At 33.7% G+C, this 72,089-nt stretch overlaps 5 protein-coding genes across 6 annotated transcripts; 3 read left to right on the top strand and 2 right to left on the bottom strand.

Moving 5' to 3' along the window:
• The first annotated feature begins 8,757 nt into the window (after positions 1–8,757).
• On the top strand, positions 8,758–9,489 carry LOC139840696 (uncharacterized). The gene has a single exon (XM_071830945.1). The coding sequence runs from the start codon at positions 8,758–8,760 to the stop codon at positions 9,487–9,489; it is 732 nt and encodes a 243-aa protein (XP_071687046.1).
• Positions 9,490–11,398: 1,909 nt separating this feature from the next.
• LOC139843313 (uncharacterized) lies at positions 11,399–14,814 on the top strand. Its single transcript, XM_071833388.1, has 7 exons — positions 11,399–11,702; positions 12,735–12,905; positions 12,992–13,156; positions 13,240–13,404; positions 13,711–13,845; positions 14,016–14,113; positions 14,456–14,814. Exons 1-7 carry the CDS (start codon positions 11,523–11,525, stop codon positions 14,643–14,645), a joined length of 1,104 nt encoding a protein of 367 aa, XP_071689489.1. The 5' UTR covers positions 11,399–11,522; the 3' UTR covers positions 14,646–14,814.
• A 20,401-nt stretch (positions 14,815–35,215) lies between these two features.
• LOC139840154 (3-isopropylmalate dehydratase small subunit 1-like) lies at positions 35,216–40,591 on the top strand. 2 transcript variants are annotated; one of them, XR_011757252.1, is made up of 3 exons: positions 35,216–36,019; positions 39,905–39,999; positions 40,171–40,591. XR_011757252.1 is itself a non-coding variant. In XM_071830378.1 (2 exons), the coding sequence occupies exon 1, from the start codon at positions 35,236–35,238 to the stop codon at positions 36,010–36,012; it is 777 nt and encodes a 258-aa protein (XP_071686479.1). In that variant the 5' UTR covers positions 35,216–35,235; the 3' UTR covers positions 36,013–36,019; positions 40,171–40,591. The 2 variants fall into 2 exon arrangements, 1 of the variants encoding a protein (XP_071686479.1); XM_071830378.1 differs by lacking the exon at positions 39,905–39,999.
• Positions 40,592–41,615: 1,024 nt separating this feature from the next.
• On the bottom strand, positions 41,616–48,413 carry LOC139839696 (E3 ubiquitin ligase PARAQUAT TOLERANCE 3-like). The gene is made up of 15 exons (XM_071829829.1): positions 47,522–48,413; positions 46,726–46,834; positions 46,365–46,443; positions 46,116–46,282; positions 45,955–46,031; positions 45,578–45,649; positions 45,300–45,456; positions 45,056–45,204; positions 44,729–44,893; positions 44,327–44,635; positions 43,821–43,859; positions 43,357–43,663; positions 43,129–43,254; positions 42,521–42,587; positions 41,616–42,392 (listed from the first exon to the last, which is right to left on the bottom strand). Exons 1-15 carry the CDS (start codon positions 47,685–47,687, stop codon positions 41,766–41,768), a joined length of 2,616 nt encoding a protein of 871 aa, XP_071685930.1. The 5' UTR covers positions 47,688–48,413; the 3' UTR covers positions 41,616–41,765.
• Positions 48,414–51,383: 2,970 nt separating this feature from the next.
• Positions 51,384–56,326, bottom strand: LOC139843319 (uncharacterized). Its single transcript, XM_071833392.1, has 10 exons — positions 56,190–56,326; positions 54,468–54,527; positions 54,322–54,361; positions 53,418–53,596; positions 53,302–53,340; positions 53,109–53,195; positions 52,623–52,683; positions 52,400–52,524; positions 52,208–52,299; positions 51,384–51,687 (listed from the first exon to the last, which is right to left on the bottom strand). Exons 1-10 carry the CDS (start codon positions 56,235–56,237, stop codon positions 51,573–51,575), a joined length of 846 nt encoding a protein of 281 aa, XP_071689493.1. The 5' UTR covers positions 56,238–56,326; the 3' UTR covers positions 51,384–51,572.
• Positions 56,327–72,089: the final 15,763 nt, after the last annotated feature.

Consider the following 72,089-nt stretch of genomic DNA (forward strand, 5'->3'; position numbering starts at 1 on the left):
CATGACATATTTCAAAAGACGTTGCATTCGAGTCGTTGAAGTTCATTAAAGATTATTATTAAGTAAATGACAGATTAGGTCATTTATAGTTTGGATATTATGAAATGGTATGCATACATGTCAATTTTCGATGTAAAGAAAGATTGTCTTTTAAAAACGAATGCAATGTTCGAAAAATGTATCATATAGAGGTCAAATACCTCGCAATGTAATCAACTATTGTGAATCGTTTATAATGTATATGAACGGGTCCTTTCACGATGCTGGTAACGCTGTACTGTTGATGCTGTTGGTAAAGCAAGTTTAGCTTGTTAATCACACACCATTTTTGTCAGGGTTTCTACTCTTCCTTCTATCATTTTGGTTCGCTTAACTGATTTATGGTTAGGGCTAGATTAGATAATCTCTAAGACTTTAGAGATTACATAATCGCCGCGGAATGTTTCTCCAATGAAGTTATGAATTAATACTTCGTCAGTTATTGTTGTTGGTACTCCTTGGTATCTATGGTGCGTATGACGTTGATGCTCGTGGAACAGATTGTGAAGTTGAGGTTTACGACGCGGTTGTGGTTGGAGGTGGTAATGGTACTGTTGGCGTTGATGATGGTGGTACTGGTTATGCTGCTGATGCTGCTGCTGGTGTTTGTAATCTCCGCACCATATTCTCCAAAGCCACTACCCGAGTGCGAAGCTCGTTGACTTCTTCTATTACACCGGGGTGATTGTCGGTTCGGACGAGCGGATAAATAAAATCTAAAATTTGATGTAATATATAATCGTGACGAGATACTCTGGAAATGAGCGAGAACATGGTATTTCGGACAGGTTCACCGGTAAGTGCTTCAGGTTCTTCGTCCAGAGGGCAATGTGGTGGATGGAAGGGATCACCTTCTTCTTGTCTCCAATGATTGAGGAGGCTACGAACCCATCCCCAATTCATCCAGAATAGGTGATGACTGATTGGTTGATCTATTCCGGTCACACTGCTTTCGGAGCTTGAATGGGATTCCATTTCGGAATCTGAGTGACTTGAACTGATGACGAATTCCATTTCGTACGATTGGATAAAGGATTTTTTTTTTTCGATATGAAATGATTTTGGCTAACGGATGATATTCTAATTACATAGAATATATATATATATATATATATATATATATATATATATATATAGATCAAAAAATTTCGTAGATTATGGAGGACTTTGCGGGATATGTCAGGCAAAGTTTAAAGTAACAGATGCGATAAGATATGATTTAGCAGATATGCTAAGATATGAATTTTTGTCTATACACTATTCATGCAATCAATGCAGCAAGACGTATCTTAGACTAAAAATGATAAGCAGGTAATTTCCTGAGGATGATAAGTAGTTAATTTTTGACACAAAATGATAAGCAAAACTTTTGACATGCAGACACGGTCGAAGTCCAGACTCACTAATGCATCATATCGACTTATCAGTTAGACACACTAATGCAGACCTGGTTCGCTAAGACCACCGCTCTGATACCAACTGAAAGGACCCGTTTATATACATTATAAACGATTCACAATAGTTGATTACATTGCGAGGTATTTGACCTCTATATGATACATTTTACAAACATTGCATTCATTTTTAAAAGACAATCTTTCTTTACATCAAAAATTGACAGACATGCATACCATTTCATAATATCCACTATCCAACTATAAATTGATTTAATAATAATCTTTGATGAACTCAATGACTCGAATGCAACGTTCTTCGAAATATGCTATAAAAGACTCCAAGTAATATCTTTAAAATGAGCAAATGCACAGCAGAAGATTTCTTTAACACTTGAGAATAAACATGCTTTAAAGTGTCAACCAAAAGGTTGGTGAGTTCATTAGTTTATCATAATCATTTATTTCCATCATTTTAATAGACCACAAGAATTTCATTTCCAGTTCTCATAAATATACGTCTCATGCATAGAGACAAAAATAATCATTCATATGGTGAACACCTGGTAACCGACATTAACTAGATACATATAAGAATATCCCCTATCATTCTGGGATCCTCCTTCGGACATGATATAAATTTCGAAGTACTAAAGCATCCGGTACTTTGGATGGGGTTTGTTAGGCCCAATAGATCTATCTTTAGGATTCGCATCAATTAGGGTGTCTGTTCCCTAATTCTTAGATTACCAGACTTTAATAAAAAGGGGCATATTCGATTTCGATAATTCAATCATAGAATGTAGTTTCAATTACTTGTGTCTATTTCGTCAAACATTTATAAAAGCGCATGTATTCTCAGTCCCAAAAATATAAAGGGTAAAAAGGCAAATGAAACTCACCATACTGTATTTCGTAGTAAAAATACATATAACGTCATTGAACAGGTGCAAGGTTGGCCTCGGATTCACGAACCTAAATTAATTATATATATTTATGTGTTGGTCAATATTTGTCTAACAAATTAGGTCAAGTCATAGTGTACCACAATCCTAATGCTCGAGACTAATATGCAAAAGTCAACAAAAGTAAATTTGACTCAAAATAATTTCCAAAAATCTATACATGATTAATATATAGTTTAAATATCGTCGTTTTATATTTTTAAATATTTTTAAAAGATTTATTAGAGTAAATAATATAATTTATTTATTAATAAATAAATAAAATTTTATATTAAATTTATATAATAAAATATACTTTTATATATATTAAGTAATAAAATTTATAGGGTTCATTTAATATCATAAAGATAATATGATAGTTATTATTAAAGTAAGTTATTACACGTAGTAAAATATGTTTGTATCATATATTTATTTGATAAAATAATATCTATAATGATAGTAAGTAAAAGTTGTATTTATTTGTAATAATAATTGTTACTATAAAATATAAATATTTATAATTACTAAGATGACATTATGATAAAACGATAATTCTAATTATGATAACTTTAATATTTATGATAATTTTTAATATTATATTTAAAATAATAATTCTATTTAAAATAATAATAATAATGATATTTTATAGTAACAATGACATTTCTATTAAAATGATAATTTTTGTTAAAATGATAGTTTTAATACTAACGATACTTTTAATAATAATAGTAATGATAAAAATAATAAGAACGATAATTTTATCTAAATCAATATCTTATAATATTTTAATTTCATCATGATACTCTTACTCATTATTTTCTAATCGTTTCGTTTAATAGCTTTTAATTGTCTTTTATATCGTGTTCATAATAATGATAATAATAGTAATCAAAATAATTAGGTGTTACAAATATTTGTTTTAATTACACTAATATTAATAATGATAGTTACTATAACATTATTAACGATAATACTAATAATTATCTTAATGATAATATAGTAATAATAATAATAACAATAACAATAACCATTTTAAAAAAATGATATATATATATATATATATATATATATATATATATATATATATATATATATATATATATAATAATGATAACAATAATAATAATACTAATAATAATAATAATAATAATAATAATAATAATAATAATAATAATAATACTAATTATAACTTTAACGATAATAACGATAGTAATAATAATAAAAAAAAATAATTTTTAATGATAAATCCCTTTTATTGATAAAGATAATAATAATGATAATAATAAGATAAAACTAGAACGACGATAAAAATGACGATAATAATAATAATTTTTAATAAAAATATCGAAAATTCAATTGATTATAACTTCTAATCCGTTCATCGAAACCATTCGATATCTAAAGGAAAAGTTCTTAATTTTTCGCTAACTTTCCAAGGACATGCATATCTTATACCTTATCTCAACCGCAAGTGTAACTAATTCAATATTCAACCTAACCTGTCTAAGGGCAATATTAAAAGTACAAGCATGCATAATTCGAAATACTCGAGCACTAGTCAGGGATACACTATTAGTATGTAAAAGTTAAATTATGAGTACTCACGTATCAATATTGAGATTCAATATTGCAGGAAAGGTACGTAGACGCAACGGAAATGATAAACACTATATTGACCTCATGAGCATACCCATGAACCATACTCAATCTCCTCCATAGCTATAACCCATAATTTCCTTAATCCTATCCCACTCGAAAAACAATTTCGAAATCACTCGGACAGCACTCCGTCGTAATATTTTATGTATACTAATAATATCTTGAAATAATACGGAGTAAATATATATATGTAAATCGATTGAGAGAGTTTAGAGAAAAATATTTTCAAGTTTCTATGAAATAATGAAACCTATTGAATTCTATTTATAATAGATTTTTGAATTATTAAAGTGAATTATTAAAGTATGAATTATTAAAGTGAATTATTAAAGTATGAATTATTAAAGTGAATTATTAAAGTATGAATTATTAAAGTGAATTATTAAAGTATGAATTATTAAAGTATGAATTATTAAAGTGAATTATTAAAGTTAAAGTAAAGTAAAAATAAAGTAAAGGTAAAGTTTAAGTATAGTAAAAGTATAAAACTATGTACGTATAATACGCGTATAAATATATATAATATTAATTTAAATTGTTATATATATTTAATAAAATAAAATATAAATATCGTTATCTTTATCATACTAGTTAAGTAATGAGTTGTCAAAAGTGGTTCTAGATATTTATAAAAGTTATATACGTTTTAATAATAAAGTTCTTTTTAAACTGAAAACGTTTTTGTACGTTTGAAACTAAATAGATCAATCGAGTCTTTATGAGATTCAATCTTCCACTATCCTTTGTCTAGTTCTCAATGATTGACAATTTGTTCTTATTTATAAATCACTTTACCATTTTCTGAATATTGTTAAAATGGAAAGATTTCTCAAATCAACGTGGGCCTTTCAACAGAGACTTGTAATCATAATTCAATATATCTGATAATTCAATCATTTGATCTTATCTTCTAATTCCATTGATAAACATTTTGAAACAGATACAATCATATAAAGTATTTAATCTAATATTTTGTTTACGTTTCAAGTTATAATATATATACACATATACATATATAATCATATTCGTTTAATGGTTCGTGAATCGTTGGAACTTGGTCGAGGTTGAATGAATGTATGAACATAGTTTAAAATTCTTGCAATTTAACTTAACAAATATTGCTTATCGTGTCGGAAACATATAAAGATTAAAGTTTAAATTTGGTTGAAAATTTCCGGGTTGTCACACCATCAACAAAACCAACTTTGTTTTTTGTTTCAAGAGCAAGTAAAACAGACCTACTCCATATTTTATAGTTCTCAGTTCCTTTTAGTTTTAAGGTGATAAGAGGTGTGGCAGAGGTATCACTAAGATGAAGGTAAAGAGGGTCACCAAAGTCCAGTTTGGTAATCAAAGTAACTTCACCCATAATAACAAACCCACCAGAGTCAAGAAGCACACACAGATATATCAGACACAATCAATTAGACAGAAAAACACACAGCAATCAAGATCACAAGATCACAAAACCTGTAGGGAAAAAGAGACAGGAACATAAACGACAAGAACAGGTCAGGAATCAACCAGATGCTTGATCAGGTTTTCACACGTTTCAAGAACGTAGATAAAGAGTTGGGCATCGGGATTCAGTCAACAAAGGGTAAAAGAAAGAAAAAAGGAGAAAAGAGGAAAGGGACTCCCCTATAGAGCAATTAAGCTCCAGCACAGCACCAGATAACAGCGGAAGAAGAAACAGATCAGCACAGAGAAACGAACAGAACCAGACCAAACCCTAACCCTAATTTTGAAATTAGGGTTTCTTTCGATCCGATCAAATCACCAACAGATCTGAAGCCTACGCTCTGAAACCATGTAAAATTAGATAAACCAATAGATGCACAATCTTATTAATCAACCAATTGTCAAGATTACACAAACAGCCAAACAAACCACCAGCAAATCAACAGAACAAAACACAACGAGGTGCCAAAATTAAGTGCCAAGATTACAGAGAGTAAGATGCAATAATACTAACAGGATCAATCAATTGAAACACAATTGATTGATCAACACAAGTTTGGATTTTAGAGAGAAAATAAGATGCAAAGCAATCGACTGCAGTAACAGTGCAAACAGATTGTATTAACCCTAGAAAACCACCAGCATATATATACACCAAGAGAAACATAAACTATCCTCCATAAACATAAAAGTTACAACCAGCACCCTTGAACTTTCAATCAGCAACAAGAGCCCCTGAGGTTTGAACCAGCATGCAAGGAAGGTCCAGAAACATAGCACCAGCAGTCCTTTATTTAACAACCAAACAAAGCAAGATAGAAGCATCACCAACACAAGATAAGCTTGATATTTCAACATTATGTGCTAAGAGCACGAGGTGTCCGTAGTCTATTTCAGTGTCAAAAATGGAAGCCGAAATCGAATTTCATTGACATGGGTGGAGGTGTTCACAGTGTCCATTTCAGTGTCCATTTTTTTTCTTTTTTATTTTCTATTATTTTTCAATACCTTTTTATTATAAATTTTCTAAAATAACATCATTAAATTAAACAAAAAACAAACATAAAATACTCCAATAATTAGATTAAACTAGCAAAAGGGGCCCGCGCGATGCCGCGGGACCTTTGGGTTGCAAATTCATAGTTGATGGAGCGTTATGTATTTACAGAAGTAAAAACGTTTTGTTACGGGTGTTTTTAGATAAACGTAGTTAGTACACAGGTGTGTATATGTATTGAATATACTCCGAGGTATATAGCTTTTTTTAAGAAGTGTCCGAACGAAATTAGTTTCGTTTTGTTGATAAAATTATTTCGAGTCTAACGGTGCTGACGATAAAATTTAACTCGCGGTGAGAAGGAAGATACGGCCTGTCGTGGTGCTTAGCGTTTTTTAAAAAGTGTCCGTTTCGAACGTACTTTTTATCGTTTTGTTCATAAAATTATTTCGAGTAAGTGCTATTATCGAAAAATTTTAACTCGCTGCGAGCGGGAAGATACGGGCTGTCGTTGTGTTTAGCGTTTTTTAAAAAGTGTCCGTCTCGAACGTATTTTTTATCGTTTTGTTCATAAAATTATTTCGAGTAAGACGCTGCCGTCAGAAAAATTTAACTCGCGGCGAGCGGAGAGATACGGGCTGTCGTTGTGTTTAGCGTTTTTTAAAAAGTGTCCATTTTGAATGTAGTGAGTTTCGTTTTGTTCACAAAAATATTTCGATTTTAACGGTGTGGTCAGTGAAATTTAACTCGGAGCTAGGAGGAAGATACGGGCTGTCGAAGTGTTTGGGTGGAGTTTTTATTATAATTTAAGAAATTTACGTTTTACCCCCTGAAGTTCAGGGCACTTTTTGTAAGTTAAGTATAGTTAAGGGGGGTTTGTGGCTTTTTTGGTGGGAAATTCGGGTCAATGTCGTTTTGACCAAAAATTGGGCGGGGGTGGGGTCAAACGACCAAACTTCGCGTGTCCTTTAGTATATAGGGTAATAATAATAATAATAATTTGTTTGGCCCAACTTTTTTTACAATTTTAGCCCATATTTTATGTTTTAGACTCATTTTAGAAAATGAAAACCATACATCTCATTTAAACCCCCATAATAGATATTTTTAGGTCCAAACAGTTTTTAACCTTATACTTCACCTCTCACATATGCCTCTTTTCTACATCTTCTTCTTATTTTTCATCTTCTAGTGAAAAAACAAAAAAAAATAAAAAAATAAAAAAGCCCTCACAAATAATTAAAAAGCCAAAATTAAAAAAGAAAAAAGAAATGGAAAAATTCAGATTTGAATTTTAACGGTAAAAAATGGGATTTATGAATACCATCAAATGTTTGTTGAAGAACCAGCAGAAGACTCAACAACAACAAACACTTAGACATGTTATGTCTATTCTTCTAGACATAGTTTGTTTCATGTGTTGTTTAATTAAGTGTGACATTCGACTGACATCGAAGACGAAGTCGAAGATCGAGGGTTGCATGTCGGCGGTGACAAGTGATCTTACAAGACAACATGGAATGAAGAAGTATAATGAATACATCGATGTACATGTCAACTCCTTAGAAACACAACATTCTAATTGTTTATTCAATTAATGTGACATTTTGGGGTATTTCTGAATTAGCTACAGAACAAGAAAAAGAGCCACGTTCTTGCACTAGTAATCTACCAAACCTGTCGGCAAACTACAAACATAGTTTGGAACAATGATTAATAGAGTTTTACATGGTTAATAGATTCTCCACAAAATTGATACGCTCCACAAATGTTTTAGATATAGTGGGAGTGGGAGCTTAAATTAAGTCGAGTCTATTACTAGTATATATTTCAGTTCGTTCTAAACTATTAAGGTGTAATATGTATAAACCGGTTATTTATTCCGCTCAAAGATAAACACACTTTTTTAAGATTAATATTAATGAAAGAATAAGTTGAAAATTAACTTAGACTTTTATTAATTTTTATGCCAACAATCATTATTGCTTGAAGCATACATTTATCGAAAAAATAATAATTCATGTTGTAAATTGAAAACCAATAATAATATCACAAATAAATACAATTACAACAAACCGTTTATCACATTGATTCGCTTGGTGTGGTTTTTAGAGGCTCCTTTATCAAACTCATTGGTGATGGAGCCTCTACGTCTTTTTGGAATGATGTGTGGCTTGGTTCTTCTTCTTTTAAAAACAGGTTCAAGAGGCTATACCACTTAGAGACAGATTCTAATGCGAAGGTCCGAGATCGTTTTACCATGGAAGGGTCAAAATGGCTTGTAAAATGGAATTGGGTTCGTGAAGTTTCAGGACGTGCAAGAAATGAACTATGCGAGCTTAGCGGGCTGCTGTCTTCGTTTGGTTTGAGCCCAGATCAGCGGGACAGATGGGCCTGGTCTCCAGGTTCGAAAGGGTGTTTCACAGCAAACCGTTTATCCTCCTTGCTGGACGAAAGACTGATGCCTACGACGAATTCCAGTGCGGTTACATTGAGGAATAATTTTATTCCTAAAAAAGTAGAATTATTTGTATGGAGAACGAGAAAGGGCAGACTTCCAATCCTACCCGAGCTCGACAAAAGGGGTATTGATCTAAACTCGGTACGTTGCCCCATTTGCGATGATGATATCGAGTCTTTGGATCATTCCCTATTTGCGTGTAAAATATCAAAAGAGATTTGGGTTCGAGTTTTTAATTGGTGGAATATGGGAAATATAACAAGTCATGGTATTCGGGATCTTTTAATTGGTGATGTGGGACAAAACGTAACGGAGGTGGGAAAACTAATATGGCAGGGGGTTATTTGGACGGGTTGCTATCTAATTTGGAAGAATCGAAATGAGAAAGTATTCAAGAATAAGTGTTGGAACGTTCCGGTCGCGGTTAGTGAAATTCAAGTTAAAAGTTTCGATTGGATCGCGAAGAGATGCAAGGCGAAGGATATCGTATGGCTTGATTGGCTACACAACCCATGGAGTTACCTTATTTAGTTTCTAGGATGTAATGATGCTTCCTTGGCATCATACGCCTTTGTATTTTGTTGTTCTTACGTTGTGTATCTAATACTTGCGAACCTTGTGATGTTTTCGTGTTTTTATCTAATAAAAGTATTGTTGCCTTTCAAAAAAAAAAAAAAATACAATTACAACAAGATTGTAGGATTGCTCGGAACTAGAGAAAAAAACTAACTCAAACCAAAACAAAAACTAACGACAAAAGAGACAAATCGCAATAAACGAAGGAACCTAACAAACGGAAGAGTGTCTCTATTGTTTTAATTATCGATTTCCTTACTAATAAGTCGCTTGTGTTTACTTTTTAGGGATAGTTATAGCAATTGTGAAAAGGAATATCCTAATATTATTACAAGAATAAACTATAAACTATAGTCGTATAATAAATTATAGTATTGGTAGTAGTACTAAATGCTTTTAAAGTCAAAAAAAGGTAAACATACTAAATTCTTCATATTACAAATATACAATGAACCTAGACGCCTTTTGATTGGACAAATGAACCTGAACTCATATAATAATTAAATTCTAATGAAATACGGATTATAAATATATATTCAGAGATACAATAGGGCCAATCTCCAATCTCTAAGGTAGGATGACACGGCAATCCAACGTCGTTGTGACTCATTGATCATGCGTTAAATAACACTATTCTTATCGTAATCGTAATATTCTGAAATTTTAAAGTAAAATATCAGTTAGTGTGATTATCATTGTTATCACTAGTTTTACATTAGATTTCGCAAATTAATTAATATAATTATTATATTAAGAATAAAAAATACGACGTTTTTTTCATTAAAAATAATCAAATTAATAGTTGGAATTTAAGACGATGTTTAGACTTTAATTAGTTGTTAAAATTATCATAGACATATATTACATCATCTAAATAAATTGTTGAAATTTAAAGTTATAAACTCATCTAAAAACTGAATTCAATTCAATATTTTCTAAAAAGATGACATAATTATAAAAAAAAAATTACTAAAAAGAAAATTATCATTATTATTATAAGTTACCTTGGATAGTTTGATGATCGGTGTTTGAAACTTTCTGGTAGAAACTCAAGTTTAGTATTTATAGTTAATATTTTATTTATCTCGCTTTAAATTTTTTAACTCTAATGTGTGTATTTCACTATATCTTTACCGATCAATATATCATTTGAACCAATCAAATTTTTAACTTTAATGTTTATGGGTATGTATTTCGTATCATTTAACTCGTGTCCAAAATTCTTATACATTTTCTAAGCTGTCTAGTGACTAGCCTGTCTTGTAGAATACTAAAGTTAAAGTCATTTTGCTTATACATTTTTTGAAAACAAATAACGTGATATCTTAACAAACAGAAACAATATTAACACGTTAAGTAACTTTGCATGGCACCTTTAAAATTTGAAACAGAAAATAAGATAAAGAGAAATATAATGACAGTAAAGTTAACCATATAGTGTGTTTAAAAGAAAACATCTTTTTCAAGTTTTTTTTTTTTTTTTTTTTTAAAAAAAAAAAAGTACGAAGTAATATTCTAGTACGGACCACTTCTTTTCGTTTTCATTTATTTATTTATTATTATATTTTTTTTTTAAACTAAATAAAAATAAAATAATAACGTGGTGGCCGGGTGGACCTACCCCCCATATTGTACCATATACATTTTTGGGACGTATTTTAATCTCCTTTTTCAATTTCAATCTCCATAATCTTCCCTCTGGTTCGTCAACATAACAAAATCACATGAATTCAACAACACCATTATTAGAATTTTCAACAATTAATATTATTTATAATAATATTAATTATTCTAATTATTATATCACCCCAAAACGACATTGCTCGTCATTTGTTTCCGTATATAAACCATTCAATGCATACAACAAAAACAGATTGAGAATTCAAGTAATACTCAATCACAACAACACCACCACCACCACCACCACTTCCACATCAGCTGATTTAATAAATACAAATACAAATAATTTTAAATTAAAAAAAGAAAAAATGGGAGAGAAAATGGTGAAATATGGAATAATTGGTGCCGGAATGATGGGAAGAGAACATTTGTGTAATCTTTATCATCTTCATTCCGAAGGTGCCGCCGTTGTTTGTGTCGCCGATCCACATCTTCCGTCGCAACAAGTTTCCCTTGAATTTGCAGACTCATTTGGCTGGCCACTCAAGGTATTATTATTTTTTAATTTTTATATTAGTATTTCAATATTTCAATTTCAATTTCATTGAACCAAGACATTAATCAGGAGTTCGAATCCCGTTGTGTGCAACATTGCACAAAAGGTTAGTCCTCTACCCTTGAATTCCATCCAGGGATGTCTTTCGCACATTGCGTTGCGGGGCAGTGGGAAGGGGTTTACCGCCATGCCTCCAATTGAGCCGGGTTTTCTCCTGAATAATAGTTGGGCACGGATTATATAACGTGAAAAAAAATTATGAAGAAATATATGCATGTACAAGTGGCTATTGCAATATGCAAGTGACATGTTTATTATTGTACACGTATGCATTTTACACTTACATCTGTTAAATTATTACTTCATCTATCGGTGCATGCTAGCTTCGATTGTGACATGAGATTAAATTTAGTAAATTATCTTTTCATTGCAACAAAAAGAAGTTATTAAAAAAAAATGTGTGATTTGACTTATAATATTGAAGTTACGTTAATTCCTTGATTAAACCGAAAAATGGAGGGTGTGACTGTATACACAAATTTTTTAATAAATATTTGTATACATGATGTTGTGAATAGTTAATACAAGGTCTCATGAATTTTTTTTGATAATGTGTTGAATAATTGTTAACAAAATCATGTTATTTCAGAGTTTCAAATAAATTCACTAATTTGGGTGAAATTGGAGATTTACTTGGTATATAGTGATGATAATTTGTAATATGATCCTAGAAAGTTCATGAACTATGGTGAAAAATTGTTATTGTTTTAGAATTGACCAGAAATGTGGTGTGGGTCCTATCAGATATCCAAAAAGTTTCAATTTTTAGGATGTGAAAAATAGGAGATGTTGATTGATTTTAAAAGTTTGAGAATTGCTTGGTCAAAAATAGAAAAAGTTTGAAAATTGAGATGATATAGAATATTTGATAGCATTATCTTCTTATCTTTTTAGTACTACCAAATAATAATAAAACTATTTGTTAATTTTACTGAATTATAGAGTCCATGTGTTGTGGTAACAGGTGTTTTCAGGACATAAGGAACTGTTGGACAGTGGTATGTGTGATGTTGTGGTTGTTGCAACTCCTAACATGACTCATTATACAATCTTGATGGATATCATTAACCACCCAAAACTTCATCATGTATTAGTGGAAAAACCTTTGTGTACAACTGTGGAAGACTGCAGAGAGGTTAGTATCGTAAATTCGTTTCGTTTTTAATACTGCAATGGGACCCATAAAATGATAATCAAGGGCTAATCTTGCTTTTAATTCAGGTGATTGAGGCTGCTAAAAGGAGACCAGATATGTTAGTACAAGTTGGTCTGGAGTACAGATACATGCCACCTGTTGCTAAGTTGATAGATATTGTTAATGGTGGAAGATTGGGAGATGTTAAGATGGTGTCGATTAGGGAACATCGTTTTCCTTTTTTGGTTAAGGTAGTTTTGATGTTAGATGATTGTATTTGTTTACATGTTTTTTTAATGATTAATGTTGTTGATGGGGATTGTTTTTTGTGTAGGTGGATAATTGGAATCGATTTAATTGTAACAGTGGAGGTACTTTGGTTGAAAAATGCTGCCATTTTTTTGATCTGATGAGACTGTTTGTTGGATCGAATCCAGTTCGTGTAATGGCTTCTGGAGCCATAGATGTTAATCACAAAGATGAAATCTATGATGGAAAGGTATTGTAATTTTTATATTTTAATCTGTTGATTATTTTATAAGTGCACAGTTTGACTTCACAGGTCAAAGTCACTTACTTTTGTGACATCATATTGATCTGACTTATGAAAACTCTAGGAATAATTTAGGTAGTATGTTGAAATCTGGTAAAAGTTATGTTAAAGAGAATATGTTGGTGTTAACTTTATGGTTAAAAATCTTGTTGACGATGAAATGGTAAATAGTAAGTTTGACATCAAAAGTCAAAACTGTTACAGATTTTTTGTTACGTGTGATTAAGCTTTTAGAACTCATCTTTGATTCAGGTACCTGATATTATGGATAATGCGTATGTTATCGTTGAATTCGAAAATGGGGCGAGAGGGATGCTAGATCTTTGTATGTTTGCTGAAGGAAGCAAAAATGAGCAAGAAATTTCAGTTATTGGGGAAATCGGAAAGGTATATTGTACATATACAGAAGGATTATTGATATTTCAAATATTCACTAGCTTAAGATCAAAAGGAAATCAATATAAAACAACTTATCTTTATTTGTAATTTTTTAACTTGGGTTCCAGCATTTGTATAATGTTGTTATTACGATTTAAACCTTATCGTTTGTTCATTAGGGTGAAGCCTTTGTACCTGAAAATATTGTTCGTTATGGTCTGCGAGATGAAGGGAGGGACGGTGTACGTGCCTTGAGCGTTCAAGATCATCGAATCAAGTATGTTACAATCTTTATCACTTAAATAATCTACATTCATTTCCTTTCCTAAAGGTGGAAAATCTGACCCATCTATTTATAAATGGGTTGATTCGGGTTATATTTTTTTAGTAATGAGCCAAACTATAGCTCAAAATGTATACTTTTGATAAACATAGTTGACACAAATTATGTGGAAACGGATTATAACATTTTTCACAGATAAATGTTTTGGGTCAACTCGACTATTCCAAAGTTACCCGTCACCCAAATCCGCCCATTATGCCATATATATCATTTTCATTCATTTATGTTCATATTTCCAATCGTGGTCTACTAATCAATCACCATTTTAAATGCTAGATACGACGGGCTCCACCATGGTTCAAGTTACTTGGAACACCAACACTTTTTGGCAACAGTCAAGGCTGATGGAAAGAAATCACCGGCGGTTGCTCTGCAGGACGGGCTGATTGCGGTGGCTATTGGTGTTGCAGCACAGCTTTCAATTGAGTTGGGCAGATTTGTTAGCATTAAAGAAGTCACTTCTTAATAGTTTATCTTTGAGCTCCTGTAATTAATATATGCATCATCCTAAATGCTAAAGTTTAATTGAGTGTTTGAGGTCAAATGCTCTTTTGACCTGAAGCTATAAAATTATTGGTTATTGTTCTTCAAATGTCACTTGCCATACCTTCCAATGATGCTTTCCTATAAAAATTTCTGGCTGTCACTTTTTTTTTTTTTTGACCTGCTATATTTTACTACCTCCGTCCCATCTTAAGTGTCCACTGTTGACTTTTCAAAGTCTTTCTTTGTCAACTTTGACCGTAAATATTTTTATTTGTGCTATATAATATTTGATAGAAATTATATGAATGAATTGAGTTTTAAACGTGTTTTCATTCCATATAATTTTCATCAAATATTATATAACACAAATAGAAATATTTACGGTCAAAGTTGGAAAAGAAAGACTTTGAAAAGTCAACAGTGGACACTTAAGATGGGAATAAAAGAATAAGCTTTTAGTAGGACTTAAACTAGTAAGTTATGTTTAAAAGAGATGAATGTTACTCTGCTTATATGAATAACAATAACAATAGTAATAAAAAAACTTGTCAAACGAAAATATTTATATAGTGAAATAGACGACAATGTACAAACCTAAGTAAGAGTTCGAGGCGTAAACAAGCCGGCTCGTGCTCTGTTGAGAAAAGTGACACCGAATTATAGCAAACCACTAGTAATAATATGAAAACGATAATAAAGGAACTTCAAGATTTAACGTGGAAAACCCCAATAGGGTAAAAATCACGGGCAATGAAAGAAACGTTTCACTAATAAGAATAATAGGAATTACAACTTCTCTCTAATTACAAGGGGATAATTACTAATGCTTATATCTCTTGTAATTAGGAGACTAAACTCAAACTCTCTATTATACTCTTAGAATATAAGAAGAAGAATGTGTTTTGGGATGATTTGAATGCTTGTTTATGGCTCTATTTATAGTAGTAAGGATTGGGATTTGGTGAGAGTTAGGCAAGTTAGGTAATGAAAAGTGTTACCTACAACTTACCAACAACCATCCACTTATTTTACCAACTACATCCACCAACAACATCTACCAACAACCATTTATATTTCTATTTCAACAATCTCCCACTTGAAGATTCGATTGAAGCTCAATCAATCTTCACACGATAATCCTTCCTTGCCAATGATGTTGCTTACGTTTCCGCTAGGCCGCATGAGGAACGACACCAAATAAACTTGTCACGGTTGATTGACTTTGTTAGAAAATCGACCACATTGTCGTCAGTATGAATTTTCTGCACCTCCACGGTTCCTTCTTCCACTTTCTCACGAACGAAGTGATACTGAACTCGTATATGCTTTGTCTTTGAATGAAATGCTGGATTCCTTGCAAGATGCAAGGCACTCTGGTTGTCACAAAATAGAGTGATATTCTCTTGTTTGTGCCCGAGTTCCTCCAACAACATCTTCAACCATACTGCCTCTTTAGTAGCGTGAGTAGCTGCTACATATTCTGCTTCTGTTGTTGATGTCGCCACAACTGACTGCAGTTTTGAAACCCAGCTTACTGTTCCACCACAAAGTGTAAAAACATATGCAGTGGTAGATTTACTTTTATCCATATCACCTGCATAATCTGAATCAACATACCCTTTGACAATAAATTCCGGTTCCCCATAACATAATGCAACATCCAAAGTACCCTTAATGTATTTTAGGATCCTCTTTACCGCATCCCAATGCTCTTTACCAGGATTTGCCATGTACCGACTAACTACTCCCACTGCATGTGCAATGTCTGGTCTTGTACATATCATTGCGAACATTAAACTTCCCACTGCTGATGCATACGGTACTCGAGACATCTCCTTCCTCTCGTATTCACTGCTAGGACACATAACGGAGGATAACTTGAGATTAGTAGGAAATGGGGTTGAGATTGGCTTACTATCTTGCATATTGAAACGCTCCAAGATTTTTCTCAAATAATTCTTTTGAGAAAGCCAAATCTTCCTATTATTTCTGTCTCGGTGAATTTGCATCCCTAGAATCTTGTTTGCGGCACCCAAGTCTTTCATTTCAAACTCCCTAGCCAATTGAGCCTTCAGCTTATTAATACGATCTTTGTTGGGGCCTGCAACCAACATGTCATCTACATATAACAGTAAAATGACAAAATCATTGTCCCCAAACCTCTTGAAATATGCACAAGGGTCTGCATAAAGTCTGTTATATTCAAGGCTCATTATGAAAGAATCAAATCTCTTGTACCAACATCTCGGCGCCTGTTTGAGACCATACAGAGATTTCTTTAACCTGCAAACCAAGTTCTTTTTTCCTTGTAGTTCAAAACCTTCTGGTTGAAGCATATAAATTTCTTCTTTAAGATTTCCATGAAGAAATGCAGTTTTCACATCTAGCTGCTCTAGATGCAAATCAAATGTAGCACACATCGCTAGAACTACTCGAATTGTTGTAAGTCGAACTACAGGAGAAAATATTTCATTAAAGTCTGTACCTTCTTTCTGAGCATATCCTTTAACCACCAGTCTTGCACGATACCGCTCCACTTGATCATCGCCATTTCGCTTGATCTTATACACCCATTTATTTCCAATAGGTTTTCTACCTTTCGGCAATGGCACAAGTTCCCATGTTTTATTTTTATGAAGAGCTTCAGTTTCTTCCTGCATAGCCGTCATCCACTGAGATGCATCTGAATGATTTAGTGCCTCGCGAAGAGTTGTTGGCTCTCCTTCCTCTGTTAGAAGACAATATGCAACATTGCTTTCCATAATATAATCTGAGTGCCACCCTGGACGTTTCCTTTACCGATTAGAAATACGAGTCGCTGGAGCTTCATCAACGACTACTTGATTTTCATCTTGCTCTGGTACTGCTTCAGAAGAATCTTTATGAAATTCATTACCCACCTGTATCGGTATAGTTTCTTTTGAAGTGCTAACATCTTCAAGATCTTTGTCTTCTGTAAAGACAACATCTCTGTTGATGACTACTTTGTGGGCAGTGGGGTCCCACAAGCGATACCCCTTAACTCCATCAGCATACCCCAAGAACAAACACTTTCTGGACTTCGGATCCAACTTTGTCATTTCTTGAGAATTGTACATTGCGTACACAGGGCTTCCAAATACATGAAGGTCGGAATAATTAACTGGTTTTCCAGTCCACATTTCCATCGGCGATTTCAATTCAATTGCAGTTGATGGTGACCGATTTATCACGTAACAGGCAGTACTTACTGCTTCTGCCCAGAATGATTTTCCCAAGCTTGCAGTTGCCAACATCGCCCTTGTTCTATCTAACAAAGTTTTGTTCATCCGCTCTGCCACTCCGTTTTGTTGAGGAGTGTATGCTGTTGTGAACTGCCTTTTGATACCTTCTTGTTTGCAAAACTTATCAAATTCATCACCAGTGTATTCTCCTCCATTATCTGTCCTCAAACACTTGATCTTTTTACCAGATTCAAGTTCAACCCACGCTTTGTAAACTTTGAAAACTTCAAACACATCCGCCTTCCTCTTGATTGGGTACACCCAACATCTCCTAGTGTAATCATTAATAAATGATACAAAATACTTTGCTCCTCATAGGGATTGAACTGGTGCTTGCCACACATCAGAGTGAACCAATTCTAGAACCAATTTACTTCTAGAATTTGATGTGTTAAACTTCAGACGATGCTGCTTACTGATTACACAATGCTCACAAAAAGGTAGCGATATCTTTGTAAGACCAGGAATAAGATTTCTTTCAACAAGAATCTTCATACCTTGTTCAGACATGTGTCCAAGCTTTTGATGCCATGTCATAGCAACTTTATCACTTGAACTATTCGAAGCAACAGATACTTTCGATTCCTGTACCGTCTCGCCTTTCAGAATGTATAAATTAGCACCCACCTTTTCTCCTTTCATAAGTACAACCGTGCCTTTCTTGATTATCATGATCTTATCATGTATCACCATCTTACAACCAAGATCATCCAATTGTCCTAAAGACAATAAGTTCTTCTTCAAACCTTCCACGTGTCGTACACCTTGAATAGTACGAACTGTACCATCGTGCATCTTCAGAATGATATCTCCAATTCCAATGATCTTTAGTTCATGATCATTGCAACTATATACAGATCCTCCTGAGATACGTTCATATTGTTTGAACCATTCTCTTCTAGGGGTCATGTGAAAAGTAGCTCCCGAGTCAAATAACCAGACATCAACAAATGTCTTTCTGCCTTCATTTTCTACCACTGCCTCACTAACCAAAGCAGTCCCATCATCTGAAGTGCTTGCAATATTTCCTTGAGGATTTGAGTTATTTAAACTCCGACAATCCTTCTTCAGGTGACCTTTCTTGCCACAATTGTAGCATGTATAGGTCCTCTTCTTTTTAGACTTCAGTTTACCATGATTGTGACTCCCACTTGGGCCACGTTCCGTTGATCTCCCTCCTGACACCAATAAGGCCTCCACTTGTCGTGAACCGGCCTGTTTGTCCTCCTTGTTATTGCGCCGATTTTCTTCTTCTAGAATAGCAGCCGCAACTTCATCATAGACTAGATACTCCGAGAGAACATTATTGGTTAAGTTAATAATGAGTTGATCATACGAATCAGGAAGACTCTGAAGTAAAAGTTCAGCACGTTCTTTTGGCTCTATATTGCAGCTTAATGAAGCGAGTTGAGAAAATAGAGTATTCAAAGAATTAATGTACTCATTAACTGAAGTAGATTCATTCATGCGTAGCGCATAAAGTTTCCTCTTAAGGAATATCTTGTTGTGGAGTGATTTGGTCTCGTACAATTTTACGAGGTGATCCCAAATCTCTTTCGCCGTCTTCTTTTCTTCAATGCTAGACAAAACGCCATCTGCTAGTGCCAGATGAAGATTTGCGATAGCCTGGCCGTCCATCTCTTCCCATTTTTCATCAGTGACTTCAGCGGAACGTCCACTGATGGCCGCCAAACACTTATCCTTTCTCAGGATAGCTTTCATCTTTAGTTTTCATAACGAGAAGTTACTCCCGTTGAACTTTTCAATTTCAAATTTCGTAGACATTGCTATAATTACAATTTTTTTTTTCGACAATATTATTTTTTCTTGAAATAACACCCAAGGACTTTTACCGAGTGAAAATAATCTTACTTATTTTCTGATGTGGACGATCCACTCTCGTGGCAACCACAGAGCATACGATAAGTAGATTAACACACAAGATATTAGACCTTAGCTCTTGATACCACTTGTTGAGAAAAGTGACACCGAATTATAGCAAACCACTAGTAATAATATGAAAACGATAATAAAGGAACGCCGAGATTTAACGTGGAAAACCCCAATAGGGTAAAAACCACGGGCAAGGAAAGAAACGTTTCACTAATAAGAATAATAGGAATTACAACTTCTCTCTAATTACAAGGGGATAATTACTAATGCTTATATCTCTTGTAATTAGGAGACTAAACTCAAACTCTCTATTATACTCTTAGAATATAAGAAGAAGAATGTGTTTTGGGATGATTTGAATGCTTGTTTATGGCTCTATTTATAGTAGTAAGGATTGGGATTTGGTGAGAGTTAGGCAAGTTAGGTAATGAAAAGTGTTACCTACAACTTACCAACAACCATCCACTTATTTGACCAACTACATCCACCAACAACATCTACCAACAACCATTTATATTTCTATTTCAACATGCTCGAGCTCGATTAAGCTTGACCTAGCTCATTTAAATAACTCGGCTCGAGCTCGATTAATCTCGACCTGGCTCATTTAAGATTTAAAGAGTTCGAACTCAGCTCATTTAGTCCCAATTATATTAAACTTGAGTTCGACTCACTTATTATTATACAAACTCGAGCTCAAGCAATCAAACTTATTGACTAAACGATCTTCAAGATATGTACACGCTCGCCTTCAAGCTAATTTAAGTTCAGCCTACATCGAGCTTGTAATGAGTCAAACTTGAACAAATCCGACAAATCCGAGTAGTTCGATTTGTTAAATAAAAACTTGACTCAGACGAACGAACACGCACCACGCACCGTTCTTGATGCGTGATCTTGGAACATTTTTAAAATTTCGTGATTATAAGAGCATATCGTTAGAACGTTTCGGGAGAAAGAGCATATTGATTAATGGGTCAATCACCAAAATACCCATTTTTTTGGCCTTTTCTGAGCTGGAACCCCCTTTTTTTTTTTGAGAATTTGCCCGCGCAAGGCGCAAGTATCTTTAGACCTTGCGACCTTGCGGCTTGCGCCTTTGCGTGTAAACGCAAGGCGCAAGGATAAGGGCTTGCGTCCTTGCGTCCTTGCGCCTTGCGCCTTATCAGAATGGATTTTTCCTGATTTCTGGATAAGATTTTTTTGGATTCTTTGTACCTTTACGGATAAGATTATGTACCTGTCTATTTAATGAGGCTAGAACTCCAGATTAATAATTTTATTTTACTTCATTTTCAAAAAGATCAAGTCATTAGAGCATCGTTAAGGTACCAACTTTTATCTATTTTTTCACTAATTTGTGTCTTAATGAGCTGTAGTAATAATGAAGCATTTGTTGTTCATGTATGTTGTGGAGGTAATTTTGAATTTGTTAACAACATACCTATGTATCTGCCTCTTGACTGTTTTAGAACCAGATTAAAACTACCACTTGCTCCACAAAAACCAATAAATCGAAGAGTATTGTTAAGGAAAATTCTCAAAAAAATTGAATTGCCACCTAATGCACCTGTTTCGCTAAGATATATTGATAATAATCATATTTTTGATATTACTGATGATCATGAAGATTTTTTTGAGTTTTTAAAACACGCTGTCACAAACGAGCCTATTGATATTTATGTTGTCGACAAAGTTAGAATGCTTCAACCCGGACAAAATTCACAAACACACCAGCCCCAACAAAATCCACAAACACACCATCTCCAACAAAACCTCCGGATTCTCGAGTCTCAACCAAACAAACAAACTCACCATCTGCAAAAAGAACAGGATGAAATACACAATTCCGAACCAAACCTCGAAACACACTATTCGGAAGAAAAATAGGCTGAAATACCACCTCCAAACACAGAAGAATTTGACTTCTTCAACCATGGCGCCGAGAACGTGTGTAAAATAAAAAAAATAGAGAACCCGTTTATACCTGTTGTTGGGTCTAGTGAATCGGATGAAGCAAGTGACGAGGAAGATGAAGATGAAGAAGATGAAGAAAAACAAGATGTATTCTGGAATATGCCAACTCTACACAGTCAGCAAGATGAAGAAAACCCAGAATTTACGACCCCAATTCCAACCACGTATCAGGTATCAGATTTGGTCAAAGTTCGTCAAACGTTTTCGAACAAGGAAGAATTCCTAAACCAGCTATTTACAAAATGCCTTGAAGAAAACTTTCAAATAAAGCCTGTAAAGTCAGACAAATCTCGGTACACCGCTAAATGTGTGTTGCCAAATTGTGAGTGGAAATGTAGTGCATACAAAATAAGACACGCTGAAAACTATATGGTTAAAAAGTTGCATGACGTACACACTTGCTCACGCACACAAATTATGGAAAACAATAAACATGCTACTAAAAAGGTGTTGGGTAGTATTCTTATGGATTCGTTCAAGGCTGCTAATCGAGAGTATAAACCAAAAGATATACGTGATGATGTAGCTAATTGGTTTAGAGTGAGTGTATCATACAATCAAGCATGGAGGGCCAAGTGTCAAGCAATAGAGATGTTACGTGGCAGTAGTGATGACTCCTTTAGAATGCTTCCCATTTACCTTCATAACCTTAAGATCCACAACCCGGGGACCATCACCAATTTGGTTACCGATAAAGAAAATAAATTTGTGATGTGTTACATGTCCATTGGAGTAGTTGTAAGTAAATATATTTTAGCAAAAACCACCTTTTAATATGTACACCATACGCAAAGGCGCAAGGGTCACCTTGCGCCAACTAATACGCAATGACGCAATAAAAACCTTGCGCCTTGCGTATGGTGTATGAGGTCTTTATTAATAATATTTGATTTACTGTGAAAATTTCATGCAGATTCGATCATTTGTGCAACATGTCCGCCCGATAATCATCGTCGATGCTGCACATTTAAAGGGTGGGTACCTGGGTACTAATTTAGTTGCTGTTGCGATGGATGGCAATAATGGAATTTTGCCATTGGCTTATGGAATTGGTGAAGGCGAGACAAACAGTGTTTGGTCATGGTTTTTTGGTAACCTAAGAGATCATTTAATGAGTTATGGTATGGTTGATCGTATGTCAGAGATTACTTTTATTTCTGATCGTGCTGCTTCAATAGCACACGGCATTGCAAACGTGTTTCCGGAAGCGTTTCACGCTCATTGTGCACGTCATTTATTCATGAACATCAAAACTAAATCCAACAAGATGAAATTCTTCGAATGGCACTTTTGGAAAATGGTTAAGGCGTACCGTGCGTCGGATTTTCATGATCATCTGGATGTATTTCGAAGGAGATTGAAAGCGTCTTATAAAGTTCTATGTGAGGATGGTATCAATAGATGGTCCAGAAGTCAATCTACTCATATTAGGTATTCATACCTTACAAGCAACAGTGTAGAGTCTATAAACTCTCTATCAAGACATGCTCGTAAACTACCCGTTTGCATGTTGTTCGAATTTTTTCGTTGTTCAATACAGGATTGGTATTTCAAACATCGCAACAAATCAGTTAGTCTTACTTCACCGGTTACTCCATATGTTGAACGTAAGCTAGCTGAAAGGATCCGAAACTAATCATCCGGACGTTGTCCATATTGATTACAAACGACTTACAATAGTTGATAACATTGCGAGGTACTTGCCCTCTATATGATACATCTTACAAACGTTGCATTTATTCTTAAAAGGTAATCTATAGTTACATCCATAATTGACATATTCGCCTGACATTTCATAATATTCAAATGACCTAAACCGCCATTTACTTAATAATAGTCTCTATGAACTTCAATGACTCGAATGCAACGCCTTATGATATAAGTCCTTAATGGCCTCAAGTAGTATCCTTAGTACGAGATAATGCACAGCGGAAGACTTAATTCATACCTGAGAATAACATGCTTTAAAATGTCAACATAAAGTTGGTGAGATATAGGTTTAATGTCGACAGCGATATAAATATAGACCACAAGATTTCATATATAAACATTTTAATAAAAATATTCTAAGTGGTTGCGCACTTGGTAACCATACTTAACAATTAATCACGTCGCATATTCCCTTTAATATGAAATCTTACTACACTGTACCAAGTGTAGTCACGAAACGAAGTAGTGTGCAACCGTTGAATACTGGTCGTCCAGTCCGGTTGGGGTTGTCAGGCCCGATAGATCTATCAACAGGATTCGCGTTTACAATACCACTGTAAATATTAGTTACCAAGCTACAGGGAAGTATGCCAGTGGTACAACTCAACGTAGAATATATTTTTCAGTTACTTGTGTCCATAACGTAAAACATAAAATACATGTATTCTCATCCCGAAATATTTAGAGTTTAAAAGTGGGACTATATACTCACTTTCGTCTTGAAGATATATATAATTTGACTTGGTCTCCGGTTGATATCACGAACCTATCCATATATAATATATCAATACCTTTTCTTTTTAAACAAACGTCACATATATATACTTGTTATACTTTTAATACTTTGAATAATTCCTTAGTCCGTAGTTAGCAGCTCGTTGTTAGTAATTCAATTTTAATGGTTCATTTTTAGATGTTTAATATACCCGCAATGAAATAAATAAAACCCCCAATGAAATAAATAAAACCCCATCGTATATGTATTGGTCGAGATTAATCTTGACCCACGGTACCGGTGTTGTCAAATGACGTGTTGCGTACATAAAGTACCGGTGTTGTCAAATGACGTGTTGCGTACAAACATGGGATCTTATGATTAATCTTCTCGTGTTGTTTACGGGTGATCCTGAACCATATAAAATTGAATTATAAGTACATATATATAAAATATCATGTTATCTTAGAAATATGTGATTTATTTAATTTTTCCCAATTAATCCCGAAGTTAAACAAGTCTAGGATAACCAATTTTGTTTCGGTCATAGTTTCTTCGTTACAAATCCGTTTTCGTTGATTCAACTTGCCATCTCCTTGGATCGAGTCCCTCTTTAAGACTATGAACTGAAAATACCTTGGTTTGTATTCAAAATCACACGGCATAGGTGAAACTTTAGTGAAACTTATGAAGTTAAACATTTTTGTTACAAAAAAATAACACTTAATGACCATTTTTCTAAAAATACTTATACTTTGAATTAAATCATGAAATTTTTATGTGTTAACATATTTATAGTAAAAATCATTTTTCCAGAACATAAACCTCCAATTCAAAGTTTAAGATAGTTTTTAATTATCCAACCCAAAACAGTCCCCGGTTACACTCCGACGTCGTAAAAACAGTTTTTAAGATATTCTTTGAAAAACCAAGTTATACCTTGTTAATTTAGCATATATTTAAGTTATATTACAGGTCTTGAAGTATTTTAAAAGTTAAGTTAGAAGGATTTATTTAGTTTGCAAACAAGTTTGAAAACTTTCAAACTATGTTCTTGTTGTTAAAATTGTATACCACAAAATATGATAGCTATATATATATAAATCGAATAAGGTTATGAACATAGATACTACCTCAAGTTCCTTGGACAAGGTTGCTGTAAAAGAGGAGTAAAAAGCTAGAACCAAAAGGGTGATGGAATTGGATGAAAGATTGGAAGTAAGTTTGTGTTCTTGGAAGGATTTCTTGAAGTGTTTTTGTATGGTTTTCTTATGGTGTTTAAGTAAGGTTTTTGAAGCTAAATGATGGGGAAAATGCTTGGAGATGATCAAGTATGAAGTTAAGAGTATTTTGAGAGAGAAATGGAAGTGTAAGTATGAGAAAATGGGGTGAAGAAATGGTGTGCATGCATAAAAACGTTTTTAGGTTATAAAGGAAAAAAAAGATACCTAACTTTGTTTTCTTGCTAAATAATTCATGCTACTTGACAAATGGTTGGTTCCACATGTTTCTTAATCATTTAAGGCTGCTAAGGAGCAGATTTTTATTGGTATATACCAATAGTAAATACATCTAGAAGCTGCATATGATACGGGTACATATACCCTAGGTATACGTATAGAAATCTTTGAGAAAACGGAACGAGGATTCAAATATAGCTATCTTTTGTAAATATACTTATATTGTTTTATGTATTTAAGTCTTTAAAAGTGATTAAATACATTACTTATACGATATATGTATAAACATTATAGGTCATAAGTATTTAAGTCAAATAACGTTACGTATGGTTATCGTTTTGAAAACTTAAGTTAGTAGTTTCAAAATATACTTATAACTTATTGTTATTAATACAAAATGAGATATTAAAACATTCTTAGATCATGTTAAATATGTATATATACATATATATACACAAACGTATAATTATCATATATTGTATAGTTCGTGATATCATCGGTCAAACTAGACGGTCAAACGTTGTGTAAAACTCTTTTCGAAAACATAAGTCTCAACAATTTGGATTGCTTATCATGTTGGTAAGGTTTAATTTATGTAAATATTAATCTTATAAGTATAGAACGATCGAAAAAGCGCGGGTCAACTTTAGGGTTTTTGCTTATCGTGTCGGAACCATATAGAGATTAGAGTTTAAATTTGGTCGGAAATTTCCGGGTCGTTACAGTACCCACCCGTTAAAGAAATTTCGTCCTCGAAATTTGGTAGAGGTTGTCATAAATAACAATAGGAATGTTTTCATGACGAATATGAGGTAATAATGAAATTTTATCATTATTGAAAGATTTAGATAAAACGATTCGGTTATGTGAGACGCACGAGCGAAGCTATCACAAAAGAGTGAAATGAGTAAATATAGAATTGTTGTAACCGATGACATGATTATGATCGATTTCCGGGATTTAAGGGTTTTAAAGAAAATCTTATGTAATAAGATTTAGTTTTGCGGCGATCAGGATCTTCTTTGATTTAACGCGGCAATCTGTTTTGATTTCTTTGTAGAAATATTTCACTATAAATTTACCTCCTTCCCTTTCTTTCTTCCCACATCTTCTATTCTTTCTCTTTAGTTCCTACTTTAAGACATTCGCTAATATGCTCCATCCCATTCTAATCCTTGTTATATTTCTAACTTTCATATCTTTCATTCTTCTTTTTCATCTATCACCAGAAGAATCTATTCTCTTTTATCCTTTCCTTGGAATTATAATGTTTTTAATTCTCCCGTGCCTTTACGTTGCAATACGTATTGATATGCACGGTTTGTAGTTTCGGGGTTGTTGTTAGGTTTTATACCTTCCCTTATATTTCGATGTTCCTACTCCCGTCCCTTAAAATCATTGTCATCCACAGTTAATGCTCTCTCTTATTTGCTGTGGTTTATGTTCCTATTTCTATTCTGAGGTTTTGTCCCTTCGTTTCTTCTTCCCGTCCTCGAGCCAAGCGAACAATGGTCCGAAATTCGTAGGTAGGAAATTTGGAATGAACCTAGCTATTGGTTTTAGAATGAAATTGTAATGGCACGATCTTGATTCGTTAAATTACTCGAATATTCCGGAAAAATAGAACTATCAAGGTGATACGTTCTAATATGTTTGGAGACTTGATAGAATGTAAGAGCCGTGTAACATGGCACATGATGACGGTACTGTGAATCATCACATTCCATTAGAAACTTAACATGACTTACTGTAATATAATGAAGTTAATCAAGTTTCATTATATTATACTAATTCATGCATCAGTTCCCAACACTACTTCAAATCATTTATATTTTAATCTCGGAGGTTTCAGAATTTAGAAATTAACACAGTTTCTTTTATATTGTAACGCAGATGTTACGGAGAGATAAATGATTGCAGATAGGAATAGTTGTAAAAATATCTCCAGAAATATGAAAAATATGTATAACGAATGATATGAAGATATCTTATAATATCTAAGATAAGATGATGATGAAAAATATCATCCGGGCAAGGTTTTGAATAAAGAGTAGGGTTCTTACTGACGGTTTCAGCAGGTACGGAATCGTTTGTATTCTTTGAGAGCAGGTTCAGTCCCTGTGATTTATCCACAGCCTCTTTCATACTTTGCATCATCCGTTTTCTAGTTCCAAACTTTTTTTTTTTTTTTTTTTCAGCTTTACCACCTTACTATTCTTTGTCCTCAAACTTTTGACCGTTAAAGTCGTTTACAGTTTTTGCTGCTTCGTTAGCATTTCAAGAACTATTTCATAGTCCCGGGTGTTTTTCAGAAATTTCACGTTCAGATTATGAAATTCTTAGGGATAGACATTATAGATATGATGGAAGAAGTTCCGCGAGATTTTCAAAATACTGATTGTTGATTTCGCCAAAAGGATAACGATCTGCTGGTGCACCTGTTGATGTTGTCGAGGGATATAAAAGGTTTTCCGGTAATGACGGCGAAAGGACAAGGTATAAATATCATGATTATAATAGAAATAATCTCACTGAAAAGTCGAAGTGGAGCTGTGACAAAATTAGCTTCTTGAAAAGGAATTGTAGGGTTGTTCTTGCTAATAAATGGCAAAGGATTCAATACGTTATGTGTTAAATTATGAATTTGGGTTCGAGAGTTCTTCAGGTGTATAACTGTATGTATAAATCTTCCTTCCGTAGGCGAGGTGCGGCGGGTTCAACTTCTCGGTCGAGGTGTTTTCAGGAATCATGAAAGGATTTGAATGCGAATTGTAATCGTCAAGTTACGAATGAGGTTTAAGATAAAATCAAGTGGCAAGCTTGAAGAATTGTTTAGCTTCATATGTTACAATCAACATTTTAATTCATTTTAATTGTCCAGAGTTAGCCCGAACAGTTAGCGTGGAATCCTTAATAGATTTTTAATTAGTTAAATCGTGTGTTTCTAACATTTTTTTTTTTTATTTATTTTGTCCAATGTTTTCTTCTTTATGCCACTTGTTGGATTCTGGTAGGTCAAAATCCGAATATGAAATTTGATTGAAAATGGTTATTCTGGGGTGAGCGGATACGAATATCGGTGGTTGTAAGTAAGATAATAGATAACCGTTGAATCAGATTCAAGAATGTACAATATAACTTATTAATGTGAATTCTAAATATTCCTCGGGTACTACCCACCCGTTAAAATATTTTCATCATTAATAGTTTGTACGAAGGAATTTTTAATTACTATCTTTATGAAAATATACTTGCATATATATTTTCTTCAGAGATAATCATAGATTTAATGAGTCAATAAGATATTAAACTCATTTGATTTATCGTTAATTCTAGATTACATAATCTCTAAGACTTTAGAAATTACATAATCGTCATACGATACGTAAAGCAAAGATAATCGATGTAGAACGATATATAGAACGAAGATCATACTCGAAGTACAGATATTGAGTCGTGTGATGTTGATATTCGAGATACAGATTGTGATGTTGAGATTTAAGGCGCGGTTGTGATTGGGGTGATAAAGGTACTGTCGGCGTTGACGATGGTAGTACGGATTATGCTGCTGGTGCTGCTGTTGGTGTTTGTAACCTTCGCACCATATTCTCCAAAACCACTACCCGAGCACAGAGTTCGTTGACTTCTTCTATTATACCGGGATGATTGACGGTTGGAACGAGCGAATGAACAAGATTTGAAATATGGGATAGTATGTAATCATGACGAGATACTCTAGAAATGAGCGAGAAAATGGTGTTTCGAATAGGTTCGCAGGTAAGTGCTTCAGGTTCATCGTTAAGAGGACAATTTGGTGGATGGAATGGATCACCTTCTTCTTGCCTCCAGAAATTTAGTATATTACGAACCCATCCCCAATTCATCCAGAATAGATGATGGAAAATTGGTTGATCCATTCCGGTAATGCTGTTCTCGGAGCTCGAATGGAAATCCATATCGGCGAAGCTATCGAAGTCGGAGGAATTTGAGCTGGATGAAGAATCCATCTTGTATGGTCGGAGAAATGAATTTTTGGTTTGGAATAGATTATAGGAGTTGGGTTTGGTACTCTTCAATACATAATTTACATATGTATATATAATATCAAAATCCCATGAATTACGGAGAATCTTTGAAATACGTCAGGCAATGTCTATAGTAACAGATACGCTAGGATATGAATTTTGTCTATACACTATCGATGCACTAAATGCAGTAAGACGTGTCTAGACTTAAGAATGATAAGCAGGAAGTTCCCTAAGAATGATAAGCAGATGATTTCCGACTAGGATTGATAAGCAAAACTTTTGACAGGCAGACACGGTCAAAGTCCAGACTCACTTAATGTATCCTAACAACTACTAGTTAGACACACTAATGCAATGCCTGGTTCGCTAAGACCAACGCTCTGATACCAACTGAAAGGATCCGAAACTAATCATCCGGACGTTGTCCATATTGATTACAAACGAATTACAATAGTTGATAACATTGCGAGGTACTTGCCCTCTATATGATACATCTTACAAACGTTGCATTTATTCTTAAAAGGTAATCTATAGTTACATCCATAATTGACATATTCGCCTGACATTTCATAATATTCAAATGACCTAAACCGCCATTTACTTAATAATAGTCTCTATGAACTTCAATGACTCGAATGCAACGCCTTATGATATAAGTCCTTAATGGCCTCAAGTAGTATCCTTAGTACGAGATAATGCACAGCGGAAGACTTAATTCATACCTGAGAATAACATGCTTTAAAATGTCAACATAAAGTTGGTGAGATATAGGTTTAATGTCGACAGCGATATAAATATAGACCACAAGATTTCATATATAAACATTTTAATAAAAATATTCTAAGTGGTTGAGCACTTGGTAACCATACTTAACAATTAATCACGTCGCATATTCCCTTTAATATGAAATCTTACTACACTGTACCAAGTGTAGTCACGAAACGAAGTAGTGTGCAACCGTTGAATACTGGTCGTCCAGTCCGGTTGGGGTTGTCAGGCCCGATAGATCTATCAACAGGATTCGCGTTTACAATACCACTGTAAATATTAGTTACCAAGCTACAGGGAAGTATGCCAGTGGTACAACTCAACGTAGAATATATTTTTCAGTTACTTGTGTCCATAACGTAAAACATAAAATACATGTATTCTCATCCCGAAATATTTAGAGTTTAAAAGTGGGACTATATACTCACTTTCGTCTTGAAGATATATATAATTTGACTTGGTCTCCGGTTGATATCACGAACCTATCCATATATAATATATCAATACCTTTTCTTTTTAAACAAACGTCACATATATATATACTTGTTATACTTTTAATACTTTGAATAATTCCTTAGTCCGTAGTTAGCAGCTCGTTGTTAGTAATTCAATTTTAATGGTTCATTTTTAGATGTTTAATATACCCGCAATGAAATAAATAAAACCCCCAATGAAATAAATAAAACCCCATCGTATATGTATTGGTCGAGATTAATCTTGACCCACGGTACCGGTGTTGTCAAATGACGTGTTGCGTACATAAAGTACCGGTGTTGTCAAATGACGTGTTGCGTACAAACATGGGATCTTATGATTAATCTTCTCGTGTTGTTTACGGGTGATCCTGAACCATATAAAATTGAATTATAAGTACATATATATAAAATATCATGTTATCTTAGAAATATGTGATTTATTTAATTTTTCCCAATTAATCCCGAAGTTAAACAAGTCTAGGATAACCAATTTTGTTTCGGTCATAGTTTCTTCGTTACAAATCCGTTTTCGTTGATTCAACTTGCCATCTCCTTGGATCGAGTCCCTCTTTAAGACTATGAACTGAAAATACCTTGGTTTGTATTCAAAATCACACGGCATAGGTGAAACTTTAGTGAAACTTATGAAGTTAAACATTTTTGTTACAAAAAAATAACACTTAATGACCATTTTTCTAAAAATACTTATACTTTGAATTAAATCATGAAATTTTTATGTGTTAACATATTTATAGTAAAAATCATTTTTCCAGAACATAAACCTCCAATTCAAAGTTTAAGATAGTTTTTAATTATCCAACCCAAAACAGTCCCCGATTACACTCCGACGTCGTAAAAACAGTTTTTAAGATATTCTTTGAAAAACCAAGTTATACCTTGTTAAGTTAGCATATATTTAAGTTATATTACAGGTCTTGAAGTATTTTAAAAGTTAAGTTAGAAGGATTTATTTAGTTTGCAAACAAGTTTGAAAACTTTCAAACTATGTTCTTGTTGTTAAAATTGTATACCACAAAATATGATAGCTATATATATATAAATCGAATAAGGTTATGAACATAGATACTACCTCAAGTTCCTTGGACAAGGTTGCTGTAAAAGAGGAGTAAAAAGCTAGAACCAAAAGGGTGATGGAATTGGATGAAAGATTGGAAGTAAGTTTGTGTTCTTGGAAGGATTTCTTGAAGTGTTTTTGTATGGTTTTCTTATGGTGTTTAAGTAAGGTTTTTGAAGCTAAATGATGGGGAAAATACTTGGAGATGATCAAGTATGAAGTTAAGAGTATTTTGAGAGAGAAATGGAAGTGTAAGTATGAGAAAATGGGGTGAAGAAATGGTGTGCATGCATAAAAACGTTTTTAGGTTATAAAGGAAAAAAAAGATACCTAACTTTGTTTTCTTGCTAAATAATTCATGCTACTTGACAAATGGTTGGTTCCACATGTTTCTTAATCATTTAAGGCTGCTAAGGAGCAGATTTTTATTGGTATATACCAATAGTAAATACATCTAGAAGCTGCGTATGATACGGGTACATATACCCTAGGTATACGTATAGAAATCTTTGAGAAAACGGAACGAGGATTCAAATATAGCTATCTTTTGTAAATATACTTATATTGTTTTATGTATTTAAGTCTTTAAAAGTGATTAAATACATTACTTATACGATATATGTATAAACATTATAGGTCATAAGTATTTAAGTCAAATAACGTTACGTATGGTTATCGTTTTGAAAACTTAAGTTAGTAGTTTCAAAATATACTTATAACTTATTGTTATTAATACAAAATGAGATATTAAAACATTCTTAGATCATGTTAAATATGTATATATACATATATATACACAAACGTATAATTATCATATATTGTATAGTTCGTGATATCATCGGTCAAACTAGACGGTCAAACGTTGTGTAAAACTCTTTTCGAAAACATAAGTCTCAACAATTTGGATTGCTTATCATGTTGGTAAGGTTTAATTTATGTAAATATTAATCTTATAAGTATAGAACGATCGAAAAAGCGCGGGTCAACTTTAGGGTTTTTGCTTATCGTGTCGGAACCATATAGAGATTAGAGTTTAAATTTGGTCGGAAATTTCCGGGTCGTTACAGTAGCTAAGAGGACGGACAAATCAAGAAGATGGCGAGCATTTCCATCGACAAATGATCTAATAGAGGTACATGATGGACGAAAAAATGGGTTGGTTAATCTACAAGATAGAACTTGTTCATGTGGTCAATGGCAATTATCAGGCATACCCTGCGGTCATGTGATTGCATCAGCACGACACTTCGGAGTGGAGGATATTAGTTGTTATGTATCACATTGGTTCAGCACTCAAACATACATAAATACGTATTCCGAACACATTCTTCCTCTCCCCCATCGGTCTGAATGGTCGGATCCGGTTCTCGGGATTTTGCAACTTGTACACCCCCCAGTTCTAAAGAAAAGACAACCTGGACGTCCTAAAGGTAAAAAACGCATTCCTTCAAAAGGTGAAGAAACTTCAAAAAAAGTAAGAACTTGTAGTCGTTGCAAAGAACCAGGTCATTCTCGATCAACATGCCCAGCTGCTTATGACCGAACAGGTGAATCAACTTCTCAACGGGCAAGAAACACAACCTCGAAGGCGAAAGAGACAGTCGAACCATCTCAAGCTTATCAATCTCAGTTTTATCCAACGTACAATTTAGGTAGTAATTAGTTCCTAGAATACGTTTATTTTCAAGAACAAATTAAGGTGTGATGTCTTCCATTGTTGTAATATTTTTTAATTAGTATTTTATGATGTGGTTTCGTGTGTTACTTCATATGTTATAATATTGAATGCACAAGCTAGTGTTACAAGAATAATAAAAATTTTGTGGCGCAAGGTCGCAAGATGAACCTTGCGTATGTTTCAAAAATAGGCGCAAGGACGCAAGAAGAACCTTGCGCCTGCTTAATAAAAAGGCGCAAAGACGCAAGAATCACCTTGCGCCTGCTTCTAAATACGAGGCGCAAGGCCGCAAGAAGGACCTTGCGTCTACGGCTATTACGGGACGCAAGGTCGCAAGGTCTGATTACACACCTTTGCGCCTTCAAAAATACAGTTACGGACCTGTTCACAATTTTTTGTTGATTCTCAGTCATTGATGCCTTTAGTTGAGGTATAACATTAAGCATATTCTTCATCGTCAACTTCGCCTCAACATATCCCTGAAACAGACAGTTTTTCAGAAGAAAAATACAGGCGCAAGGACGCAAGTCTCACCTTGCGTCTCGTGTATCACACAGGCGCAAGGACGCAAGACGTGCCTTGCGCCAGCTACTACGGACAAAACGCAAGGACGCAAGACTTTCCTTGCGCCTATACCAGATTCTAGTTTTAAGCCCTAAAACAATCGTGTTCCAGTTTTTATAAAATGTTAGCTTCCAAATACTGTAACTTTAACAAATCTAGCAACACTATAAGTGAGTTTTGCATCACCAAGCTCGTTGAAGCATTTCATCGAACACTTGGTGTGCAACAAAAATTATATATCATTTTCGACATAGAAATGGAGTAATCGAACGGAGATAGTTGAAAGGAAACACTTACCTGTTCTTGTGACATATTGATCACGTTTTTTGTCGGTTTTTTTTCTCTTCCTTTTTCTCAATCGTGGTGGTGATGGTGATGCTAATGGAGGCGGTGATGGTAATGGTGGTGAGATGTACTGATGGCGGTGGTGCTGGCGATGGTGGTGGTGGTGGTGGTGGTGATGTGGTGAGTCTCAGAAGAAAGGTCGCAAGGGTAGACGGGTCGCAAGGGGGTCGCAAGTGCAAGGTTCTTTGTAATCGCCGTCGGTCGCAAAGTGGTCGCAAGAGCTGAGTGTCGGGGTGTGTGTGTGTATGTGGTGTCTGATTTCTATATTTGACCTAATTTTTTAACACAAGGACGCAAGGCGCAAGGACGCAAGTCGCAAGGTCGCAAGGTCTCTTGCGCCTTGCGCGGGCATTTTGTCAAGATTTTTTTTTTTTGAGTACCAGCTCAGAAAAGACCAAAAAAATGGGTATTTTGGTGATTGACCCTTGATTAATTTCCCTTGAAATAATCCGCTCAATACTCTAAAGCCCATCTCAGCTCAACCAAGCCCAGACTAGCCCAACGCAGCCCAGTCCATATTTATTCTTTAGCAATATTTCCAGCTACCAGGTTTGACCCACATTTATGCTCACTTCATTTGTCAATTTCTACGTACCACCACCACCACCACAACCAACAATGGCGGCCGCTGCTTCTGTTACAAATACCACCACATTTTCTACCTCTGTTAGCCAGCGTCGTCACCAACGGCGATCATCCGCTTCTATTTCCACTCTCAACGCCTTCAATTCCACATCAAAACGCTCATTGAAAACTCTAATTTCTCACTCGGCCGTTCCTTCCAATGCAACCGTACGTCGCCATACATCCATCATCTCCGCAGCAACTTCCGATTTACCGTCGTCTGGTCCCGCCACATCATTTCACGGCACGTGCTACGTCGTCCGGGACAATATCGACACTGATCAAATCATTCCAGCTGAATACCTAACCCTAGTTCCATCAAAACCTGAAGAGTACAAAAAATTAGGATCCTACGCTCTAATCGGACTTCCGACGTCTTACGAAACTCGATTCGTTGAACCTGGAGAGTATCAGTCCAAATACTCTATCATCATTGCTGGAGATAACTTCGGTTGTGGTTCATCTCGTGAGCACGCGCCGGTAGCGTTAGGAGCGGCAGGAGTGACGGCGGTGGTGGCGGAGTCGTATGCCAGGATATTTTTCCGGAATTCGGTTGCGACTGGAGAGATTTATCCATTAGAATCAGAAGTTAGGGTATGTGATGAGTGTAATACTGGTGATGTGGTGACAATTGAGCTTGATCAAAGTCTATTGATTAATCATACAACTGGAAAAGAGTATAAGTTGAAGCCAATTGGTGATGCTGGCCCTGTGATTGAAGCTGGTGGTATATTCGCTTATGCTCGAAAAGCTGGAATGATTCCTGCTTAAACTCAAGGTAATTAGAAGTTCAGAACAGATTTTTTATAAAAAGAATGTTGATCTCTTTTACCTTAGTGGAATTTGAAGTAGAAAAATACCATAACTTGCTTAAATTAGGAAGTTTTTGGATGTTTAGAGGCCATATTTTAAGCTCTTATAGTTGTGTTTTTTAAACATAACATAAATGGATAATATTTTTTTAAGTTCAGGCTATCGGGCTGTGTGCCTACTTATCGATTTTTCTAACATAACATAAATGGACAATATTTTTCTAAATTCAGACTACTTATAGAAGCATGATTGGCTCTTTGATGTATTAAACTGCCAATAGACCGTACATAATGCTTGCTGTGTGCCTTTGTGCAAGATAGCAGGCAAATCCCATTGAGTCAAATTATCAGGCTGTACAAAAAAAATATCCGATACCTAAAGGCTCGGTAAATTTAGGTCTTTGGTATCCTCCTGACTCTGGTTGTAAGTTGTAATTTTAGGGGAGCTTACATGTTCAGATATATACTACGTAGTTGAATAGGGGAGCAATTATATAATTCAGAATCAGATTTTATGAGAATCAGATTTTATTTGAGGGGTAAAAAAGAAAAGGATACGAGTACATATTAAGTTTGGGTGAATTTTTTTTTTATTAAGATCACTATGGCTTATGTATATATTAGTACGTAACCCGATTAAAATTTGTAAATATTTTGTAAAAATACAAAAAGATCCTTAAATATTATCTTGTTCTAAAATTTTGAAAATGTTGAAACTAGAGGGTTTTAAATCTATATATATTTTAAAGCTTTATAATCATTTTTTTGTTAAATCATACGGAGTATAAGTTTTGAGGTTAAATGAAAATATGTCATCCGTTAAACCAACAGATGACTTGTATGCCAAAACACAGCGATGCCATCCGACAAAGTCATTCGTCAAAGTAACGGATGACTCATCTCTAAAGACATTCGCCAAATTAAGGGGTATAAAAGATGCTCTCACTTTATCACTTTCAAAATCATCCGTCAAAATACTCTTTGAAGCACAATACCTTCACCTGCTAAAAACTTACTGTCTAAATCGCAAGGTACTTATATATTTCATGAGTTTTTATTTTAAAGTGTAAATGTATATATACATATTAAAAACATGATTAAACACTTTTGTATTTGCTTTGATTGCTAAATCACTTGTGTAGTTTATGGTTTGTTGATATTGAGTGTGTTTTTTACGAACGATTAGTGTAAAATAGTAATTGAGGTTTATCATTGTTTGGAATAAATGTGTGCTAAAATTAGAATGATTGAGAATGAGTAACAATATATGATTGAGAATGAGTAACAATATATGTTGCTAGTTCAGTGATTAATTTGTTGAAAAACTATACTTGATTGTTTAAATAGTCCTCAAATTAGGGATTGTAACTGCGTAAATCAAATTAAATGCTTTGATATATTTTAGGCCGTGTTAACAGGATAATATCTTTCTTGTGCTAATTTTGAAGATTAATGCTTGATTAGAAGATATACTTGTGGAGAAATTGAATTAGGGATTATTTGAGTGCGTGGTATGAAATTTTGACGAAAATTCATTCGTCAAATGCTTCTTCCAAACTTTTACAAATATATTATCCGTCAAATTTTATTCGTAAAAATGTTATCCGTATCATCCGTCAAAGTTGTCAAACTTCATCCGCTAAAATATTATCAGTCAAATTTCATCCGCCAAATCTTATTAGTCACAAAGAAACATTCTTACGGATGAATTAATTTTTTTCATTATTTTCTTTACATTTTGTATAAAATAAAACATAAAACGTCTACAATAACTTTTCATTTTTTACATTTTATTTGACCAAGTGTTCAAAGGTACAAAGTAAAAGTGTTTTGGAACAAAAAATTACGGGACATCAAAATTTCAAAGTATTATATCATATTTGTGTAAATTCTGTAATCATGAAACAACACAATGGCTAACAATAGATATTTGTTGTTTGATTTTCCAACATACTAGTTATGGATTGTTCAATATCATCCACTTCGAGTTTCATTGACAAAGACAGTGTAGTTGGAGCAATATCAGCTGAAAGAATCCTATTCAACTATAAGAGTGGTGCATGAGACAATAGAAGGCATTACCACTTATTAATGGAAAAGATAGTGTTCTAGTTTTTCTGCTGTCTTAGGCACCCCTCTTTTACTTTAATAGGGTTTGTTCAGTTGATATTGCTTTAAATACGCCGCATTTGTCAATAAAACTCAAAGTAGATGATATTGAAGAATGGATAGCTAGTACTTGTACAATGTTGGAACATCAAACAACAAATATCTATTGTTGGCCATTTGTACTCTTTCATGATGAACTGTATTAGAATAAAGATGATATACAGTAATACTTTGAAATTTTGATGTCCTCTTATCTTTTATTCCAAAACCCCTTTTGTTTTGTACCTTTAAACATTTCGTCAAATAAAATGAAAACTTATCGTAGATGTTTTATTTTATACAAAATGTAAAGGAAAAAAAAAAAAAAAAAAATTCATCTGTAAAAATGTTTCTTTATGTTTGACTAATAAGATTTTGGCGGATGAATTTTGAATAGAATTTTGACTTTTAAAGTTTTATTGGCAGATGAGGTTTGACGGATAATATATTCGTTAAAGTTTGGCGAATGAACTTTGACGGATGATATATTTGACTGAAGCATTTGGCAAATGAACTTTGATAGGTGAATTAATTGTCAAAGTTTGACGGATGTTTTATCCGTCCAAATCTATATATATATATATATATATATATATATATATATATATATATATATATATATATATATATATATATATATATATATATATATATATATATAACCACAAACACTTCAAATAATCCCTAATTCAAATTTCTTCATGTTTATCTTCTAATCAAGTATTAATAATCAAAATAAAGATATTATCTAGTTAAAATGGCCTAAAATATTTCGGAAAAAAAAAATTACTTTGATATGCACATTTACGAACCTTAATTTGAGCCCTAAATATGTTAATCCATAATTATGTATAAATATGTTAATCCATAATTATGTATAGTTTTTTTAACAAATTAATCAAACAGTGATTAATCTCAGTTTCTATTTTTCTCTAATCATTTCAACAAAAACACACTCAATATCAACAAACTATATAGATGGTTGATCAATTAAAGCTAATACAAAAGTGTGTGATCATGTTATTAATATGCATATATACATTTACAGTTTTAAAAAAGAACTCATGAAAAATAGATGTATCTTGCAATTTAGAGAGTGAGTTGTTAGCGGATAAAAGTATTGTGCTTCAGAGTGTATTTTGACGGATGAATTTGAAAATGATAAAGTGAGACGATCCGTAAAAAATAAGTATTTAATGCCTTATACGGATGAGTCATCCGTAGGTTTGGCGGATGACATATTTTCAATTTTAAGATTTGACAAAACAAATGGTTATAAAGCTTTGAAATATTTACATTTAAAATCCTCAATTTTCAACATTTGCAATTTTAGAACAAAATATACGTAAGCCATATTGATTTTCTAACATCATTTGAATATAATCTATATGGTCCAAACTCTGGTTTTATTATATACTTAAAATCAGTTTTGAATGTATATGAAATAGGTTTTAGCTCAGTCAGCTTTTGCTCAATATAAAAGATACACTAACATGAAGTTCATGTTTCCTGGTAATAATGGGTCCGCATATATGGTATTATCATTTAAGTCCATTGTAACATCTAAAGTCTTTGGAGTCTTATTAAATTTAGCATTCTTAAAAGCTAGACATTGATAAAGTACTGAGTTTTTCTCTTTTCTAGATTTGAAATATATATTTATATAAATCTTTTACTTCTAGCATTAACCACTTTATTAATAGAAATGCCAGTAGGTTGATTTTGCTTATAAGTTTGACATTGAATCTGAAGATCAATAAACTCCTTTTCTACTTCAACTCATCTTGAACATCTACGGGTATGGAATGTTCCTTAACTACTATATCTTCTTGAAAACTACCTTTGGTTTTTTTTAGATTCATTTTCTAGGTTACAAGCGGGTGTTAAAGCTAGTTTCCTCTCCTTTTTGTGTTTTGCTGGGCACTAAAATCTTTACGTCAATCTAACGAAACCAAACAACTTTTTGCAGGTCATTGTATCATATATGTTCTCCAGCAGGCTTGGTTCTGTTGAAAAGATCTATTTGGAAGCTACATACATACCTTGGCATGTAGGAGAGGTATTGAGTGCTCCGGGTACACTATGATGTCTTTTTAGTGGCTTTGGTATTTAACTTACAGTTAAAAGAATGCCTATGTAATTTCACGATTTGTTATGTCATAATAATCTGATGAATGTTTTATCAATAAGTTGTTTTGTCCAAATAATTTGTTGAAAATTTTCTTTCCTTTTTCTTACGAATTTTTTTTTTTAATGTCGACGTGTTTTGTTACACAAGAGATTAGGAGTGTTTGCTTGACATAAGGATTCTTCAGTGATTCTCTAGGCTAGTAAACTGTCTGGTTTAATGTGTAATAAATGGATTGTATAAAGACGATAAGTTGGGTGCATATGATTTCTTTGCATTTAGACTATTCTTATTCATGACATTCGTCAAAACAATCACATTGTGTCACATCAATGCTTCCTCAACATTTTCTTCCCATCACTAACCTATCACTTACACTAGTATCTATGAAATACTATACTTTTTTACCATCAAATGGACCCACCTAAATTATTTAATTAATACAATGTATAAATTATAATGCATATGGTATAAACAAATTAAGCAAACAACTCCGTCCTGCAATATGCCATACAACGCCATATACTACCACGGTCTTTGAAGGAAGCTCCAAAGAAGCTTTGCTAGTATCAGCGTCCTTCAATGGAGCTCTCAACCACGCTCAAAAGACTAACTGATAATAGTAGTCTTACATAAAAATGGGTTCTGTTGGGTTTTATTACTTGATGTTATCTCTTGTATTATAAATGTGTCAAAGTTTAAAAGTTAGCTAACATGAAAAATTGAAAACACATAAAGATGGGTTAATTTGGTTTTATATCATCTCTTGTGTTGTAAATGTACCGCAGTTAGAAACTTGGTTAACATGTAACGTGTACCAAACATTTTGAAAGATGGTCAAAATGTATTTAGATGTCTAAACCCTTCTAAATTTTTGTATCTTTGAAACAACACTAAATCTTATACATTTTAAAGTTATGGCTCAATATAAGATCATTTGTAGTAGTGATGGTGACGTGACAAGGTGATGAATTTCTTTAGAGGATGACGGTGGGAGGCGTTGAGTGTGTGTTGGATAATTTGTTAAAATATGATTGAAACATGAAGTTTGTTGAAAAAGTGGTAAACAGCTGGAAAAAATATTAAAATAATAATAACTCCCGGTGACAACGAGCACTACGAATGGTTCAATAATATCGCACAAGTTAGATGTTGTTGTACACTCGTAATAATCACATGTTTTAATGGCTAAATCAGGTGCATAGTATATTTCGAAGTATCTACGCTATAATCAAGCATAAGTTTGACCAAAAAACAGAAATACAAATTAAAAAATCCCAATGGGCTGAAGTAAAATCCAAATTTTACTTATTTCCAACAAATCATGTTATGGTGTTACACATCCAAATATACAAAAAGAGAACAAGAAACATAATAACTTTAAACTCTCAAAAAGGGAAAATAACAATTCATATGACAAGCTTGCCAGATTCCGGCTATCTATGCTTGCTGTAATGTTCCCGATCATGTTTCTTCTCGCGGTCTCGATCTCGTTCCCGCTCCCTTACAGGAGACGATTCATATCTCGAAGGTCTCCTCTTGAAATGCCTATCATCATCACTAGATTCATAATCTATGCTACTAGTAGCAGGTGCAGTTTTGGTGCTGCTCTTCCTAGACACCACCGTAGAACCACCACCAGATGCCGCTTCCGAACCGCTTGATGTAATCTTCCGTTTCTTCGAAGCTGCAGCAGCGGCAGCTTCTTCGTCTGGAAAACTGATGCGAGAGAAGACACTCGACTTGTGATTCCGATCACTGGCGGTATTAGCTGCCGCTGCTACTGCAGCGGCTTTAGACTCGGCGACTGGCGGTGCTTGGGGCGGCTTTCCGGTTGATGATTCTGAACGACGGTGGCTCTTGTGTGGCTGTGAGTGGCGGTGGTGGTGGTGACGCTCGTCATCGTAGTCGTCATAATCGTCACGATCGCCAGAAGATTTTCTCTTTGAGGATGTGTGTGGTGGAGCGTCGTTGCCATCGTCACGGTAATGGCGGTGGTGGTCAGGTGACGGTCTTTCGGTTCTGTGTCGGTGACCATCGCTGCAGTATGGTGGAATTGGTTTCTGTATACATCAGGAGAGCATAAAATACAATCAGCTTTTAACTCATACTAATGCTAATATATATAATATATAATATATATATATATATAAATATAAAAACCAATAGAGAGAAAATGAGAATAGCATACAGTTTTCGACTTCATTGGAGGACCATCCTCACGGTTGTAATCCCGTTCTTTTTGTAACTCCCGGCCACTGTAAGAAGTTGAGTAAACATGAGGAATAAGACTTCGATAAGATATTTGATCTGGGATCATTTTTACAACAAAAATGGAGTACTAATATCTAAACTGAGAAAATCTAACAAAACGTGTGAAGGTGCGTTTGATAAAACTAAATGATTAAGTGCTAAATACTGATTCAAATGTTGGGCTTCGCCCGCGCAGGTTCGAACCCTGCTGTTGACGATTCTTTACACCACTCAAGTGGTATTGGGTACTGTTGTTGTTGTTGTTGTTGTTGTTGTACTGATTCAAATGTTGTGAATGAAATTGCTTCTAATGAACAACGTGATAGTTGTTTAATAAGTATTCTTGAAATAATCTAAAGATGATATTACATAATATTAAGGCGCTTAAGGTTAATAGAGTATTTCTACTTTGAATGGTTCCAACACTGAAACCATTCAGGCCCATGTCATTCAAAGGTCAAAAACAACTAAATGGATCAGCACCATTCAACTAAGACGTAATTAAAAGCACTATGAAAATGCAATGCATGTGTGATCATGACTTACCTTCCCGATCCACTACGTTTCTCAAAATCACGCTTCCGCTTCAGTTCTGCTCTACGTGCTTCAAATGCCTCTCGACTCATAGGGGGCCCACCGCCATTCATGCCCATACCAAACTCCGCAAGATCCCTGTTACCACATTATATTATATAGAAATTAATAAGTATATATGTCAAGTAAATATATAAATATATACCATAATAACAAATATACAAATGAAAAAGAAAATACCTTTGAGGCGGGATAAAAGGAGGCATCATGAGGCCCGGAGCACCAAAAGGATCTTGGGGAAACATGCCTCCACCAAAAGGAACGTCCATTGGGCCTCCAAATCCATAACCACCACCACCACCCATATATGGCGGCATCCCACCATATTGGTGAGCCATAAATGGATCCATGCCAGGATGCATGCCAGGTGGCATACCAGGCTGCATGCCATTCCAATACGGATTATTATAAGGATTATTATGACCTGGAGGCATTATATAATTCTCAGGTGCAAACTCTTGCGACGCCCTCCACTGCATCTCTGCAGCTGCAAATGATGAAAATACAAGAAAAGTTAAGCAATTTAAACTTTATATATATATATATATGGTTCACTTTCTAGTGTACAAACCGTAACCTATCAGTAACAAAATAACAAGTCCAGTCAAATCTTATAAAAAGTATAGCAGTGATTAGAACTTTACCACTCGGCATGTTAACTTTCTTCTTTTTCTTCTTCTTTGCTGAAAAGGAGCGAAAAAAAAAAGTAAGTCAGACACTACACTTTCATACTCATGCTGACAAATTACAATATCTTATAAGTAGAAAAATTGACCCATCTACTTAAAAACAGTTCATTTGGGCTATAATTATAAAATAAGGATCACATATACATTAGCTAAAAAGAGAGCAGATTGAAGGTCACCCAAAATATATATTTTTCTATATAGAATACTGAAACCTCCTTAGTCCTCAATAAATTTATTCAAACATTTAAACCATCAATGTAATAACAAATGTCTTCTAGTCATACTTGACACAGCAGTTACCAAGTATAAATGAAATAAACTCGTGAAAGATAGCCAGACCCGCCCATTCTGTCACATCTACAAACTATGGAAACTTGTATAGTTTTCATAATAAGTGCAACCGATAAACTTCTCATGGATTTACAAGGAAAAGGTAAACAGAATAGATGTTAAACTATTACCTGGCTCAGCAGGAACTTGTTGTTTCTGCTGCACTTCATCATCAACGGGTCGAGCACTACCCTGTGACGCTGGTTCCATCATACTCCTCGAGTCGTATGTAGCTTCAGAAACATCAGGGGCTTTTTGGACTTTTTCTTTCCCCGAGGCTGTCGGCTGAGCCAACTGAACCACATCATGTTCGGTGGGACCCGGCTGCATCTTTGTAGTCTCCTCGTTTAGTAGTGGAGGCTGTTCCCCTTTGGAGGCTGCGGATCGTGATGGAGATGGAATCTTAGGCTGTGGTGGCCCGCATCTAGCAGACTCCATATCTGAAGAATAACAATAAATTACTAAGTAAGTATGGATTTATGAAAAAAATTATTATTTGCTTAGAAAGAATTTGGTATATAAAGAGTAAATACCTTGAACATGATAAGCACTGCCACCATTTTCAGCACTGTCATTATTTGATTCCAGTATTCGGTTAATTGTATCCCGTAGAGTCTTATTGGGTAAGAGATCATCTGCTAGCACATTTGTTGCACCACACACACAAACTGATTTGTTGATTATGTGATCTCGTATGCCTGTTCGTATAATTAAGATGAACCAATAAGATAACCATATAAATATAAAAAAACACATTTATTCTCAGAATAAAGATAAATATATATTATAATTGACCAAATTAGAAACAGAATTAGAATTCAACAACTGACAAAATGTAAGTTAAGACCCGATTAACTTACATTTATCACAAAAACTCTTGAAACAACACTTGCTAGTGAGAACAGCATCTTTCATAACTTCTTTACACAACGGACAATGAAGTTCTGGTGGTAAATCACCAACAGTACGAGTAGACGGCATACCTTCAATCTCCTTCTCAAAAGCAGCCCTGACATTATAAAAAGGGGTATTTAAGTCATTTACGCACACGGGAGTTGCATAACCCTAAAAACCTGTAGCATCAAAATGAAAAAAAAAACATACTCATTCGGTTTCAAAACTGCCACTGCACCGCTAGGTAATGCGTATGATCCATCTGGTGTAGCCATTAACATAGATTTCGGGATGCCAGTTGGCGGTCTAACTCTTTTGACATCAAAATTTGGATCACCATTGGTGGGACAATGCTGAATAAAATGACCTGTAAATACAAGATTATATAACCGGATGTGTTAATTATAATTATATAAAAAGTATATTTCTTGATTTTATGAATTGTCTAATAAAGCAAGAGTAGAAATCATAAAGACTAACGAATCTACCTGGGGTTTTGCATCTGTGACATATATAGCCTGGAGGTGGTGTTTTACGCTCAAATCCACCACTACTTCGACCTATAACAATATAAATGTGTACTTCAGTTTTCAACAGTTACAATTGCTATACAAACACAAATATAAAAAAGTAACAAGAAAAAACATACACCTCAGCATTGCTAGGAATGTTAATATTCCTTTATATTAGACATACATACATTCTATTTTTTTTACAATGTTCTTTCACAATGTTATCCTACTACAACATTTTAAGGGTGTAGTTAAAGATTAACTGAGAATGTCACAACATATATATTATACAGATTACAGACTATAAATGACTAAATTAGCTGTATTGCAATAGGGAAGTGAAGGATAATTACCAAAACCACGCCCACCCATTCTACCACCCATTCCGCGCCCAAAGCCTCTACCAGCACCAAAGACATCAAAATTTTGTCTGCAATAAATAAGACATCATTAAACCCATATGATAGTATTACAACATAAACATAAGATTATGAGTCTCAGAAAAAAATCTCACTGCTGCCAGTCTAAGGCTGGTGTATCAATTAAAGCTTGAATTTTGCTGTCTTCATCAACATTACTAGGAGCGGGAGCATCCTGAGGTTGAATGGTGGACACAGCTGCCACAACTTCAGGAATTTCATACAGATCATTTCCAAATTCATCATACTCTGAATTATCAGGCTACAAAACCAAGATAGTAATTGTGTTATATTCATAAACCATGACTAAGATTTTTAATGTATTATTGCTAAAAAAAGCTTACATAGTTGGTAGAGAGGCCAGCTCCTGAAAAGTTACTCTTTGCCTGTTGTGCAGTCTCCAGCTCATTAGCCATTTTGGGCCTGCGGTGCAAATTACAAAATAAAATTAAAAAATGACTCAATGGCTTAAAACGTAACATGAATTATGTGACCACCCAACATGCACAAAACTTCTGCAGGATTGATTAACCATGGTTAGGTTTATACAACAACGATGGTACCCAATCCCACTGATAGTGGTTAGTTAAGGTGACCACCAAGAGAAATGAAGCTAAGCAGTCAAGCCCAAGTCACCCCAACAATTATAATATTTATGAACCAAAAACATTAGTTATTTCAAATTCAAAGGTTTTGAAACTGTACTCGGCTTGTTCATTTGGTGTTGCAACTATAGGCTTGCGAGGCTGTCCAGGAATTCGACGAATTAAAACAGACGTATTTTTTGGAATCAACATGTCTTCATCACGGTATTCTGAAATTACAAAACAGAACATTTCTGTGAAACACTATACATTGATCATACCACTGCAACCGAGTACAACATAATCCTCATTGACATACAAACAGACAAACATTTTCAGCCAACTTATTACAAAATAATTAGCCAGTTCAATATATTATACATAAATTCAGATAAATCCTTTAAATCCAAACATATCTACAGTTTAATTTTATAAATATCTTTTACTTCTCCTTTAAAAATACGGGGTTGTTTAGAAGCGCTTGGTGATTATTTTGACAGCAAAAAAGCGCCTTCAAACACCATAATAAAACTGTTTATGTGCTTACTTTAGAAGGAATAAGCACTTTATAATAAGCATGCTAACACCTACTTATTTTTTAAGCAAATATGATACCCCCTATTGCTGTCAATGCAGCAAAATGTAGTTTGATTATGGAAATTGACAACTATAATTCCTCCAATCCAGGTCAAACTACTGGACCACCAGAAGACTCATCAAAATCAAAATTAAAAAAATAGAAATATATATATAATAAAATAAACAATTTGTATTCAAAATCATGTTCACCTAACTGATCTTTATTATGAAATCATTTAAATCCCAATTATCAGATTGAAAGAAACATACCAACAGACTCAAAAATCAATAATTGCAACGACACAAAAAAATAACTAGGTCAAGAACTTAAAACACACCTTCATTAGTCTGGGCGTTGGTGACGACAAGATCATAATCAGTGCCCCTGCCCAACTGTTTAGATTCATATATTTTTTCTTTCAAACAGGCAACTGTTATAAAATGCCCATCGATTGCAATCGAGTCATAATCTTTTGCACTTTTAAACTTATAATATACTGCCATAATTAAATATTAAATTCTTTTTCTTTTCCCTCAAAAATATCAAGAACAAGCACAATTTTCACTACTAGTATATCAATAATCAATAAAGGCGTTCAAATAAAAGCAATAATATCAAACGCCTGAATTGAACACCGAAAACAAAAACATAAAATAACAGTACAAAAATCAATAACCAATTATCTCTATTTTTTTAATTTTTCCGCTCTTCAATAAGATCAAACCGACTAAGAAACCGCCTCAATCGAATCCTTGCCACATCTTCACGCGTTCAATCCGTAAACTCTTCGAACAAATTCCGTTGTTCCTTCGATTCGTGAAATCGGATACAAACCCTAACTTTCAATATCAATAAGCAAATTGAAAGATTTCAGAAGGTGAAGTATGTATCCGATGATAAGAACAAAACCCTAATTCTTCGATTTGGCGTCGATCTCTTCCGGTGCTTGATTCTTCCGAAACATGTGTATCTTCGCTATCAATTTACGGATCTGAATTAAATTTATGGGCTTTTTAATTCAATCGTCACGAATTGGATGTATGATCCAAAACTCCTCCAAAGGATTAACAAGTCTCGGTTACCAGCGGTAGACAGCGTAATTGCTCTTTATAAGTTCATCAATTGAAGATTCGTTGATGTAATTCGAGGATTTGATAGGTTATGCGCGTCGATTAGAATTTAGGGCTAAATTGGTAGAATAAGGTTATACCCCAAAATCGTCCGTGCCTTGCCCCCTTTGGAGTTAAAGCGAGTTTAGTTTTATATAGACTACAAAATGTAATTATTTACATTTTAGTCCTTATATTTCCTGCAGAATGAGAATATGGATAGCATTTTCTGAATACCAAATATAAATTAATTTCATATATATAATAGTTAGATCTAGATAGACTCGCACGATGCGGCGGGGTCTTTCGAATTGAATTTTTATTTAACGTAGCGTTTTGTATTTATAGAACTAAAAACGCGTAACGGCGGGTGTGTTTAAATACACTTGGTTAGTACCTGTTATACCTATTGATGCGCGTTTTTAATGCCAGGAAAAATCGCGTAATTTGGGTTATTTATTATAGGTGTGTGTGTATATATATATATATATATATATATATATATATATATATATATATATATATATATATATATATATATATATATAAAAGATACCCCTAGATATTTAGTGGTTTTTAAAAAGCGCATGTTTCGCATATAGCTAGTTGCACTGTGTTCGTAAAATTATTTTGAGTTGAACGGTGATGTCGAAAAAATTTAGTGTGGCGAGCGGGAAGATATGAGCCGTTAAAAAATTTGGATGAAGTTTGTTTAAGGTTTTATAATAAAATAATAATTTTACATTTTTACCTCCGAGAAATTGACAAATTTAACATTGTTTGAGGGGCGCTTTTGTAATTTGTTGTTGTTGTCGTTTAGAAAGCATGTGAAGGCTAAAACGACGTAAAAAGGCTCTTTTAATATATAGGATAAATTAACCGTAATGAATAACACCAATATCAAAACTATATAAGAAAAGTCGATATAAAATAGAAATATTTTTGCTTTGTAATTAATTTAACAGAGTTTTACAACTTAAATATGTTATGCTTAAACATAGTTTACGTTTAGCATTCTCCGTTGTTTTTTTTTTTTTTTTTAAGTTTTTATAATCGTAATTATTAGGTTTATTATCAACACATATACAAGTGTGGTGTAATTAATAAATTTTATCAACACATGAATTTTTAGGTTTATTATCAAACATAAAGTAATCTATCTTCGTCTCCGATTAATAGATTAATTAATATAAATTAATATTAATATAATTCATCAAAACAGATGTGATATTTATGTTTTTATATGACTCTTACGGTCTTACTCACATATCATATATTTCATTTGGAATGATGCTAATAAATAAAATAATATTTCTAGCTACTCATAAATTTAAAGATGATATTTATTCCATTATGCTTATAAAAACTAAAGTAAGCAAATGACTATTAGTTTCAAACAAAAAGTTGAAGGTTAAGCCCAGGGATGATGGCAATGGGCGAGAAAAAACCCGTGACCCGCGAGTACCCGATTCGCGATGGGCGGGTAAAACATTAAATCTTACCTGCGGGCACGGGTACAGGTAAAAATTTATACCCGCCGACGGGTTGCGGGCAGGTCACGGGTATATAGTACCCGTCGCGGGTCAAACCCGACCCGTGAATACATGAGACTTTTCTTAATTTACCCACGAATTAATACTTACAATTATTAAATTTAAAAGCTATTTTACTAGTAGACGAATAATGATTAAAAATATAATATTATATACAAGTAAAAAACATAATTTTCACGTCATTATGCATGTAGCTTGTACATATGGTTTTATAATTAATAAAATTATTTGGATTTTCTAATAAAAGGTTGTATATTATTATTACCCGCGGGTCACGGGTATCTGCGGATCAGGGACATGGGCGAAAAGTTTTTTTTCGTGGGCGAGTAACGAGTCTCAATGTTCTAAAAAGAAACACGACGGGCGGGTCGCATGATATAACCCGTGCCCGGTATCCGCGGGCGCCATTCCTAGTTAAGCCTAAAATAGAGACGTAAATAGTCTTGGTTGTTGTGTGTTACATAGCAGATTTGCCTTTTTTTTTTAAAGTTACTCGGTACAATTCTTTCATGTTTGTTTATGCCAAACTTGGTGACTTGGTGACCAGAAATAACACTCTTAGTGGCATACCTCTCTTAGCGAGAGGTCAGAAGTTCGACTCTGTTGGACTGCAATATTGCACTCAATGTTATCCCTGACCTGAAGTATCCACCAATTTCGCCTTTCGCTTAGTGCGGGGGCAGCGGGGAGGGGGGGGGGGGGGGGGGGGGGTTTACCGGCCATGCCCTCGGATTGGTCCTGATTTCCTCCAGTGCGGTAGTTGGGGGCGGGTTATGCAACTAGGGGAGATGAACGCATGGGTGGTTAAGTTTTCCCTTGTTGATCCCAAACTGATATCAAAAAAAAAAAAAAAAAAAAAAAAAAAAAAAAAAAAAAACTCTCTTAAATTATTCATAAGATGGGAGGGAGTAGGTCTTGCTTCATATTTGTTAATTCATTTCTAATTTACACGACGCTTCATTAATTATTCAGTGATGTAAATAATATTCGTGAAATGGACTAACGTAACTTCTCACAAAACGGGTCATATAACTTTGTACATCATCTTTTGGTCCTTGGTATGTAAGTATTGATCATATCATCATAATTGTTTGAGAAATATAAGGTAACCTTGGTATTGTGTTGGTTGGTAAGTTTCAATGATATGATATTTGGTTGTACTTAAGCTTGTAGGATTATTACATAGTACAGCTACAGCAGTTCACTATGATTAAGATGGTGATGGTACATAGCCATATAGGTTGTAATTTAGATGTTTAACAGATCTTCTAAGTTATAAATTAGTTGATACTTGATAGGTCAAGTTGTATATTCTGTGAGTAAAGAATTTGGAGGGTCATTATTATTAAATTTATTTATTATTCATATGTATATTTTTCATATCTCAAAAGTAACATGGCCCATCATTGCGACAGGTTTCATTAACATAAGCCAAGTATATCAACTATCAACTAACATGCATTCAAACCAACAAAACATATGAAGACATGAATTGCAAAGGAACCAAGTTGATGAGTTTAAAATCTCTAAAGGTACCTTTAGTAAACCGCCTCATAAGTCACCCATGTGAGTGCAACAAACATAGTTTCCAATTTTCTTAAAATTAGGTTTTTGAAGCAAACCTCAACCCGCTTTTCTTGCTAAGGTAGAGATTTTAAAGTATTTACCAACTACATATGGGTCGGGTTGTATAATTTAGTTCTTAATAAGAGAAAACCAGAACAAGTCATATATCAGTCAAGATTAACGACGAAATAACCACAACATAAGCAAGAAAGAAGAATATGGCTATCTGCATGAACAACTTCGGATTGTCTCTCATGTTTGGTGACGTCACCGACCTGCACAAGAAAAAATAAATCAAGTTTACTTTTAGAGGTTTGAAACTTTCAAAGACAACTGCAACAACTAGACAGTATTCATGTATATGATGCTTCAAGTGGACACCCAAAATACATGGTAAAACTTCTTGGAGCTTATTACAAAATGATTAATTTTGGGCTTATGTGTGCTTACTAGAAGTGGCGATTCGATCCATTCACTTATAAGCGGGTCAACTTATCTTTAACAGGTCAAAGAAAAACATCCAAGGAAACTAGTCAGAGGTCAAAAGTCATCTAAAGTCTATTTAATGCATACCTCCTAAACCATTTGTGAGATATAACTAGTTTGTCCTGAAAAAATATAAATTTGAGATCATACACAACACACTAATTACCATAAAATATACAGGAATTCTAGACAAAGTGTTTCAGATCAATCCAACAACCATACTTCATTTTGACCTTTACCTGACCCACCCATTTTGCCACTCTAATACTATATAGAAAATGATAGTGGGTTGCAGGTGAAAGAAGTTACCTAGCAATGCGCTGAGAAAGCCGAGGGAAGGGCAGGCTCTGAATAAACACGATGCCAGGTCCTGTCAACTTTGCTGTAACTAGATTCTCCCCCTACAAAAATTCAGCATGAAATCACAATTTTATTATATAAAAGCTAGTAAAAATAAAAAACAAATAAATAAATAAATAAATAAATAAATAAATAAGTTACCCCAAATACCACTCTTCTCATTGGGCCATTATACTTAATCTGCACGTTAACTGTAGATGGCAGAGCAACAATGCTAGACATGTCGACTGAAAGTGTCTCACCCACCTCAAGATTTTTCTGTACCACTAACACCACAAACGAAAAAAGAAAGGAACTAAATAGGTCAAGGCGAAATTCAAAAAAAAAAAAAAAAAAATCTAAAGCAAATAAATTTACAAGATACCAGATCCACCCCCAACTATGAATGCCAAGCCTTGCCCAGATAACTTTTGTCTCAAGAATCCCTACAAATACGTAAAAACACAATTAGATGCATGCGCTGCCACCTCTTTTTCATATCGCTACTGGTGGTGACCTTTCATTTACTTGTAATTTGGTTGATATCGGTTGAGTTTTATCTCAAACTGGCCAAATGGGCCGACTCAGAATATTTAGTTTGTCAAATGGGAAGAATATATTGTGAAGTCTAAATTTTAAAGCACAAAACCCCATATTCTTTATTCAAATATTCAATTAGTCTAGAATTATCCTTTTTTGTAATCATGATTGAGGCTGTTATCAGTTATTAGAAACATGTTCATGATCAATTCAACCCATACTAAAATATGTCCAGTTTCAGCTGAACTTGTTTCGACCCGTCACGTGACCCATCTTGTCATCTCTGAAAAACTGTCAGACAAAAAACTTGTTCAGGGCCAAGGATTCTCACCTCTATACCAGGTACAACATTACGTGCCCTCTGATCAAACGTATTACTGATCTTTACATCACCGATGGAGCAAAGATATGCATCTGGCTACAAAAACATTACAAACATATACATCTCATAAGTACTACAACTTCATAAGCAAATACACACCGTAGATAGAAAAGTTAAAAACAAATTGATACCACAATTATACCTGACACAACATTTCACCACCAAACTTTGCTAAGTCGATCTGCAAGAGAGTAAATTAAAATATATAAGTATCCATTATGCAATCTTAGTCAAACTACAAAGTATGATAATACGAACCGGGAGAATCCTTGCAAGAGAAGGTGCAGCTATGCCTACAAATCCATCATTTGGACTGTTATTTATGAAAAGTGTGCTAGTCACAGTTTTCCCAAAAAGCCACTGCCACATTCCTGCCTCGTTTTCCGGGGCGTAAATATTTTCCATTTGGGTCGACCCAGACATGTAGCACATACAACCTGTACACATTGTATTAGTATTAGAGTTGGTAGTGTTATCATGCCATAATCTAACACAAATTGTCAACTTAGAATATACTGGAATATCATTGTACAAAATTAGACGGCTCAACCCTGTGGTATGTATGAAATTGCACTCTGAGTCCCTTAACTTTTTTGTTGGCACTCTGAGTCCCCATGGTTTCATTCTTTTGCATGGCTAGCCCCTCTCTATGTTAATTTTAGGAATTGTAGTGCCAAAAAAATGAAATCACAGGGACTCAGAATGCAATTTCATACAAACCACGGGGACGAGCCGTGAAAAAAATTAAAATATGAGGACTCAGAGTGCCAAAGTAAAAGTTCAGGGACTCGGAATGCAATTTCATACAAACCACAGGGACAAGCTGCGTAATTTTTTGTCTTCTTACTATTGTGTTTATCTGAGTCTTATATTAACGTTTTGTATGTCTTGCCCTATGGCCTCTTATGGTACTCTATAGACAGATAGACTACAACTTTGTTTAATGCAATGATACATAACTTTGAAATTGTCTTTATAACATTTAAGCCCGGTGTATTAGTGAACAAAATAAATGATTAAAGGGTAGCTAGGTGATCTAGCAAATAAACATAAGCACACACAACAAATGAATATGTATCTGGAATTTGTAGAGCCACAAAAAGAAACACGTGAACAGAGTTTTCACAGATTGAATAAAGTAACATAATTACTACTGGTTTACCTGGCCTTGCACTGATTTTTTCATCTGGCTTCAACATTATCTGACATAAACAATCAAACATCGGGATATTAGGGGTTAAGTTAGTATAATGAAGTTAACTATCTTTAGAAGAAAAAAAAAAATGATACAAGTTATACAGTAAATACCTGAACTATCTGAGCCTCGCCACCTAAAATCTGAAAAGGTGTAACATCTTCTTGCTGATTCTGTAACAAGTTAACCCCAAGACTCAAATACTATATAATATACTACGTATATATACAAGCAAATTCTAGAAGATAGATGCCAAGAACAGGGTTCACTAACAAACTGCATTCACAGTTCGCTAGGTGCCGTGAATCCAATACAAAAGGGGATAAGTGCATTTCAGTTTGTCATCTGATATGGTGTATAGTATAATTCGGTATGATATACCAAATGAATAATAATACAATGCATACATATGTAATATAATTCCAAATAGGAAAACAATATTCAACAAAATGTCTTAAGCAATAGTCCAACACAAATTAAAAACACAGAAAGCCTAACAAAGTATAAATATAAATATTCTGAATTTTTACAACAACAATACCCAATCCCACGAATGTGATATACGGGGAGGTAGAATGCAGACTATAATCTGAATTATTGAAGTATTAATTTATCAGTCATTTAATTTAATTTGTCTTACAGTAGTAGACAAATTTTACTGGGAATCTAGAAAGCCATTTTAGTCACTGATTATATAAATATTTGATCTTTTAAAAATTGGAGATTATTGAAATATACTCAAATTTGAACCCAATTATTCAGACACACAAACTAATTCAATTGATTTAAAACGCTATGCATAATATTGGGACACAGTCTCTTTATCCTAACATGCAAACCTGCCATCAATCGATTAGGAATCAAACCTATATGGAAACAAAAAAATAATAATTATAACACGGATTAGTGTTTCGTGTGTGCTAAATTTGTAGGCCTACCCAGTTCGATACAACTGAACAAGTTCATAATTTGTGCAAACCTAGCGAATCTGTTAACTATGTTCTAGAAGCAGCCACTCTACAGTTAGTTGAAACTAAAACATTACATTTAAGTCCTCTCCACTGTTTTCATGTGCTAAGTCCATACTTTTAACATTTTCCATTTCCAAATGATAATAAATCAAATAAAATTAATGCCAAATGCTTAAATTAGAATACAAGAAATTTCCTTAGATATATGGTAAAGCTGATTTTGAAGAACCTTAGTCAAGCACAAAAACAAGGAAATGATTTGAAGGCTAAAGTGATGTCAGATAAGTTAAGTTAGTCCAAACATATAGCACCAAATTGAAGACAAGATACACCATGGGCTTGATTTCACTGAAGGTATATAGTTTCTAGTTTTTCTCCTTCAACAAAAGATACCAAGCATTGAATCATGTGTCCGTCTATTTTAGTTTAATACATTCATACGAACACGGATCACCAAATCATTGAGCTATAAATTCATATGTGATTAAGAAGCCTACACTAATGCTATTTGATAATTTCATAAAAATGAATCAGGTTTTTGCTAATAGATATTTACCTTCATAACTCAATAGAAACATTTACAATCAACTTACCATCTAACGGCTAACATAAAGCAAGTGACAAACATAATTTTGGATTAATTTTAATAATTAATTAATTATAATTAATAATAATTATATATAAATATAATATATTCTTAATAATTTCTAATCAATTGGAGTATCAGTTAAACACGAAATCAACCTCTTTAAACCCTAAATCCTCTCAATCTCTTGTGATCATAAGTTTTCAGGATAAATCAATTACTACTTATGACCTAATAATCACAAATTTCGGTTAAATTGTCGAATTATGAGTAAATACCTGATAAACAAAGGGCTGAAACGGTGTTGAAAAGAAAGGAGCGGCCATTAGCGAATAAGCACAAACACAAACACAACTAGAGAGATGATATAATGTATGTATATCACTGAGATCAAAACCCTCGGGGAATAACAGATGGATCTGCAAATTTGTTTTGATCACAATTTGGTTTTTGTTACTATATGGACTTCGATCGATTTGACGAAGGGGAGCCAAATTACTGAAATGTCCCCTTGTATTTGCTCAGCTTTCCTTTAAAATAAGAATAACATTTGATTGATTGATGGCCGCTCAAGGGTACTACTGACATTGGAATGGTTCTATTTAATTTAATATATATTTATTATTAGTTTAATTAGCCGGTGCTTTGCACGACAGTTATTTATATTAGCATTTGATAATGTTGGTATTGATACTTATCAAATTTATAATACAATTACAATGAAGAATTCATTAATTAAGGATAACATTTGTATTGAAAACATTAGGTGACACGTGGCAAAATTTAACCTGGAGGTGACACGTATAACTATTGGCACGCGCTTTACAGTTATTTATATTAGCATTTGATAATGTTGGTATTGATACTTATCAAATTTATAATACAATTACAATGAAGAATTCATTAATTAAGGATAACATTTGTATTGAAAACATTAGGTGACACGTGGCAAAATTTAACCTGGAGGTGACACGTATAACTATTGGCACGCGCTTTATATAATGTATAGATAGATAGATAGATAGATTGGGAGAAGATCATCACACACTTTTTTTAGTCCATACACACATTTTTATCATCAACTTACTATTATACACTTATTTAAAATAACCTAAGTTCAACTTGGTAAATTAACCTCGAGCTATAATTGTAAGTTTATGATAAAAAAATGTGTATGAATAAAAAATTGATGTGTAAGAATTACTCGCCATAATTATTATAGTTATATTTTAGTTCTTAGAAATAACAAAAACAAAATGTAAATATGTGGTAGATCTATAGTGACACCCTGTGTTGTCTTAGAAAGAACAAAAACAAAATGTAGATCTACGGCTCTCATAACCTTGTAAGAACCGGATGTGTTGAGAAATTACGGTCTCACTAATTCTCACCACCCAGCCCAAAAATAATAGTAAGGAAATAAGAACAATACAAAACACAAGATTTAATGTGAAAACTCCAAAACAGGAGAAAAACCAACGGCCCCCAAAGAGAAAAATACACTATATCACAAATTGTTACAATGATATAGACGACTCTCTTAAGTCAACTACACTCTCCAAAATATTTAACTAATACAACTCTCAAACAAGAGTAAGAAAGAAAGAAATAATCAAATACTTAAAGTGTATTGATTGGTGCAAATTGGAATGAAGACTTAGCCCTCCTTTTATAACGAAGGCACCTACCTCCAACTTTCTCCTCCCACCTATGTGGGATAACATCCTTCACAAAGTAACCATATCAATTTTTTTTATCAAAAAATAAAACCAACAAATCTCCACTTTTTTGATAGAAAAAGATAACCATACTTCAACATTATAAGGATAACCGATATAGATGCTTCCTCGACGACAACTTCAAGATCCTCATCTTCATGCCGATGACATTATCTCCCAAGAGACAAAACTTGCATCTTTACCGAACATTGTCTAAACCGACAATCATTGTCATCACAGACAATCATAACTCTTAACAAAAATTATCATACTCCACCATTAAGAGAATAACACTTAGAATATCACATTCCAAGCATTTCACCTCGGCACATGTTGTTGAACAACCAGCTGAAACTTTATGGTGCAACTTCCCTGTTTGGCTTTCCAGAAAGTCCCATCAGCTACAACATCAGTTTCCACCACACAACCTGCATCAACGCCAAACCAATGCCCATGTGTAATTGTGGAACCGCTAACGAACATCCCTTTCCACGGAGGCGTGGACACACCATGAGGATGGTGTGACTTCAGAGGAATTCGTCACTATCCGTAACAACGGAGACATCATTAGCGCCTTTAGAGCCATTTACCGAATTAGCTCCACCTGGACAATTAACCCTTACATGCCCAGTCTTCCCGCACCTTCAGCATACCAGATTCTTCCCAGAGTTTCTCTTTCGCTTATCCGAACACAACACTATCGCATCTCCTGATGACGAGACCCCGTTACCTTCCAGTCTTTTCTCCTCGGATAGGAGCTTGCTAGTAACGTCTTCAAACTTCAGAGTTTTCTTCCCATACATCAAAATAGGTTGCATGTGTTCATAAGACGATGACAAAGATAATATCAACCTCAAAGCTTTATCTTCATCATTCACTTTAACTCCAATAGCTTCAAGTTCCGAAACAATACCATTCAAAATGTTCAGATGATCTGAAATCTTTGAACCCCCATCCATACGCAAAGTATGAAATTGTTCTTTAAGACAAAATCGATTTGAGATGCCCTTGCCCTGGTACAACTGCTCTAGTTTAACCCAAAGCTCCTTTGCCGTTGATAACCCGTGCACATTTGCAAGCACGTTCTTTGCAAGACATAAACGAATCGCACTTGCTGCCCTCAAATCCATATCATCCCATTCTTCTTCATCGAACTTACTGCTAGAATCACTGCCGGAAACAAAGGTGGGTTTACCTTTTAATGCCTTGTGTAACCCGGACTGAATCAACACATCCTTGACTTGAACCTGCCATAAGCCAAAATTGATCCTCCCATCAAATTTTTCTACATCAAACCTCATTGGACTGAACTTCGACATCGTATCCGTATCCTATAAACAACACTTTCTCTGATTTTGCTCAAGTTTCGAATAGCCAAAAGATGTAGCAGGTAGCCAGGACCCTTTAAATCGGAAATCCACAACTCGCCACTAACAAATCCAACTATTACTACGAATCAGAAAAAATATTGTCTAACCAGATACCCTATACGATCAATAGCACTCGTTTCTGATGTGGACGATCTACTCCCGTGGCAACCACATAGCATACTCCAACTACTATAACCGAGACCCCCGTTAAACCTGACGCTCTGATACCAGTTGTTGAGAAATTACAGTCTCACTAATTCCCACCACCCAGCCCAACAATAATAGTAAAGAAATAAGAACAATACACAACACAAGATTTAACGTGGAAACTCCAAAACAGGAGAAAAATCACCGGCCCCCAAAGAGAGAAATACACTATATCACAAATTGTTACAATGATATAGACGACTCTCTTAAGCCAACTACACTCTCCAAAATATTTAACTTATACAACTCTCAAACAAGAGTAAGAAAGAAAGAAATAATCAAATACTTAAAGTGTATTGATTGGTGCAAATTGGAATGAAGACTTAGCCCTCCTTTTATAACCAAATCACCTACCTCCAACTTTCTCCTCCCACCTATGTGGGATAACATCCTTCACAAAGTAACCATATCAATTTTTCTATCAAAAAATAAGACCAACAGGATGTCCGTGAAATAAGTCCACTGTAACTCCATGTGTGACAGACAGGGGCGAAAGTGTTAAGGGGCAAGGGGGGCGGCCGCCCCCGGTGGATTTTTTTTTTTCAGTGTAAAAATTTTGGGTTTTTCGACTTTATAACAACCCTCACATTTTCATACTTGAATTGACTAATTTGCCTATAGGGTTGTTATCCATACGTAATATATAATTAAATTCGACGTTGATCAAATATTTATTTTTAGTCGACACGTTCTGTTAACTAAAGTTTACACTAATTATACAAAATAACTTTAGTTAATATTAATGCGTATTATATTTAAAACTATATGTAACATAATTATTAATTAAATGATAAGTTATTTTAATCATTATATATATTTTTAGCTTATAAAAAAAATAAAAATAAAAAGAAATAAGATTTTTTGTTATAAATTAAATAATAAGCCCATGAATTTTGACTAAATATTTTCAAAAACAAAAATTTATTAAAAACATTTTTAACATGTTTTTATTATTTTGTCAAAATTGGCACCTTTATTTTATTATTTTTTTTCTTTTCACCAATCATTTTTTACCTATAAATACATGGCTCCTCATTCATTTTTTCTTGCCAAACACAAAAACTTAAGTTATTCTCTCAAAACCTTGAAGAAAATTTGAGGTACTTTCTATTTTTATTAAAAATTTTCAATATTGTCATTTATATTTATATTTATTGTATATTCTTTGTAAAATTCGAAATTAATTATGTTTATATGTTATAATTAGTATTATAAGTGTTATGATGCATAAAAATAATTTTGATAATTTATGGAATATTATTTATAATTAAATACGAATTATGTAGTGTTTAAACATAAAAACAATGTAAAATTCGTAATAAATACTTTTAATCAAAAATAAAATATATATAATTTTTTTATGAGTTTTTAAAACTTATATAGATCTGAAAAAATTATAAAAATAATTACTTGGGTCGAATTGGTATTTATTATATAATTAAACTCTATTATTATGTAATTCGAAGGTAAATTAAGAATAAATATAAAATAATAAAAAATATTTTTTAAATATTTTTCTACAGGTTATTAGACTGATAGAAACTTATAAAAATTATAAAAATAATTATTCGGGTCTATTTAGTAATTATGTAGAATTAAAATTGTTTTGTGAATACATTAAGGGTAAAAACAAAAATAAATACAAAAATATAATAAAAACGTTTTCTTAAATTTTTCTACTAATCTATATGATTAACTAAGACTATAAAAATTATGTATGTAATTTTTAGATATTTAATTTATTATTTAGACATTTTTGAATAATGTTCGATTAATAAAACACTATTATTTTTGAAGTAATTTAGGTATTTATTTAAAGGTAATTATATTTAATATATATAAGACATACTAAGGTATAATAACTAAATATTAAATAATACTTAGGTTATATTATCACATATATAATTATTAAGTACATTAATAATTCGTTGTGTGTATACACCTAAAGTGAAGGTTAATCAAAGATAATGTATAATTCATGTGAACTTCATCGCTACTCACGGTCGTAAGTGAATGATGTCTAGGTTGCCATTTATGGGTAAGCTTGTGGATCTCGAATGCCATGACTTAGATTCTGGTCAAGAGTCCTGGGCCCCCAGTTACATCTGGTCATTCCTGACTTATTTTATAGCAACGAAGTTTGAGTAAAGTTGTACAACGTCTTGCTAAAGATTAACCCGAACTTTCTAAAATTGGAAAATTACTATAAGTGGAAACTTTCCATAAATAGTAACCTTCCGAGAATGGAAATTCTTTAGTGAACCATTACTATCAATATAGTACTATATACTATTGTCTGTTAGGCAATGTCTGATCATACGTTCTATCTCTAGGTTGAGATCTCGGTCACGTCCTTCCGTTCAATTCTTTCGTGGAATACTCTTTTGTGCTACTAAGGTGAACTTCATAGCCCCACTTTTTACTGTTTCATAAATGTTTTATAACTTTTGGGGTGAGACACATGCTTGCTTTATAACTGTTTTACACTTAGACACAAGTACTAAATTGTTAACTATGCTGTCATGCTTTGATTCATGCTAAATCCCTACCGTAATATCGTCAATTGCTACGTTTAAATGCAAACTTAATTATTGTGAGTAGGCCTATTGAGAGTAACGTCTCTAACCATTCGACCGTTGGTCTTTGGTTACATAATAATGATTCCACGACACTGACAGTACAAGGTGTCATAGGGTAAATTGTTTAGTAGCGATATTACAAACTGCAGCAACACTTTTAGATTGATATATCTATATTGATCAACTTTAAACTAAATCTTGCGGTCTAAAACTTTGGATATTATTTATAAACCTATGAATTTCACTCAACCTTTTTGGTTGACACTTTAATCGTGTTTTGTCTCAGGTGATGATTGAGCTAGCTGCTACTTGCTACTAGATGATTGATGTATGCTTTGCTGCTTGCATGGAGTCCATCATTCATATTTATCATTTTGTTTAAGACATTTTCCATTTACTGTACTCTTATGATGTAAAACTTTGAATAATGCTTCCGCTGTTTATTTAATAAATAAAACGTCTCATTTAGAGTCGTTCTCGCTTATACAACTGTGTTATGATATGATTGGTCATAATTACCCCTGGTCCATTTTGGGGGTGTGACAGATTGGTATCAGAGCATGTTTGTTATAGAGAACCAGGATTGCATTTTATGTGTGCCTTATGTGCTAGTTAGGGTACCTTAGCAATCTTTAGGACTATAACCTTTCCTGCCTTAGTTTTAAGTGCTTTTCCCTTATATCTTACCTCGTGCTTTTATGTCATCCTTAGAATCATTCTAGTTCTATTTCCTTCTTTCTTTTAGGATGTCTAACCATAATCCGATCATCATCTCTGACTCTGAAACTGAAGGATCAGTCAAACGTAATCCGATCATCATCTCTGATTCTGAAACTGAAGGATCAGGAAACTCACCAACTTACGCACCTGCTACTCCACTTGCATTACCAGTTTATGTTCCGACTACACTGCCTGCACCACCAGTCTATATGCCCGCTACTCCACCATATTCTCCACCTGCTGGAGAATCCCAAATTGATGCTGACTATGATGGGGATGATGATGAAGAAGAAATCATGGAGGAAATCATTGAAGAAGAAGAATCAGAACCCGAGAAGGAGTCTGAGCCCACTGTTGTCTTAGCTCCCTCTCAGAAGAGGAAGGAACCTGAGACACCTATTGTTGAAACCCCTAGTCCCTCCAAGAGATTTAAACACAACTAACTTAGTTATTAAAAAAAAAGTCAAGTGTTTTTCATATAAAAGGCTTTGCCTACTCATCGTTTTCTGTGTAATAAGGATAATTTATCCATTCGTTATTAATAAAAGTCAAGTGTTTGTTTTTAAAATTTTTGTCTTATCTCACCATATCTATATGTGTGTGTTGTGTGATTATTATGAATCATAATTGCAAACTTATATTTATAGCACCATAACTCTTCAATTAATACTTTATTTATGTATTGAAGAAAATGACTAGTGGTGAACAAACAAATGACAATAACACTATTCCCAACATCACTCTCTCTGCCGAGCAATTTCAGATACTTTTAGCTGCCGCCCAGGGCAACCACAGCAATGGCAACAACGGTCAACAGAATATCCCCAAAACTTGTTCATACAAGGATTTCTTAAATTGCAAACCTCCAAGCTATAAAGGAACTGAGGGACCGGTTGAACTAACCCGGTGGTTCAAAAAACTTGAGTCTATTTTTAGGATGTGCAATTGTGCCGATGTTGATCGCGTTAAGTTTGCTACAGGATCTTTATCTGGCGGTGCATTGACTTAGTGGACCGCATACTCTCAAACTGTGGGACTTGATGCTGCAAATGCCATCCCATGGACTGTCCTAAAAAGAATGATGATGGACAAGTATTGTCCAAGAAATCAGGTCCAGAAAATGGAAAGTGAGTTCTGGGAACTCAAGGTAAAGGGTACTGACATTGAGGCTTATACCAACCGTTTCTTAGAGTTGGTTACATTGTGCCCTGACATGGTACCTATGGAACACAAGAAGATTGAACGTTATGTAGAAGGTCTGCCTGATGAGATTCAGGGTAATGTGATAGCTGCTGGTAAAGAGACCGTCGATGGCGTGATATTGATGGCTCAAAATTTGGTAATGGCGAAAAGAAGGAAGCTCGCCACTAATAAGCAAACCAAAGTAAAAGCTGCTGATAATAAAAGGAAGTTTGAGCCTGCTCAGAGTTCGGGTCAGGGTTCAAACAAAAGGGTTAGTGATGCTACAAAAAGTGGTTATATTGGAACAAAGCCGTTATGTAATCGCTGTGATAAGCATCATCATGGGAGGTGCACTGTTGAGTGCAGTAGGTGTAAGAAGATTGGCCACTTAGCCAAGAACTGTAAGGTTATGCTACCTGCAACCAACACTCCAGCTGCAAAGACTGATCCAACCGTGCCTACTTGTTACGGTTGTGGGGAAGTTGGGCATTTCAGAAACCAGTGCCCTAAGAACAAGACTGCAATAGCGGGTAATGCTAAGGGTAGAGCATTTGTCATGACTACCGAAGAGGCCCGTGAAGAAGATGAAGTTATAACGGGTACATTCCTTGTTAACAATTGCTATGCTACTGTTTTATTCGATTCCGGTGCTGATAGAAGTTATGTGTCTACGGAATTTTGTACCTTATTCACTGAAAAACCACAAGCCTTAGAAATCAAGCGCCTTGCAGAAGTAGCAAACGGTAAGGTTATGAAAGTAGACAATATTTATAAAAATTGTGATCTGATTCTAGCTGACAAAAACTTTAAGATCAACTTACTGCCAGTCGAATTAGGAAGCTTTGATGTAGTTGTAGGGATGGATTGGCTAACCCCGTTGAGAGCTGCAATCATGTGTTATGATAAAACCATTAATATTCCTCTTGAGAATGGTGAAACCCTAATCATACAAGGAGAAAAGAGTGGTTCTAAACTTAATATCATCTCTTGTATAAAAACCCGTAAATACCTGATGAAGGGGTATCAAGCCATCTTAGCTAATGTTAAGAAAGTCGAACCGGAAGAGAAACGAATTGAAGATGTTCCGGTGGTTAGAGAATTTCCTGAAGTTTTTCCTGAAGAACTCCCTGGTCTCCCACCTCAAAGACAAGTCAAGTTTCAAATTGATCTAACTCCCGGTGCTGCACCTATTGCAAAGGCACCATATCGACTAGCTCCATCCAAAATGAAAGAATTATCCATCCAACTACAAGAACTCTTAGAAAAAGGATTCATTCGTCCTAGCTCATCTCCATGGGGAGCACCTGTTCTTTTTGTTAAGAAGAAAGATGGCACGTTGAGAATGTGTATTGATTACCGAGAACTCAACAAGTTAACTATCAAGAACCGTTATCCACTTCCGCGTATTGATGACCTATTTGACCAACTGCAAGAGTCAAGTATCTATTCGAAGATTGATCTTAGGTCAGGGTATCATCAGTTGAGAGTCAAGGAAACTGATGTTCCCAAGACTGCCTTCCGAACTCGTTACGGACATTACGAATTTCTTGTTATGCCTTTTGGTTTAACAAATGCACCAGCTGTATTCATGGATCTTATGAACCGTGTATGCAAACCTTATCTTGACAAATTCGTGATTGTTTTCATCGACGATATCTTAATCTATTCCAAGAACAAGCAAGAGCATGAACGACATTTACGTTTGATCTTAGAATTGCTAAAGAATGAACAATTGTATGCCAAGTTCTCCAAATGTGAATTTTGGTTACGAACAGTTCAATTTCTCGGACATGTGGTTAATAGTGAAGGAATACATGTCGATCCAGCAAAAATCACTGCTATTCAGAACTGGGAAGCGCCTAAGAATGCAAAGCATATTCGCCAATTTTTGGGACTTGCTGGTTATTACCGAAGATTTATCGAAGGATTTTCTATTCTGGCGAAACCTCTTACTAAGTTAACTCATAAGGGGAAGAAGTTTGAATGGTCTGAAGAACAAGAATCTGCGTTTAAGATTTTAAAGGAGAAATTGACCACAGCCCCAATTCTATCTTTACCTGAAGGAGACGAGGATTTCATAGTTTATTGTGATGCCTCGAATCAAGGTTTCGGTTGTGTATTGATGCAACGTCAAAAAGTTATTGCATACACATCTAGACAACTTAAGAAACATGAGAAGAATTATACCACACATGACCTGGAGTTAGGAGCCGTGGTATTTGCTTTGAAGATATGGAGACATTACCTTTACGGAATTAAATTCACGGTGTTTACCGATCATAAAAGTCTTCAACATATCTTCGATCAGAAACAACTAAACATGAGGCAACGACGATGGGTTGAACTACTAAACGACTATGATTGTGAGATTAAGTACCATTCCGTTAAGGGAAATGTTGTTGCCGATGCTCTCAGTCGAAAGGAGCATAATAAACCTATTCGAGTCCGAGCTTTGAACATGGTTATTCAGACTAATCTTACAACATGAATCCGTGAAGCACAACTTGAAGCATTGAAGGAAGAAAATGTTCAACTCGAGGGACTAAAAGGTCTTGAAAAGCAACTTGAACTCAAGGGAAATGGAACACGGTATTTTAATAACCGAATCTGGGTCCCAACCTTTGGAAATCTTCGAGAACTAGTCTTGGATGAAGCACATAAGACTAGGTATTCTATTCACCCAGGCTCTAGTAAAATGTATCATGATGTGAAAGAGTTTTATTGGTGGCCTAATCTGAAATTTGATATTGCTGAGTATGTGAGCAAGTGATGTTAAAGCAAAGGGGTACAAAATAGTTATATATTTACTACGAAATACTATTAAATATGATACAATTTTACACAAGATATTTATTTACAGAGGGGATATACCTAAATCTTGCTACAACACTATAGGCAGTATACCTAATCGTAGAGTAGTATAGTTTTTAGTAAGTCCGGTTCGTTCCACAGGGAGCTGGCTTATTTTACACTATATTTTTAAACAATTATATTTGTACAAAATATATTATATTAATAATATATAAAAGGGGGTTTACCGTATAATGACTGGTTTGTCGATTTTATATTTTAAGTTACAATTAAAACCTAATGCAAAATATAAATGACAATAATTAAAGTAGCGAAAAATAAATGACAATAAATAAATGACGTTAAATAAAATAGTGAGTAAATAAAAGTACGATGAAAAATACAATAAAATAATTATGCTTATTTAAACTTCCATAATCATGATGTTTGACGTGATGATTTTAGTTTATTACCATGGGTTAATTGTCCTTTGTCCTGGATTATTCAATATGTCCGTCTGGTTTTTGTCCATAACAGTCCATCAGTCATAAATATAAAGTGCGAGTGTCCTCGTCAAATTATCCTTATACCCGAAGTCAAATATTCCAACTAATTGGGGACTTAAACTGTAACAAGGTCTTAATACTTTGTTTAATAATTACACCAGGATATCGACTGCGTGTAACCCAAGGTTTTAATACTTTGTTAACAATTACGCCAAGTGTCCTTGTACATAATTTCACCCCTGTTTTAATAATTCTAGCGACTATTAATCCATTCCCGTGTCCGGTTAAATGAACGATTATTCGTACATATAAATACCCCGCCCATCGTGTGTAGTGACCCGAACTTTTCCATGTTTATATATATATATATATATATATATATATATATATATATATATATATATATATTAAATGAAATTGTTATTTACATGATTAAGTGTTTCCAACATGTTAAGCAATTAAACTTGTTAAGACTTGATTAATTGAAATAGGTTTCATATAGACAATTGACCACCCAAGTTGACCGGTGATTCACGAACGTTAAAACTTGTAAAAACTATACGATGACATATATATGGTTATATATATAGTTAACATGATTTTATTATAAGTATGTATCTCATTAGGTATTTTAACAATGAGTTATATACATAAAAATGAGACTATTAATTTAAGAAACTCGAAAACGATATATATAACGATTATCGTTATAACAACGTCTTACTAGGTACATATTGTAACGTCCTCCCAATAGGGTCTGGAAGAAACGTCACTAATATCAAAACATACCAACATATTATAATACGAGAACAATACTAAATGATAAAATTAACTGGAATGAGTACGCAGCGGAAAATGAAATGTCGTTACAAAAGAAATATGTAATTGTTTAAATGCAGTAGTAATAAATGCGATAATCTCTTGATCCTATGTCCAAGTAGCATCACATAAGCAGTAGATAGGAAAGCTGGAATTAAACATCACCTGAGACAAAACATGCTAAAGTGTCAACCAAAAAGGTTGAGTGAAGTTCATAGGTTTAACAAAAGTAGTTATCGTTGTTTTTAGACCACAAGATTTAGTTGTAAAGTTGATCTTTCGCAGGATCAAAAAGTAGATCTCGCAGATCTAAAAGTTATGCCAGTGCGTGATATTTAGACTAAACATTCAAGTTTGCCCCATGACAAGTTGTGTCTGTCCTTGTCGGTTTAATTTCATTATCAAGTAATACAAAGACTTAGTCAAATGTATCGGGGATGTTACTCCCGATAGGCCTACCCCCAATAAATAAGCATGCCGCAGTACTTAAAAATATCACTGTAGGGACTTAGTCGGACATAGCCGGGTATAGCATAGTTTTAACAGTTGGTACTTGTGTCTAAATTGTAAATAGTAAAAGCAGCATGTGTCTTACCCCAAAAAGTTAAATAAGTTTGCTAGCAATAAAGAGTGGGGCTATGAATTCACCTTAGTAAGTAGAGAGAGAGTTATTCCTCGGAATAAAGAGTTGAACGAGTGAGCAGGAAAGTCAACCTATTGACATTTAAGAGTAGTTAAGTGTTTTGCCCATGTTTAAGTTTAAGTATGTGTTTAAGTATAGTTTGTTTTACTAAGTTTCTATTCCTAGTAAGTTACTATTTTTATAAAGTTTCCATTTTTAGAAAGTTTCTTATTTTACTAAGTTTCTATGACTAGAGAGTTTCTACTTTTATGAGTGTTTTCCATTTTAGGATACTTGCTGTATTAGATAAGCTTCCAATCACCCCTTTCCCTTCGAATGGCTAATTTAGATCTAGGGGCTTGAGCCATAGGACCCTTTAAATCGGAAATCCAAACCCTCTGCCTAGAATCTCGTAGAAACCATTCGTCAAGAAAGTTCGAAGATCTATACATCTCTAATACATATCCCAAAATGTTTTTGTGCTACAATATAAGTAGTAGGTTATAGGTGCTAGTAATAGTAATAGTGTATACATGTTAAGTACTAGTATAAGTAGTATTAGGGTTTAAGGTTTTAATATGTATATGTATATATAATTCGTATATATATGTATATATATATAAAAATATATTTTTTTTACATGTATATATGTATATATAAATCTAGGTGTGTTTATGTATATACTTATGAATAACAAGTTTATAATATGAATATGAATTAACAAAGATTAAAGTTTATGTAAATAGTTTAGGGTTTATGTTATACCTTTGAAGATTCAAGATAATTAACAAAGAAAAGATGAACACGATGAAGATGGAAGATCAAAGCCTTGAAAATCTTGAAGAACTCCTTGAAGATTCTTGAAGAACACGAAGAACAAGCTTGAAGATCCGAATACCACAAGAGAGGGAGAGGGAGAGATTGTTTTTGAGAGAGGATTTTGGTGTGATTTGTGAATGAGAAACTAGGAGTCTAGGAGTGTTTATATAGTGCAAGTATTAGAGTGTTAGTCAACATAAGGATGTTCTAATTAATGATTTTATTTTGTTTTATAATTTTTAGTCAACAAAAGGTGGTACTAGTTTATAATTAGTCAACATAAGGATGTACTAGTTTATACTTTATTTTTAGTCAACATAAGGATGTAATTGTTTAAGATTCTTTAGTCTCATTATTATTATTATTATTATTATTATTATTATTATTATTATTATTATTATTATTATTATTATTATTATTATTATTTACATTTACTACATGATAAGTATTATTTTCTTTTTACTAATTCATGACTTGTATTTATTTTTATTTAGTTCCCAATTGTTTTATTATTTATATAAATGTCACTTTTTATTTATTACTTATAGATTAATAGTTATAAATAATATTACTGAAATGCATAAATTTTAATTAGCAGTGAGTGTCGAATAAAAATTTATTATTTGGTCAACGTTAAATTGATTGTGTATATAACAACCCTTAAATAATTAATACGTATAGTCAGACAGTAAACTCTAGGGTCATTTCAGTAATTTTAGAAGTCAAAAAGTGAGGGTTGTTATACATATGAATCATATTAAGATATTGATACACTTGGTTAATTATGTTAAATGATAAGTAAATATATTATTAAGTGTATTAACAATGAAATACCTATGTAAAAATAAGACTACTAACTTAATGATTTCGAAACGAGACATATATGTAACGATTATCGTTGTAACGACATTTAACTGTATATATATCATACTAAGATATATTATATATCATAAAATCATGATAATATAACAATTTAACATCTCATTTGTTATAATAAACAATGGGTTAACAACATTCAACAAGATCGTTAACCTAAAGGTTTCAAAACAACATTTACATGTAACGACTAACGATGACTTAACGACTCAGTTAAAATGTATATACATGTAGTGTTTTAATATGTATTCATACACTTTTGAAAGACTTCAAGACACTTATAAAAATACTTCTTCTTAACAAAAATGCTTACAATTACATCCTCGTTCAGTTTCATCAACAATTCTACTCGTATGCACCCGTATTCGTACTCGTACAATACACAACTTTTAGATGTATGTACTATTGGTATATACACTCCAATGATCAGATCTTAGCAGCCCATGTGAGTCACCTAACATATGTGGGAACCATCATTTGGTAACTAGCATGAAATATCTCATAAAATTACAAAAATATGAGTAATCATTCATGACTTATTTACATGAAAATAAAATTACATATCCTTTATATCTAATCCATACACCAACAATCAAAAACACCTACAAACACTTTCATTCTTCAATTTTCTTCATCTAATTGATCTCTCTCAAGTTCTATCTTCAAGTTCTAAGTGTTCTTCATAAATTCCAAAAGTTCTAGTTTCATAAAATCAAGAATACTTCCAAGATTGCAAGTTTACTTCCAAGTTTTCTAAATCCATTCCAAGTAATCATTCAAGATCAAGAAACCTTTGTTACTTACAGTAGGTTATATTTCTAATGCAAGGTAATAATCATATTCAAACTTTAATTCAATTTCTATAACTATAACAATCTTATTTCGAGTGGAAATCTTACTTGAAATTGTTTTCGTGTCATGATTCTGCTTCAAGAACTTTCAAGCCATCCAAGGATCCTTTGAAGCTAGATCCATTTTTCTCATTTCCAGTAGGTTTATCTAAGGAACTTGAGGTAGTAATGATGTTCATAACATCATTCGATTCATACATATAAAGTTATCTTATTCGAAGGTTTAAACTTGTAATCACTAGAACATAGTTTAGTTAATTCTAAACTTGTTCGCAAATAAAAGTTAATCCTTCTAACTTGACTTTTAAAATCAACTAAACACATGTTCTATATCTATATGATATGCTAACTTAATGATTTAAAACCTGGAAACACGAAAAATACCGTAAAACCGGATTTACGCCGTCGTAGTAACACCGAGGGCTGTTTTGGGTTAGTTAATTAAAAACTATGATAAACTTTGATTTAAAATTTGTTATTATGGGAAAATTATTTTTATTATGAACATGAAACTATATCCAAAAATTATGGTTAAACTCAAAGTGGAAGTATGTTTTCTAAAATGGTCATCTAGATGTCGTTCTTTCGACTGAAATGACTACCTTTATAAAAACGACTTGTAACTTATTTTTCCGAATATAAACCTATAATTTTTCTGTTTAGATTCATAAAATAGAGTTCAATATGAAACCATAGCAATTTGATTCACTCAAAACGGATTTAAAATGAAGAAGTTATGGGTAAAACAAGATTGGATAATTTTTCTCATTTTAGCTACGTGAAAATTGGTAACAAATCTATTCCAACCATAACTTAATCAACTTGTATTGTATATTATGTAATATTGAGATACCATAGACACGTATACAATGTTTCGACCTATCATGTCGACACATCTATATATATTTTGGAACAACCATAGACACTCTATATGTGAATGTCGGAGTTAGCTATACAGGGTTGAGGTTGATTCCAAAATATATATAGTTTGAGTTGTGATCAATACTGAGATACGTATACACTGGGTCGTGGATTGATTCAAGATAATATTTATCGATTTATTTCTATACATCTAACTGTGGACAACTAGTTGTAGGTTACTAACGAGGACAGCTGACT

The sequence above is a fragment of the Rutidosis leptorrhynchoides genome, chromosome 4 (assembly GCF_046630445.1).
Source record: "Rutidosis leptorrhynchoides isolate AG116_Rl617_1_P2 chromosome 4, CSIRO_AGI_Rlap_v1, whole genome shotgun sequence".
In the NCBI taxonomy this organism is placed as follows: Eukaryota; Viridiplantae; Streptophyta; class Magnoliopsida; order Asterales; family Asteraceae; genus Rutidosis; species Rutidosis leptorrhynchoides.

Bases quoted from the DNA above. Each gene is read 5' to 3' on its own strand.
- LOC139840696 (XM_071830945.1), top strand. From the start codon at position 8,758: ATGGAAGGGTCAAAATGGCTTGTAAAATGGAATTGGGTTCGTGAAGTT.
- LOC139843313 (XM_071833388.1), top strand. From the start codon at position 11,523: ATGGGAGAGAAAATGGTGAAATATGGAATAATTGGTGCCGGAATGATG. The intron at 13,157-13,239 runs GTAGTTTTGATG...TTTTTTGTGTAG, and splicing joins GTTTTCCTTTTTTGGTTAAG to GTGGATAATTGGAATCGATT. The intron at 13,846-14,015 runs GTATATTGTACA...TTTGTTCATTAG, and splicing joins TTATTGGGGAAATCGGAAAG to GGTGAAGCCTTTGTACCTGA.
- LOC139840154 (XM_071830378.1), top strand. From the start codon at position 35,236: ATGGCGGCCGCTGCTTCTGTTACAAATACCACCACATTTTCTACCTCT.
- LOC139839696 (XM_071829829.1), bottom strand. From the start codon at position 47,687: ATGGCAGTATATTATAAGTTTAAAAGTGCAAAAGATTATGACTCGATT. The intron at 45,205-45,299 runs GTATGTTTTTTT...TTATAATGTCAG, and splicing joins GCAGTTTTGAAACCGAATGA to GGCTGCTTTTGAGAAGGAGA. The intron at 42,588-43,128 runs GTAAGTCATGAT...AACTTCTTACAG, and splicing joins AAACGTAGTGGATCGGGAAG to TGGCCGGGAGTTACAAAAAG.
- LOC139843319 (XM_071833392.1), bottom strand. From the start codon at position 56,237: ATGGCCGCTCCTTTCTTTTCAACACCGTTTCAGCCCTTTGTTTATCAG. The intron at 53,597-54,321 runs GTAAACCAGTAG...CAATGTGTACAG, and splicing joins AAAAATCAGTGCAAGGCCAG to GTTGTATGTGCTACATGTCT. The intron at 52,684-53,108 runs GTGAGAATCCTT...ACGTATTTGTAG, and splicing joins ATGTTGTACCTGGTATAGAG to GGATTCTTGAGACAAAAGTT.